Genomic DNA, 72089 nt, shown 5'->3' with positions numbered 1-72089 from the left:
GCAGCAGTCTGCCATCCGGTGGCCTTGATGAAGAAGGATCTCAAACTTGAAAGCTGAAGAACGTATTGTCAATTTGTCTAAGAAAGTGCTTATAAATGCAAAGAAAGATTTATTGAAAATATGTAAATGTCTTTATTGAACAATTCATTGTGGCTGTAGATGTGAATCCTTGTACAGGGGAACTTGAAACAAACGTCCGCAGTACAAACACAAGACGTGACATGGTGCAAAGGCTAGAAGGAGAGTCCAGGACAGAGGAGAATGACAGAGGAGGGTTTTAGAAGCACTTCCTGTGGACAATAGAGGGTCCGGCCTCCTCGTACTCATCTTTGCTGATCCACATCTGCTGGAAAGTGGACAGGGAGGCCAAGATGGAGCCACCGATCCAGACAGAGTATTTACGCTCAGGAGGGGCAATCATCTGTAATGGAAAAAGGAAAATTGAATGATTTTTAGGATTTTTATGATATATATATACAGTACAGACCAAAAGTTTGGAAACATTACTATTTTTAATGTTTTTGAAAGAAGTTTGTTCTGCTCACCAAGCCTGCATTTATTTGATAAAAAATACAGAAAAAAACAGTAATATTGTGAAATATTATTACAACTTAAAATAATATTTTTCTATTTGAATATACTATTTTATTTTTCTATTTATTTTTTTATTTTTCTATTTGAATATATAAAAATAATTTATTCCTGTGATGCAAAGCTGAATTTTCAGCATCATTACTCCAGCCTTTAGTGTCACATGTAACATCCAGTCTATCACATGATCATTTAGAAATCATTCTAATATTCTGATTTATTATGAGTGTTTGAAACAGTTCTGCTGTCTAATATATTTGATGAATAAAAGGTTAAAAAGAACTGCATGCAATCTAGAGATAGATAGATAGATAGATAGATAGATAGATAGATAGATAGATAGATAGATAGATAGATAGATAGATAGATAGATAGATAGATAGATAGATAGATAGATACTGTAGGCTTGATGAGCAGAAGAAACTTCTTTCAAAAACAATAAAAATAGTAATGTTTCCAAACTTTTGGTCTGTACTGTATATATATATATATATATATATATATATATATATATATATATATATATATATATATATATACACATACACACACACACATATAAGAATACATTGGCTTTGCCTATTCATTTTGTAGATTTAAACATGAAGTTAATCATACATAAAATAAAATGTTAATCTAAAAGAAAAAAAAACTGTACCTTGATCTTCATGGTGCTGGGAGCCAGAGCTGTGATCTCTTTCTGCATCCTGTCACCGATACCAGGGTACATGGTGGTACCGCCAGACAGTACATTGTTGGCATACAGATCCTTACGAATGTCAATGTCGCACTTCATAATGCCGTTGTAAGTGGTCTCATGAATACCAGCAGACTCCATACCTACAGACAATGCAATTTAGATGATGAATGAAACACACTACCATTTAAAAGCATTACATATGCAGTATCATGCTAATTCAAGATTACATAATCACTCTGATTTCATTAAGGCAAGAATTCCGGTTAGCCACTGTCCTATCAACTCCACTGGATAAGGAAACAGTGATTGATGTACAATGCCAAGATTAAGAACCATGTACACCATAAATAGCCCCTCAGCCTTTGGCCATATACTGAAACACTCCTAATTAGTTCCTGACAAAAGGTGATCTGTCACCATGTCACCTCTCCTAAAAGTGCACTGTAATGTATGAAAAAGCTCTAAAAATGCAGTTGGGTGAATTTTTCTCAGTGGGAAGCTTGACCGCTTCGCTGTGCCCATTGGAAGGTGGGTTTAATTCTGCTGCTATGCATAGACTGATGTGCAAATGATTGAAAATTATTAATAACATGAATTTTTCATCAATGGCAATGTAGGCTTGGCAATGGCTCAAACGGGAGAATATATTTTGAGTGTGGGCTTAGTGGTTCAGTGTAGGCCTCGTTTCAAAATTGCTAGAAACTTGCATGAATAATTGATAAAAAACAAGGCATAATGTAGGGATATTCAAAGCTTGTCTATCATTAAGAAGAAGCCTACAGGAATGTGAACATGTTTTCTTGCTATCTCCACATGACAAATGTTGACTTCTCAAGAGCTACATGATTATGCCAATTAATTAATTTGTGGTTGACCAGCAAAATAATGAGTGATTTTTGTTTCTTGTGAGAAACCAAAACAGACATAAATAATTATTGGGTTATTTTAAACATATCTCATATTTTAGATTTAATCCTACTCTAATAATAATAATAATAATAATAATAATAATAATAATCTAATATATATATATATATATATATATATATATATATATATATATATACATTTAAAATTTAATTAATACATTTAAAATGTAATTAAATTAAAATTAATGCATTTCCAATTTATCCAAAGTGCATTCAGGCTATCAATTTTTACCTATCATGTTTTCCCGGGCAATCGAACCCCCAGCACTCTACCACTTGAGCTACAGGAACACACACACACACACATAATATAATAATAATAATAATAATATATATATATATATATATATATATATATATATATATATATATATATATATATATATATATATATATATATATATATATATATATATATATATATATTACCAGCTGGAATAACAGAGGAAGTAAAATTGTTACTCTTAAATTATTTGTATTTAAAATCATTATTTTATATCAAAATAACATAGATCTAATTATAAAAGGATAATGGAAAATAAAATAATTATATAAAATAATAAAAATAAATGGGTATTCTTTATTAAGTTATTTAATATTTATAATATTGATATATAATTTAATAATTTATTATTTTATACATATTAATTGGATTTTTATAGGGAGGTATATTTATCCTAATCAAATACAATGAGAATCATCTTTAAAAAAAAATACGAATCAAATCAAATAAGAATCATGTAAAAAATAAAAAAGTAAAATTAAATAACTATTTTATCCTGAAGAATTATTTTTGAATTATGATTTATTTTTACCCTTTTTAGTTGGATATCACATAATCTTTATCAGATGCCTCATAGGCAGCTGAAACTACAGGAGTTTTAAATATCTCTACATTCTGATCGATGTACAGTACTGCAGGGATATTTGAACCTTTAGGAAATATCCCCAGAGAATTATATTCTAAAATATTTTAGTCTAAATTAAGCTACACAGGCCATTTTAATCCTATACAGAAGTTCCCATGAGAAATCATTCTAACTGTGATATAAATTCCAATAATATGTTGTACTAGGGAAATAAAGCAGAACCAAGGAGTACAAGGAGGGGGCGATGAATAATGTACATATATTGAAATGAACAAATGTGAAACTGACCAATGAACGAGGGCTGGAAGAGGGTCTCGGGGCAGCGGAACCTCTCGTTACCGATGGTGATGACCTGACCGTCGGGCAACTCGTAGGACTTTTCCAGGGATGAGGAGGAGGCTGCGGTGGCCATTTCATTCTCGAAATCAAGAGCCACGTAGCACAACTTCTCCTTAATGTCACGAACAATCTCCCTTTCGGCTGTAATAGCGAGTTAGAAAGCTATTAAATGCTTTTTAATTATTAAAAAGCAGCTGGTTCAATTCACTATTAACCGCAGATACTAGCATTGACCATAGGGTGGTGCTGTTTAGCTAATGGACATTTCATTACAGACGGTGAAACTTGAACACTTACGAGACTATCCACCTTTTTCTTTAACGCGGAAATAAGCCTATGGGCAAGACTTCCGGTTTATTAGCAGCTATAGGAAAATAACGAGAAGAATAACAACGTGTAGTAAACGGTAAAACTGTTTGCATTATAAACCAGTGTGTCATAATTAAAAATGCATTTGAATATGGTAAGACACCAATTTTCAATATCGAGCAACAAAACAAACTGTTTTGTACAGCTAAAAAAGCTGGTGGTGGATGAGACCGGAAGGCAGACTCATAGAAATTACGAATGGCCCATTTTTTACAGGAAGAAAAAGGTGGATAAAATAGTCCAAATGAATCAATATTTTACATTTAACACAAAGTTTACTATCTATTAAGAGAGTGCATTAAAATATAACCAGTATAATTTAAGTGAAAACTGCGGAGAGTGAGGTAAATTACCAGTTGTGACGAACGAGTAGCCTCTCTCAGTCAGGATTTTCATCAGGTAGTCAGTCAGGTCTCTGCCAGCCAAATCCAGTCTCATGATGGCATGTGGAAGGGCGTAGCCCTCATATACGGGAACATTGTGGGTCACACCATCACCAGCGTCCAACACAATACCTGGAGCATATCATAAAAGCATGAAAAAAAACCGAACAGACACAGTTTAGAGCAACTACTGTATGGTCAATGAAATAGACGCTAACCTGTTGTACGGCCAGAGGCGTACAGTGAGAGGACAGCCTGGATGGCAACGTACATAGCCGGAACATTGAAGGTCTCAAACATGATCTGAAATACAAATAGAAACCAACATATTTTAATATTATGGACATAACACTATTAATGGCATGATTCTGAAGTCTTCAGAAGTACTTGCCTGGGTCATCTTTTCCCTGTTGGCCTTGGGATTCAGAGGAGCCTCAGTCAGGAGGACGGGATGTTCCTCAGGAGCCACACGGAGCTCATTGTAGAAGGTGTGGTGCCAGATCTGAGAAAACAGTATTGGATTTTTCATTATATATGGAGAAACACTGGTCCCACTTACCATTGTTTGGCAAACTCCACGAGAAAAATTTATGGGATTGCATTTGTGTCAAAAGGTCTCCCTTCCATGTCTACATTCATTGCGTACTTGGTAAGTTAAATTTAAATATGTTGATGTATATATACAGTACAGACCAAAAGTTTGGACACAACTTCTCATTCAAAGAGTTTTCTTTATTTTCATGACTATGAAAATTGTAGAGTCACACTGAAGGCATCAAGGGCTATTTGACCAAGAAGGAGAGTGATGGGGTGCTGCGCCAGATGACCTGGCCTCCACAGTCACCAGACCTGAACCCAATCTAGGGGTGAGCTGGACCACACAGTGAAGGCAAAAGGGCCAACAAGTGCTAAGCATCTCTCGGGGAACTCCTTCAAAACTGTTGGAAGACCATTTCAGGTGACTACCTCTTGAAGTTCATCAAGAGAATGCCAAGAGTGTGCAAAGCAGTAATCAAAGCAAAAGGTGGCTACTTTGAAGAACCTAGAATATGACATATTTTCAGTTGTTTCACACTTTTTTGTTATGTATATAATTCCACATGTGTTAATTCATAGTTTTGATGCCTTCATTGTGAATCTACAATTTTCATAGTCATGAAAATAAAGAAAACTCTTTGAATGAGAAGGTGTGTTAAAAATGAAAACGATCCTCATCAACACTGTCGTTTTCACTGCATTTCAGAAACAATCTCCACCCACACTACACATTCGAAAACACATGTCACGACCATTCATGCAGGTACAACAATAGATACATATGGGTAAATTCCCTATTATTTAGATGGCCTCTACGTGCTTGGAGCGGTCGAATGGTGAATCTGCCTATACATATCTATGGAGAGCAAACGTAGGCAGCCAAGCCATCATTTTCAAAAGTTTCAGTTTTGGTCCATTTTCACTGAAATGCAACCCCAGATTTTTCAAACTAAAACAGGTTTTGCAGCATATTCAAAAGTTATTTTTCGAGTGTCAAAATGCCAGAGTAGTGGAACTGATAGTTATGCTTTTTTAAATGAAAATGCACTAGTGTAAACAAACTCAAACTCTGAATATTTTGACAAAAAACAAAGATGAAACCTGAGGATTATAGATATATTCAAGTTTATCGATCAGAAATATAAATTAATCTTAAGGTTTAAGAAAACTCATTATTGAAAAAAATCTATTCATTCATTTTACCTGAATATCAGTGTTTTTTTTTTTGGAGTTTTCTCACCATCTTTTTAAAATGCTGAATATTGTACAATATGGATTCATTCAGTTCATAAAAAAAAAAAAAAACATAAATGCATATAAAGATTTTAGAAAACTCATTATTGAAAAAAATCCTAACATTCTATTTGTTTATCTGGATGTTGCAGAACGTTTATCGAGTGATGACTTGCAAAGCATAAAACTGAGCTTTTGGCACAATTGTAACTCCATAGAAATCCATTCATTTTAACTGGAATCAAAGTGATTGGGAATTTTGTGTGAAGGTGAAAGACTTTAACAGATTTTGCAATGGGTTCAAGTTGTTCATGTGAATTTGCCTCATTGACCAACGGAAAGTTATTTTGTTTGACTTCAGTGTGAGATGTGCTCCAAAGATCCCTACACTACTGACAATAGACAATGCAATTTTGTGACCACACATTGTAAATCAATTAAAGTAAATAATTGTATGGTCTACCTTCTCCATATCATCCCAGTTGGTGATGATGCCATGCTCAATGGGGTATTTGAGGGTGAGGATGCCTCTCTTGCTCTGGGCCTCGTCTCCTACATAGCTGTCTTTCTGACCCATACCGACCATGACACCCTAAAGAACCATAATGCAAGCTTTCAGTCACAATCTACACATTTAGGGTGACTTTCGATTCTGCATTTGATTTACATACTGTAACACTCCTTTTCTAGAATTAATGTTTGCTTATTAACATTTGAAACAAGGATTGATGCTAGCAGAGTATTACCTTTACAGGTCAAAGTTCAAAGCTAAAGTACTGTGACGTAAGAGGTGCTTTACTGACTGGATCAAAATAAGATTAAGCACCAGTTGACGTGAATAAACGTTGTCATCTCACCTGATGGCGGGGTCGGCCCACAATGGAGGGAAACACAGCCCTGGGAGCATCATCCCCGGCAAAGCCGGCCTTCACCAGGCCTGAGCCATTGTCGCACACCAGAGCGGTGGTCTCTTCCTCATCGCACATGTTTGCTTAGACAGCTGGTGTTTGAACACAAATGGCATGAGTGCAAACACATGACATGTCCATTTAAAAGCAGAAGGATTTTCTCATGCCTATTAAATACTTGTCTTTGCTTGTTGAATTCACGTAGCACTTGAAGCTAAATGTAAATGATTCATCTTCTGTGCTTAAAAAGAGCTTTTCTGAAATCTTCAGTTAAGACCTACCCTCCCTACTGCAGACTTGCTGTGTGCTATAAATAATACATATTTTATTATTTATATGATATCTTGAGTTGAGCATAAATAGCTTTAATTTGTAATATTTTTATAGCGCTACTTCTGTATTTGAAGTTGTTTTCAAAATGCTAAATATAAGCATTTCATTTGTTCCACTGTGTACTGTATGTAACAAATAATTAATAAAGTAATACAATTATTAATAGGATAGTGGAAATTCTGGCAACACCCTCGTATAGTTTCCAAACTTGTATGACTTTATTTCTTCTAGGGAATATGATAAAAAAAAAATTGTTCCACCAAGTCATACAGGTTTGGATCAGAATTTTCAAATTCGAATGAACTAACATTCCAAATATCCAAAAGCCAAGCTTCTCTATACACTATCTGCTGTAGTCTAACAACCGGTTTAAAATAAACCATCCACTGAAGTAGACTCACCCAGGAGAGCTTGCACAAGAGGCCTGGAAAACTTGCTCCCTCGAGCGGTAGAAAATAAGAGAGTGAGCGGCCAGTTCACCTGTCCTGTATTTATATAGGAGCCTTGTCACCAGGGCTTCAGAACATCAAGCCTTTTTAGGACACATTATAACCCTGCATCACTCAAAGGTGGGCGTCCCATGTGAAGATGGAGTATTGGAAAGGGTATCACAATGCAGACGGTCCACTGACAGATGCATTTAATATTAGAAGATAATTTATGGCTCTCGAGGACAGTGTGGACTATTGTTGGAAAGAGAGGTGGCCAGTTTACTGGGAGAGAATGGCATCCCTGGGGCCGTTATAAATAAGACGCCGAACATTGGTCATAATGGACGAATGACCATTTGTCTGTTATCTGTCAGTTGTGAGGAACTTCTAGCTGGCCTTCAAAGGAAATGCACATTGCCGCCCCATATGGGTGGGGACTTTACAACCAAAGCCTACCAAAAGAGGAATGATTTTAGGCATCTCTTCCTAAAAGAAAATCACGACCTCTAGGAAATTGACAATGTGCCACACATTGTGATGTTTGTAGGGCAGTTGTATGTGTGAGTGGTCTAATAATTACATGGTCATAAATGCTGCTTGACTGCATTGTGTCAAGAGAACGGCATTGTGCTGCTAACAACGACAAGTGGCACGTTCTACAAGTACGTTCAATGACTTTTTATCTCCACAAATGCCATCTTTTACATTGTGAGAACTCTCAGACAAGTTTGATACTATATCTAACATACAATTACTGTAGCATAAAAAAGAATTAGTTTTAATAGTGATGTCTTTACCGTCTCAGCTGTTTCTAACAATTCCTAGCATGCGAAAACATAATTTAAGTTTTAATTAATGGTAAAAATGTCCTTTAGTTACTTATTTCAATGACCAATAATATATTAGATGAAATAAGCTGAATATATTACATTTAACAGATTTTATGCAATGTTACGTGTTACCCAGTGTTGTTATTTTTTTAAATAATAGTTTTGATAACTATTATAACTATTATAAGTTTTAATGATTAAAATACAGCCAAAATAAAATAAAATATTAGATTAAAAGCTTAAACTTGAATTATAAACTAGAAATGAAATAAGTACTAAAATTACTAAAACAATTACTTAATTTAAAATGTATTAAGAAACAAACTAAAGAAAATTTCAAAAGCACATAACATAATTACTAAAATTAATTGAAAACAAAAATATATGCTAATTCAAAATATGAAAAAAATATTATAATAGTATTTATAATAGTTATAAAACAACACTGCTGTGTTAAAATTGTGACTCCCAAGAACTAACATTATTTAGTGGGAAGACCATTTTCTCAATATTTATTTTGACTAGCCTTCAAACCCTGTTACCTTCAATATATGTCTATTGTAAATTACAAACCAACATTTGGTCTCCTATTGATTAACAGCAAATTAGGTTAAATTTTATATAAAGCTAAATATATTGTAACATAGCTTTCCCTTTTTCAAGCATATATTTGGTATGTGTGTATGTATGTCTAGTTACAATACATACATAGGCTACTCTACACAACAACAAAAAAAAAAAAACTACATTTTGAAAAGTTTCAGGCCCTGTTTTGTAACCTAGTCTGCGATTGTGCTACATAGTAAATATCTTTCATATATGCCAAAATAGCTTTTACTCGAGGTTATAACAATAACACAGTAACTAAATTACTTGGATTGAGTCTTAAGGTCAAATGCTAGTGGGAGTTAAAATTTTTCAAGGGCAGCCGGCCATTTGCATTCACACAGAGCTCAGCTCACACAGAGATAATCCAAAATCTCCCTCGTTTGACTCTCCGGAGGCCTACATTTTGGCAACGTGTCTATTGGAGCCTACCCAGTAACGTACAATAGCGACGGCCTGCCACCTGGCCTTACATTCTGTTAATGACACATTGACAGACCCACCAGCATTGACTGTAGATGGTAAAAGAGCTACTGTCTCTCTCTCTCTCTCTCACACACACACACACACACATTTGCTCATGTTGTTTTTATCACTGATACCATTTTCTCTTATTTCAGGCTAAACAGTTATGCTGTGTCAATGGCATCAATGGCATGTCATTGAAATCACAGAAGCTAGCTCCCAATGCTTGCCTCATAGACTTCCACTGTAAGTACACTACAGCAAATGCATTTTCTGTTTGTTTTACACACTGCACATATACCACACACTACATACTACATATATAGTAAGAAAAAAAAAGTATGCTACTCAACACATAGTAACTGTGTATGTAAACTCTGGCTGTTATGTAGTTCTTGTTTCCCATAGTCCAAATGGCCCTGAAGGGACAACAGTGGACTGCAAGAATGTTTGTACACGCTTGTAGCCAAACAAATGCACAAGCATAAACAACAAGATAAATATAAAGACACTCGCTGCAGGGTTTCATGCCATATGTAACAGTAAAAAAAAAAAAAAAAAATGTGACTGCTGCTGATAAAACTGCTGTGTGTTCCCAAATGATTGACACTTTACATTAGAGCTGTCATACTGTCCTGTCATCACATTAGAGCTTCAGCCTCCCCAGCAACAGTGACACATACTGTACACACTCACACACACTCCTATATGGTTACAAATAAAAGGTTTTGTCAATCCTAGCTAACTCTTGAGAGCAAATTTGACCCCAAAGCAAAGCCACACACTTGTGTTCATGCATGCAGGATCAGTTCTTGCCAGGGTTTCTCTAGTGAACAAAAACAAACATCGTTTTATAGTGGTTCCACATTGAAGCGCTTCTGTCACTGGTGGATCATGTGACCTCGGTCCCCTGCTCTTCTGCTGCCACTGCTTTTGTTTCATAGCTGAAATTCCTCCTCACTAAACATAGATGCATCCATTCTCAATGCCACAAAGGTGCCTTTTGGGATACAGAACAGAGCGAGTTCCACAATGTTGTCTTCAGAAAATACTGAATTGCTCATAAGTCGCTGTTCATAGCTTGTCAGACAATCGCTGACCTACTGTAAGACATTAGAGCAATCTGGAAGAAAAAATCCCTGACGTTCGATTGTGCGAATCAAAATATCAAAACATATAAATGTGACTTATATAAAGTACAGATGCTGTTGAATGTGAATTAATGTATGCATAAATTATATACAGAATTTTTTTTATGTATTAACATATAAACCTGATGACCTGGTATGTAAATATAAAAAATACAAGTAAAAATTATTTTGATAAAAATAATGGATAAAAGCGTTTGCTAAATGCATAAATTACATTTTAATTAAATTTTTAATTTATATCAAATAAATACAAATTAAACATTGTATTTTGTGAAACGTATATTTTTTATGCACTTGCTGGTTATTTTGTTGAATATTAAGAGTGTCTGTACTCCATGTCTCTGCACAGCGTTTATTTTTATTGTATTTAATTTATTTATTTTTTTCAGTGTGTTTCTATTGGTGCACAGTGTTTCCTGGTGACTGGGAGAACTATGTCATGGAGAATTTTAATGCACTTATTATGGAGGACCGAGAAGCCACATTAATTTTGAATAAACTGCCAGGAACAGCTTCAGAAGGCTGTTAAAAAGATGTGTTACAACAGATCTGTTTCAAACTCGTTGATGCAACAGAAATGATTTTGAAATTAGATTAAAATTCATTTCATCCTTCAGGGCTACCAAACCCCTGTGAGTTTACAGAAAATGAGATACAACAAGTTACAGTTGTTTTGAAGTGATGAGGCTAAATTTAGTCACACGCAAGATTACGGAAGTGAAAACTGGAAAAAATAGGACAAAACACAGCCAGACCACTGAGGTATTGAGGCATGTTTGAGGCACGCAGAACCACAAAATCATTCACAGGTCAAAAGTTCACCACCATTAAAATGATATGATTTCTTTTAGATACAGCAACAAACCACCTCTGAAAAAAAAAAAATTCCTGTCATATATATTAATTAAGAGTAACTCTGTAATACTGTATATATATAGTCCTATAATAGATATATAGATGGATGGATCTATCTATTTTTTCATATCTATCTATCTATCTATCTATCTATCTATCTATCTATCTATCTATCTATCTATCTATTTATCTATATATATATATATATGAAAAAAATAGATAGTCCTCTGATAGATAAATGGATGGATGGATGGGCCAAAGGCTGAGTTCTATTTAGGCTTAAGGGTAAAAAAGCATTGAACTGTTTGAATTATGTCACTATTAAGAATAGTTCATTGCTAAGCACCATCTGTGAACACATCACATACTGGGAGGCACCATGCTGGAGTAAATCTATCTTCCAATTCAGGTCAATAAATCATAGAAAAATATGTTTATTACTGTACATAAATGATGCATGCACATGCATGAGTGGCCTGTGTGTCACATGTCCTGTAAACTTGGCATATGTGAACTCATACAGACATGAATTATAAATGTGCTTCTGGCTCCAGGCTGGGTTTCCTGTGGAATCGTTTGATTGCAAACTAAATCAAACGACATTTTTATCAAACGACATTTATGACAGTTTATGACATTTACCTGATGAAAGAACAGTTTAAGGCGTCTACATGAGCTTACATGCTGTCGGGAATAATCGGTGTAAGATCCTGCATTTAAAAGTGCTTATTGTTTAAAATATCACAGAACCGGACAACACTTTTTTGCATATTGTTTATATGCTGCACATTGAGATGTACAACTGGAACAAGAGAAAACATTTGACATTGAAAAACACAGCACCTTTACAGTATAATAAATATTTAAAAAACAAATCACAAAAAAAGGAAGAATCTTCCATAGGCATTAAAAGTTATTACAAACAAATTACACACATTGTATATGAAAATTTTGCCACTGTAATAATTGTATATAATCATTCGTTTGAATAATATTAATATTTATACTGTATTATGTTATAAACTTTTAATTAATTCTACATTATTATGATAATAAAAGTATCATAATAAATATGAATATATGAACATAATCTAATTATAGCATAATTGTGAGGGAAAAACATGTTCATGTTTTTACATCAAAATGCATTATTTAAAATACTAAAATTACAGATGTATGAACATAAATAAATAATATAGACACACTGTTTATTTTATGGTATTAAATAATCACCACTTGTAATAATACTGTAAAAACAAATAAATATCAATTTTGATAATTATATGAATTTACGTAATATAATATCACAGGGCCTGCACAGACCTAAATAGTCTGATAATGACATAATTGTGAAATATATAATAATAATAGAAAAATTCTTCTTACATAGAAAAGGATATAAACAGGTTCAATAGTAAAGCTGACTGCAGATCATAATTGAAGTCCCCTCTATAAACATATGATCCATGCTTTTGATGTCATTCTTGGGTAACGACATATCAGCATCAGCACCACACCAAGAAGAAAATGTCAGCCGCTTTTACATGTGCAGACTGGTGTTTACGATGAGGCACGTACAGAAGGCAAATATTTTCTGACCTCCATACAAGGTCTCTCCCATTCGCAGCCCCCAACATTTGAAGGACTGTAAAAGGTCACGCAGGTTTTGCCCCATGGGCCTTGACCTTATTGGAAACTCATGTTTTTTTCCCCCAGTTTTCCCTGAACCAGACCCGTGCATTAGTGTCCAGTTTTAAGAGGTCCATAATCCAGGCATCTTTCTGTGCCCCTTCCATGAACTCTGACAGGGATATTTGACCTGTAAATGAAGAGGAAGAGTCTTTAATGAATTCCTACATCAACCTGACCCAACCCCTCTCTCGCTCTCTCTCTCTCTCTCTCTCTCTCTCCCTCTAACCACCAACGGGCTTAATTTAGCAACAGTCTAAGCCTACACATATTTAGACTGCCACACATGGGATTATTATATAAGGCTGTTTACTTATTGGCGTGGTCCTGTGGAATTTTAGAAAGTAAATATCCCTTTGACACACCCATATGTTTATTTACTTTGTCTATCAGTGTCCAAAAGAGTGTCTAATATTATCCCCATTAAAATACGTATACCCATAGTTGAAGATAACATGGTTTAAGGTAATTTGATTGATATGCAACAATCGAAATGGTCAATCCATTTTCCGCGCTTTGCTGTTGGATACATTATATGACCAAAAGCCCTTTAGTTGAAGTAACGACCAATCTTCATGTATACAATGCCACTAAGAAAGGTAAGAAATATACTGAGTTTGCTGTAGAAGACCTTGAATAGCTTTCACAAAGCCCGGACCAGAATCCCACTAAACAGCTTTGGGATGAACTGAAGGGCTGTCTGTAAGCCAGACCCCATCAACCAACATTAGCCCTTGACCTCACTGTTGCCCTCCAACAGAAGCAAATCCCTATATAGACAGGCGACATCTAGTGGAATGCCTTCCTAGAAAAGTGAAAGCCCTTGGGTCCAAATGAAATTTTAATCGAGCTGTTATGAATGTGTTGTTTAATGTCTACCTTCATTTGGCATGAAGATAGCTGTTTACCCCAAGATATCACCTGTTTTAGTCTTTTAGTCTTAGGTTTATTTGAGAAAGGGAAAAGAGCACTTACCATCATTGTTTTCATCCAAAAGTTCGAATATCCTGTCGCAGATGTCGCTGGGCGTCATGTGGATGTGGTTTTTCTTAAGTTGGCAAATTACCTAGAAGCAAAACGCGAGAAACCCATTAGAAGAGGAAATAAAAAAGATGAGAACGGGACTCCAGAGCATTCTTACCTTTATAACACGTTTGACTTCTTGTCTGTCCAACTTTCCGCTGTCATCTCTGTCGTAGACTTTAAAAGACCATTTCAGTCTGTCCTCCAGTTTTCCTCTCAGAACCAGGTGGACTGCTGCTACAAATTCCATAAAGTCTATAACATTATCCTGCAAATAGACACAAATGATTTCCATCTGATCTCATGTGCAAATGATCACAGATTATGCATAGAAAGTGCTACTTTGCAATCAGCACTCAATTTTGAAGGAAATGAGAAACTTCCATTTACATTTTTTTTTAAATTAGGCATGTAAAAATAGTTAACCTTTTCAACTCTCACACTCACCCTGTTTGTGTCAAACGATTTGAAGAGGGTTTCCATGTACAAAGCCTCATCTTCTGATGTGCTCTGAACTCCGAAGATCTTGCGGAATTCATGAAGATGCAGGGCTCCGCTTGGGCACACCGTCATGAATTTGGTATAAAGAGGCTGGATGTCTGCTAGTTCCACTTCCTCATCTTCATCGCTTTGAATTTGACCCATCTTTGTCTAAAACTCACAATGTCGATCGTATGAAAATGGCCACGATAACTGAGGCGAAAGTGCTGTGCTGCATTCTCCTCGCAAGTAAACGGATGTAATCTACTTACAACTAGAGACGGCTTGTCTTACTATGAACGCACTGGTATTTTTAGAAGGTCTAAATCTCATTTGCTCTTTGATCTGACAGGCAGAAACTTCACGGTGAAACTTCATGATCTAATAATGATAACTCTAATATGAACTTACCTGTTCTGAGAACCATGAGTGTCATGTCTCAAACTATTTTTATTTATTAGACCCCATTATAATGAGATTAGGTCTTGTTAAAATAATATAAATGAATAAATAATATATACACAATGTATGTACATGTATATGTTCTAATAAATTAGCATAAGTAATAAATTAGCATAAGTTAAAATACAACAAATACTATCATGGTTTAAAATTACTTTTTTTTATATTGTATATAATATGTAATTTATTGTGTAAAGGTGAAATATAAGCCCGACAATAAATAAATAAATAAATAAGAAAAAAGTAAAACAGATACTCAAAATCATACTATATTATATTATATCAATACTATCACTTGAATAATTACTTACGTCACATATTATTTTTACTGCATTACACAATTTGATTTTGGCATGAGATATGATATGACCCATACTTGTTTTACCATACTTTGTGAGATTCGCCCATTTATATCTAGATGACATCACAAAATAAATAAATAAATAAAAATTCAAGCTAATACCTCTCAGGTTAATAGTCTGAGTCTCTCTGAATGATTCTTTAATTATTTTTAATTTTTAGTTATTCATGAGTCATAGTTAGATCAGCGGGCAAACATTCTCAATTACACTAGTGTCAGAAAATGTCTTGCGTGACTACTTACAGTAAGTTAAGCCCTGACCTCCTATCACTGCACTCTTCTAGATTGTATTTCTGTAAAACATATGGTTTCACTCGGGCCAAACCATTCTCACCAGTCTTACCTTTCCTATACAGCATCTCAGGCAGTTGTCCTAACAAGACCTTTTAACTAGCGTGGCCTATAATTACCCTTTCACAGGTTAAGCTGAGTATCTCCGTTCATAGCTGCAGTCAGACAAGACAAAAGACATTATGAAGTCACGTTGACTTCCCTATTGACATCATGAATAAATGATTAGGATAAGGATATTTTAAATACTTGACCTGCAAGGAATATAGATACTTGTAAGTAAATAAATAAATACTTGAAATAATGAAATAAATAATCAGCATATTTACATGGGGGGGGGGGGGGTCTTCTAATCAGTAGAGAAAGAGAGAGAAATTTGTGCTTTACATTGACTTTACTGCTGTCAAATAAATTATTAGGATTCTTAAAAAGATATTTGACTCACATAGAATATGCATACTTAATAATAAAATAAATAAATAATCTGCATAACCACAAGAATGGGGGACAGGATCTAAGAGCTATTATTAGGAATAGGATGAAATATAATAAATACATAAATACCTTGTGCCATATAGTAATAGTAGCATTATAGTTTTGTAGTTAATAGTTTAATAATAAAGAGGTCAACAAATACTTAATTTGTAGTAGCATTAAGAAAAAGACTTCAAATATAGTAGCAATAAGAGGGAAAAAACAGAAAAATACAGTTTTTAATGACTGGAAAATATATATATTTATAGCATTATAATTTAATGTTGACTGAACGGGTCAAGTCCATTTATGCCCTCTTTCCACAACATTTCTGAAAACGGTTTTAACAGCAAATCTGAATGCCTGAACTCTGGCCTAAATGCAGAATCACATCAATTTCACTTCCGGCCAATAAAGCTTAAATCCATCCGTTTCACCTCTAGTCTTCTTTTGATGAGGTGATATATTATTTAGCAGGATGTAGGGGAGAACCGGGGCGAAAGTAACACGGGACGAAAGTAACAAAGCGATTTTCTCCGAGCCTCTTTCTGCATTTGCATTCCCAGCTATGACAGCATGTTCAGCATGCAATCCTTGACGGAGCTGAGTAATATAATGTGATTTCCTCATCGTTTCCCGAAGTTAGGTCCGTAAAACTGTTTTCGACAACAAAAAGTAAATTGTTGAAGCGGTAATTTTTTTTTTTATTAGTCGTGTTGTTTTTCTTGTTTCATGTGTCACAGTAATGATCAATCTACAGGTTATTTAGTGCTTTAACACATCCTAAATTTTGGATTTTCTAATTTTTTTTATATATAAAATTAAATCTAGTTTAAATGTCAGGAGTTCCTGTCGGGACGAAAGTAACAATTGTTCACAAAAAGTATTTATTTTGTTCCAGTGCAAGCTATATTGTGAATTTATGTGTCTTGCATCATTTCTTACAAATGTTTATGTCATATTATACCAAAAGAATATGTCTGAGTGAGGGTCAGAAAGACAGACAGAGGTCTGGTTTTATCCAGATGTTTTTGAGAGGGTGTTTCTGGACATATAGGAACATCTCTCTCTGGGCAGCTACGTCACATTTATATTTAGGTTTTAGCCTTATCTTAGCCTTTACACCTCCACCTGTGAATTTGCAGTGTTTCCAGATGTTTTAATGCACATTTTTAATTCATGCATAAAAACAACTGGATGGAAACATGAATAGGCCTATTGTTACATTATGTTACATTATGAGTTTTTTTATTATGCTAATGTGATTACATTTTTATATTGTGCATTCTGTAGAATTTATTTATTATTATATAAAAATACATTGAAATTTACAATAAAAAAAATACAGTCAGGTTTTAAGACATCTGATGAAACTTAAACTTAAATTTAAAATGAAAATATGAAAATGTAATTTAATATATTTTTTTGCAAAGATAAAGGACAAAATATGTTTGCAGTTATTTATTAACAAGGTCACAATCAGGTATACTTAAGAAAAATAAGACTAACAGAAAAAAATCTAGCTTATATTGTTGTGTTACTTTTGACCCACCTGTGTGTTACTTTCGTCCCAACTGATGGGGTCGAAAGTAACAATGTGCAACTTATGTTCAAAGTGAAATTATACTGAAGTCTTTCTACATTTCTACAAAATACCACCTGGTATTGTTAGACCACACTTCTGAGTTACTGGCCACAGCAGAAATATATCTCTGTATACAACATTATCTTTTAAAAAGAAGTTTTTCTGAAAAATGGTACTTTCGCCCCTGCTCTCCCCTAAGAGACAGTTTGCCAGGACGGACAGTGGAGACATAAAAGGTTTCTGACCTTTTCTCAGCTGTCATTAATAGCAGTGTAATCATCCACTCTGATTCACCACAATCCTACATGCTCATAAAACACAGGACTGTAGGTAAACATATAAAACTTAAAAAAAAAAAATAATAATAATTGTAACTAGTTTGCGGCAATTCTTTATTGTTATTATTATTTTTATTTTAATAAAACATCAAAGTAAATTAAAAAACAAAAACGTGTATTGTGACACTGATCTTTTTACAAACTAATTTAGGTCTGAAACTGTTTTATACAGTCTACGGTCTGAACATACACCATGTGTCCCCCTAAAATATTTGTTTTCTCCAAAATAAACCTTAAAAAACTGCAAGCCTTAAACCATAAAAACTTTTACCATTTTTTGAATGTAAAGGTATGCAAACACCATATTACTTGATCCATTTTCTTATTTCCGTTCTTCAGCAGCAGTCAGCGTCGGTGAGTAGAATTAACGCGCTGCTGCCCTCTATCGACCAACAGCTCAACAGCCTCCCCAAATTCCGTAAACATCCCGACGTCACTTCCGCTTACATACGCATGAAAAACAAAGCAAACGCTGAATTTTATTTCGTATAAAGCGCTCTTTCCATTCTATAGTCTTGCGTTTTCATCAGTATTGAAGTTCAGAGAGGCGCTTTCTAAAGCAGGGCTGTATTAATATCCTCATTAATGAAGGTGAGTAGATTTGGTTTGTTTTGCGTGACAGTATGAAGCCAAACCTGTTCTTACCTGATGCTGCACGGGCACAAACTGTTGAATATTTATACTGATATTTACATACGGACCTTTTTGATACTGTGCCATTACATGCGGTTACATCGGATGGATGTTGTGTTCTCTAGCTCTGATGCACAGATGGGCTGTAATAAAACCCTTAACGGGGCAGCTGACATTAAGTCGTATAATATAATATTACATCAGCATGATGCAGGATACACTGTACAGTAGAAGCTATGCGTTAATAATTGTGTTTATTTTTGCAGCCAGCCGTAGAGTTTATGATTATAGATGTATCAGAGGCTGTAAAAGAGAAGAGGTGATGATGATGATTGTAATTTCATTGCTGCTATGCAGTCTCTTTTGCTCTCTATAACTTTGCAGAAAGAAGTAAGTTTTGTCTGCAGGATGCATTCATGTGAATTTGCATAGCAGACTTTCATAAATGTGTCATGGTGAAGTCCAAACATCTTATCTTAATAAATTACAGCTTGATTTGACAAGAATGCCTGACAAGATGGAAATAAAACCAGTTGTTTAGTAGGGATTGACGAATTAAATTACAGGAGGGTGTCAACTTTAAATTAATTTTGATATTTGAGACATGATGAATTTTTTTTGAGTGGAAACATCCAACGAATACTACAAAACATTACTGAAATATCTAACCCATTGCTACTTACTCATGCTTATGCTGCTGGTTTCCCACCAAAATGATGTCACTTCCTGCGAGATCATTATGTTATCCTCCTTTATCAACATTAGTTCAGATGGAGGTATGATTGGGTGTAATTTATGTTGTAGAACTAGTTTGTTTACTAAAAATAACTAATATGATCATGTTAAAATAACACTAAAAGGGCTAATTATTATTCTAACAAATATAAGTTTTAAAAATTTAGAGTTTAACATTTTATCCGATTAATGTGAAGATTCGATGGGAACATGAAAATGTACTGCATAGCAGTAATGACTGTTATTGTTTGCATTGTGTGTGTATTTATGTATTGACCGTGTGAAAGATATAATTATGTTAATTGAAGGACCCGAGTGCAGAGACTGAGGTGATGGAGGAAGCACTTGCTGACCCTAACAATGAAGAACTTCCACCTTACCTCCGTGAAGAGCCCCCTGAGGGTATGTTCAGCCTTATTGATGCTTCCAGAGTATTTTGTTCTTAAATATTAATTTAGATATGTTATTGAATGGATTCTGTTGTTGTAATGTGTGCATGAATGTGTAATGTGTCACTGACGATTAACAAACAAGGCTTTGGTAAATTAATGAATAAAGGAAAATGTATAAGTTTTTCATCTTTTAAGTAACTTTTTTTTTTGCCCTCATTGGTTTATTTTTGAAGGTTCCATGGTGTAATAAATTGCTTTTCAAATGTATACATTTCTAGATAATTTGTAAAATTTCTAAAGGAATATGTATTTGCAACAAAGATACTTTTGGTTCTTGAATATGAAAAAGTTTTTTATTTATTTTTGTTTACTTTTTTTTTATTATTTTAACCAAGGCTGCATTTAAAAAACAAAAACAAAATAAGTGTTCAGTAAAAACAATAATATTGTAAAAAAATAACTTATTACAAATTAAAATAATAGTTTTCTCTTTTAGTTTATTTTCAGTGTTACATGATCGTTCAGTAATTACTTAAATCACATTGCTTAATATTTTAACGTTTAATTTTTTTTTTTTTTTTGTATTTAATATCATTATTGGAAGTTGTGCTGCTTAATATTTTATTTTCAGGATTTTTGATGAATAGAAAGCATTTATATGAAATAGAATAGTTTGTTTCTCACTATAAATATTTTTACTGTCACTTTTAATGCATCCTTGGTTGAAAAAAAATATGAATGTCCTAAAAAATATTTTACTGACCACAAACTTTTGAACGACAGCCTATTTGTGCTTTTGGAAAGCTTGGCAAAAAGTTATTCTAGTCACAGATTTTTGTCCAACCTATTAACATAGATTTTAAAATGCACAGAAAACCTCAAGAAAATCTGTTTGAGAATACCCCATTTTCTATTACTTTTTAATGTTGTAGTAAAGTATAGTGATCTGCAGAGGGCCACACTGACCAACATAAGACAAATAAAGATTACTATAGTGAAAAATCGCTCTAATATTTGGAGTGCCAAGATGTACAAAGGTTTAAGTAAGTTTAATTCCCAAATCCATTCATCTTTCCAAACTGCTTCCCAGAAAGGCCTGCAGGTGCCTTCTGATACACAGTCCTGCATCTGTAGTTAATAATGGGCAAGTAGGCTCTAATAAAGCCTTTCATTAAGAGCTAAAGATCTTTCAGTAACAGAACATGTTTAAGTTAAAGTGGGCTTTTGTGCTCAAACCGTGATCAATGTCCTCTTTTTCTTCTCTGTGCTATTTGATCTTTACGTCCAGGGACAGCACAAAGAAACAAAGCTCTCTTGTCTAGTCTCTTTATGAAAAGTCTATTCGAGGAGAAGGCTCTGATGCTGCTGCGTTGCCAGAAACAATCTCTTTAGTTTAAATGGCTGCATTATGTTGCTATAAATTGCTTTGGGATCCTTGGTGCCTGCTGCCCACCAGTGCATCACCGGTGATTGCATAACAGCAAACGCCTGCCCTCTGGCTTTTTGGCTGCTGTCTCGGTGTGGATCCTGAAATAGTTTATTATATCGCTGAGATTCTGTCCATCTTTGTTGCTGGGAACAAGAATCTCTCGGATCTGGGCCGTGTATATTGAGTTGTTTGTTCTGATTCAGGGTGTGTTGATCCGTCAATGCATACAAAGCTGTTTCGGATGAATCAAACTGTCTATTTTGGTGAAACTGTCATCGTGATGACTGGCGTTTTATGAGAAATGAGTTTTGAGCTTGAGCACACCAAGTGCAGTGGGCTTGTTCACAAGAAGGGGAATTGTTTGGATCAGGCTTAATATCACTGAACAAATAGCAAAAGGGATTGAAGTACAAGCAGAATGATCCTAGTTCAGTATCTCACCACCTCACCTACATCTGCTTTGGGTTTCAAAGCCCAGAATGCCGTTTTCGGACTGGCATCAGTAGTGTATCACTAAACAACTTCAACTAACGATGGCATATGAACCATAATAATATTTGACATGGTTTGTGATGTCACAAATGTGTGTGTTTATGTATTTAAATTATTCCATCACTAATGATTGTTTTGATAATTGATTGGTCTATTGATTGTCTTAAAAAAAACCACACATTTATGCAATAATAGTAGTTGAAATAGTAACAAATAGTTTGTGAAGTTACATGTCTACATTTACTGTGAAGTGTTTAATCAGTTATATGATAATCAGTAATTCAATTGATTGTTGTTTTTATTGACAGTTTTAATGATCATATATTGCATCTCTTAGTGAAAGCTAGGATCACTTTGTTGCCTGATCTGACCGATTCAAACAGCACTTCTGAAGTCGTTTTGAATGAATCATTAAAAGAACATATTCTTAAAGGGATTGCTCACCCAAAAATGAAAATTACCACATGGTTTACTCACCCTCAAGCCATTTGACTTTCTTGTTTAAAACGAATACAATCTGAGTTATATAAAAAAAATATCCTGGCTCTTTTAAAGGGGGGGGGGGGGGGTGAAATGCTCGTTTTCACTCAATATCCTGTTAATCTTGAGTACCTATAGAGTAGTACTGCATCCTTCATAACTCCAAAAAGTCTTTAGTTTTATTATATTTATAAGAAAAAGATAGTCTGTACCGATTTTTCCCAGAAAACACGAGCGCCTGGAGGCGTGGCGTGTGGGCGGAGCTAAAGAATCACGAGCGCGAGTAGGCTTTTGCGTTGAGACCGTTTGGAAGCTGTGACTATACCGTGAGGGAAAAATCATCATCCAAAACAAACCATGGCTAACAGTCAGTTTCAGCCGTTTATTTATGATCCAGAATCAGATCCAGAGGCTGAAATTTAACAAGAGCAGCATCAGCAACGACGTCTCTATGTGGTATGTATTGAAACTGTATATATTTGCTTAGCGGTTAGCGGTTTTGGAAAATGACTAAGTTCCACTTTATGTCGTCTTTTTTTTTTTTTTTTTTTTTTTTTAAGGTGTACATGTGGAAAGTGCAGTTTGATGACAACATTGCATGTTGTTTACTTGATGTGCTTACGCGCCGATAGCTAAGTTAACAATACAGAGATATTTGAAGCAGTTTTACTCACCGCCTGCGGTTCCAACACACGATCGTGACCCTTTTTCGTTGGGACTGCATTATCCTTAAGAAATAAACGATGTGCAAATCCGGCGTCAAACTGGGCCTTGTTTGTAAAACAAGCATCTTCGAAATGCAGGGAACAAACAAAAACACTTGCACAACTCCGTTGATGCTCTGTAAAATTAAACTCCATCCACTGGTCCCTTAATGCTGTTTTTTTTTTTGGTAATCTGTGCAGGGTTGTCTTGCCCTGGCAACCAAAAACACACTTCTTTTGTGACAATTCGGTCTCTCGCCTCTGATCAGTGAAGTCTGTTGTGCTCTCAGTGCTGTGCTATACGGGAGCGTGCGCTCTTCCGGCAGACGCGCCCTCAGGACCCATATAAGGAAATTCCGCTCCATCTAACATCACATACTCCATACTCAAAAAAAACTTTCCGAAACTTGTGACAAACCGGAAGGAGTATTTTTGGAACAAAAATACTCCTTCAAACGTACAACTTAATTTTTGAAACCTTGTCCATGTTTAGCATGGGAATCCAACTCTTTAATAGTGTAAAAAACTCAGTATGCATGAGATAGCATTTCACCCCCCCTTTAAGCTTTATAATGGCAGTGAATGCTTATGATTTTGAATCCCCAAAAAAGCGCATCCATTCATCAAAAACAGTGCTCTACATGGCTCCGGAGGTTTTGTGTGAGAAAATCATCAATATTTAAAACTTTATAAACCATAATCTGTAGTCTTCATTAACCCCCGGGGCCATATGGAGCACTTTTTATGATGGATGGATGCACTTTTTGGGCTTCAAAATTGTCATTATAAAACTTAAAAGAGCCAGGCCTTTTTGTTAATATAGCTATGAATGTATTCATCTGACAGAAGCAAGTCATATACACCTAGGATGGCTTGAGGGTGAGTGAATTGAACTGTAAGAGTAATATTTTTAAGAATAAAATTATAATGCTTCCATTGGATGTTTTTCATTCACTAAAAGAACTTTGTGATTCATTGGATGTGGATTGTAATTTAAGCTAGTTAACTGCTCTGTGTATTAGCTAAGCATAGGTGGATTGAATTATGACATCAGTAAGGTTTGTAGTTGGAATAAACACAATCCATACTAAATTGCAAAGTGTACCGATACTAATTACATAAAATTTGCATCTTTCCACGCTTATTATAGTGTGACTGTCTTCCATATCTCTGAATTAAATTGGCTTGGGAGAGCATTTCACATTGTCTGCAACACTTGCAGGTGCTGTTGTGTCTGTTTGTAAAGTTTTGGTGGCTAGACCAGTGTGAATAAAACATGAATAAAACAGTGAAGCTAGAATATTCCCGTCTTGAGATGTTACCTAGTTCTAGTGGTAAACAACCGCAGATATACGTGTGACACTCTTCGACCCAAGTTTTATTTCCTGAAGTGTCGCTGATGTTGTAGACGTACAGAATGAGTCCCTTTAGGGCGTCTGTGGTCTGAGGTCAGACACAGTCACAGAGGATTTGGAGCAGAACCAGACAGCTAGTCCACATGCTAATACTCATGTGGAAAATACAGCCAAAATGGAGCGGTCCTCCCCGAGGCGTTCGCGCTGCTGCAGACAGTGTACGGTTTACAGACCGTTTCTTCTGTTGATGCAACATTTGCACATGATTTTTCTTCTCAAGCTTGTACTGTTGCCTTATCTGTAAATGTCAAATGTGAGGACAGAACGAAAGCAGGGCGGTAATCTTATGCAAATTACAGGTGGCGAACATAGTTGTTTCACAATTATGCCCTTTGTGTGTTTTAGTGCGAGCGAGCGGCAGCGAAATTCAATCAAGGTTAGATTGTCAAGCCCTGTCGGTGTGATTGCACATTTTCTGAGCGAACAGCCTAAAACTGATGTAAACCTGAGAAATACAACGCCATAGATTGAGTCTGTCAGCTCATTTGAGCTTCTGGTATTACTGTTTATCTGAAGCACTACTCGTTGAGCCGTTCATTTAGACATCAGTACCCTGTCTAAGTGTTTTTATGTATGTCATTGGTTCTGTTGATCCAAATGTGTGAAATATCAGCTTACTGACACTTTTGACACATTAATTACAGTACTGCCCCGACTTTTATAGTCTGTTTTTAGCATATGATTGGTTACATTCACCCAGTCTGTGTTGGGGATTGACAGCTGTATTTATTAGTAGGTGTGAGTCTTTGATTGGCTTGTAATACCTGTAACTATAGCAACCACTGAATGTAGGAAATGTCTCAAAGCGCTTTGAATTGCATTTTCAAGGATTTAATTTGTATTTCATCCTCGCATGTAATAGGCCAAAAACTTGGGTTTGGTTCAGTTCTGTCTATTGTTTTATTTTGTCTCACACTGCGACTGCACAATACACCCTTTTACTGACCGTTGTCATTACCTCGTTGAGGTTGACCATGTCAATTTTGTGGTCAAATAGTTTAAAACTCTAACAAACAAGTAGTGGATTATTCAAAGTAAAGTATTTTAATATAAAATATAAGTAAAAATAATGGTTTGATGTAGGAGCCGATAACCTCAAGGGAAGCGAAGCGCACCACATATAATGCTGTTGTGCTTTTAGGCGACCCAAGTTCAAGTCCTGTCTCACGGTCCTTTCCCAATCAGACCCTTCCCCTCTCTCCCACTTCATTTCCTGTCAATGTATACTGTCATATCCTAATAAAAGGTCAAAATGCCAAAAATTGACCCTTTTCACAAGACTGTGATGACGTGATTCATTGGAAATTGGCATCATAAATCCTCATAAAAAGTTTTTTAATGCTAAAACTAGTTAACGCTAATGTGAGGGTGTTTCTAATATGGGAGCGACGGTAAAATTGACATCGTTCTCTCTTCTGACCGCCGTTTTCAATCTCTCTCTGTTTTTTTCCTTTTCTGAAATTCGTGAAAACACTATTTTGTAGTTTTTCTTCTGATAATTTAGCAAATAGAAATGCAAAAAAATGTTTTTGTGGTACTTTTCCATTTGATGCTCTCGAACTTAAACCAACTATGACTATTTCTGCTGCTGAGAAACCCGGAAATGTGAAAAAGGTCCATAAATCTTTATTATTATTATTATTATTATTATTATTACTATGATACTATTATATATTAGTCATTTTAATAGTGCTGAGATACTAGTATATGTTTTACAAAGATGTGTTTATATTCTTTCTATTTTCATTAATAACATCCTTTTTGAATTTGTTTTATTTTTTTATTTGTCTATTTAGTTTTCATTTTGGTTTTAATTTGAGGTAATTTAGTACATCAAGTGAAGTTGCATTGTGATACAAGTATAGTTTTTGGTAAAATGTTTGAATTATTATTTTTTTTTCTTTTTTGTTAATTATATATTTTAGTTTTTGTCATTTTCATTAGTCTCAGTATTTCATTAGTAGTGTCTATATAGTTTTCATACATTTTTATTTCAGTTTTAATTTTAGTTATTTGAGCTAAAGGTTTTATTTTAATTCAGTTAAAGTTTATTTTATTTCAAATAGTACAAATGTTTTTGTAGCTTAAGTCTTTAAGTAATTTTAAGTTAAAGTTACATAATAATCGCATTTAGTTGTCTAAAAAGAATGGTTTTATTTGTTTTTGAATCAGACTGCGCTGCTCACACTGTAGGTAAGCCCCAAAAGACAACTCAATAAAGCAACTTTTATCACCATTATTTTACATTATATGGTCTTTTTATCTTATCACAATTCATTCAGATATCAAACTAGATTCATCAGCAGAAATGAGATTCAGTAGGAAAGTACATTTATTCAAGTACATTTTGTTGTTGCCTATGGCAAACAAAAGCACAAAGGAAAAACTATTTGAGTTTGAATAGCATTTCTATTTTCTACTAATCAACGGGTTGGTGTACATCTTATATTTATGATTGACACGAAATAATAATGCATGTTCTGTGCTTATATGTTAAAGATGTGACTGACAGAAGCTAGTTGACTGAAGTTCAGCACAAATCAACCCAGCTTGCTGACAAAATTACAGTTTTAATTCCTCAAAATGGAAGCTTCACTTTGGGCACACAATATAGTTGTCACTCTCTTTCATAACCAAACTGTCTATGAACATACCTGTATTTAACACTTCAAACAGGACCGCCAGCCTGTATTTTGCTGCTGTGTGTAGCCCGATGCTGTGCTTCTCATCTAACCTCACCCAAGCACAAACCCAGCAATCTTTCAAACCGCCCTGTGCAATTACAATTCAAGATGTGTATTTGCCTACGAGAGCAGCTGAAATTAAATCAGTCTTGCTTTTATGTTGAAAAGAAAGAAATCAAGTTATTAATAGCTAAAAATGATGTTTTATTGAGTTTATGCGCTTCTGTTCTGTTTGCTTGGAGCTGTGCGCCTGTTCCATCATCCTGACAGATCCAGTGCGCATGAGGGGCTCAATCTGATGTTGTGTAAAAGGATGATGGATGGACCGTCAGCCGCACGAGGCTCCCGGTGCATCGTCCACCTGCGGTTCTGCCTCGCCGTTTTCATTAGGTCCCCATAGCCGAAAACACAGATCAACATATGCGCTGATCAAAGAGCCCTGAACAGGGTGATGGATCGGTTCGAGTGTGGAAAGAAGCCGCTGGTTTCAGGTTCAGTCCTGTGACTTGTTTTTCATCTTAAGTAATGCGTTTAATTAAAAATAGGCTAGCGGAGATGGATTACTTAAGCATTATCAGATGTTGTGGCGCAAAAGAATTGATGGGCACCCTGTGAAGGTAAATTCAATTCTAGGTAATTTTGTGTAGAATTTATAATGTCTAGTTAATGTTGAAACCGATTCTATTAATGGTTATTTTTATTCTGCTCTCTGGCAGCTGCTATCCATCACAGACTTAAAGCTGGAGTGGGTAGTTTTGCACCACAAGCGTCACCAAATTGTGAAAATGACATTTTTTTAAACAGGTTTCCTTTCTGGTTGGCCAACATATGGCTCCGCCCCGAAACTGATGCTATTGGTTGAGCTAGTGTTACATTTTTGGGCATCTAGTATTTTATCATATATCAACCGATGAACAGGGAAGGGTTATAGTTAACTAAAACTAAAACCATTAAAGATTTTACAAAATAAACCTAGAACATATTTTATTTGAAGCTTTCTGTGGTAACACTTTGTAATAAGGTTCCATTAGTTAATGTTAGTTAACTACTTTCGTTAACATGAACTAAGCAAGAACAATCCTTCTACAGCATTTATAAGTCTTAGTTCATGTTAATTTCAACATTTACTAATGCATTATTTAAATCAAAAGTTGTGCTTGTTAACATTAGTTAATGCACTGTGAATTACCATGAACTAACAATGAATAACAGTATTTTCATTAACTAACATTAACGAAGATGAATAAATACAGTAATAAATGTATTATTCATTGTTTGTTCATGTTAATTAATACATTAACTAACATTAACTAATGGAACCTTATTCTAAAGTGTTACCCTTTCTGTTCAGGCAACGTTTCTTATTTTCATTTAGATTAACTTGATGTATTAAAATAACTACCAACTAAGACTAAAAATGAATAAAAATATATAGACATACAAAAAAAAGTAATAAAAACAACACAAATTACAAAAAAAAAAATTAGCTAAAATAACTAAAACTATAATAGCATCTCAGTATTACTATAATAACATTGGTACATGGTTATGATAGTTTGGATTTTTGTAAAAAAAAATTTTATTTCCATATTATTCTCATTTAGCTAATTTAATTCTAGTTAGTTTTCACTAAGTTTAAACTGTATCATTTAAAGGGGGGGGGGGGTGAAATGCTCGTTTTCACTCAATATCCTGTTAATCTTGAGTACCTATAGAGTAGTACTGCATCCTTCATAACTCCAAAAAGTCTTTATTTTTATTATATTTATAAGAGAAAGATAGTCTGTACCGATTTTTCCCGGAAAAACACGAGCGCCTAGAGGCGTGACGTGTGGGCGGAGCTAAAGAATCACGAGCGCCAGTAGGCTTTTGAGTTGAGAGCATGTGGAAGCTGTGACACAGATCCAGAGGCTGTAATTTAACAAGAGCAGCATCAGCAAAGGCGGTATGCTATGTGGTATGTACTGAAACTGTATATATTTGCTTAGCGGTTTTGGAAAATGACTAAGTTCCACTTTATGTCGTCTTTTTTTTTTTTTTTTTAAGCTGTACATGTGGAAAGTGCAGTTTGATGACAACATCGCATGTTGTTTACTTGATGTGCTTACGCGCTGATAGCTAAGTTAACAACACAGAGATATTTGAAGCAGTTTTACTCACCGCATGTGGTTCCAAGACACGATCGTGACCCTTTTCCGTTGGGACTGCATCATCCTCAAGAAATAAACGATGTGCAATCCGAAATGCAGGGAACAAACAAAAACACTTGCACAACTCCGTTGATGCTCTGTAAAAATAAACTCCATCCACTGGTCCCTTAATGCTGTTTCCCTTTTGGTAATCTGTGCAGGGTTGTCTTGCCCTGGCAACCAAAAACACACTTCTTTTGTGACTTTTCGCGACGCTCTCGCTCTGATCAGTGAATGTCTGTGCTCAGTGCTCTGCTATACGGGAGCGCACGCTCTTCTGGCAGACGCGCCCTCAGGACCCATATAAGGAAATTCCGCTCCATCTAACGTCACACAGAGCCATACTCGAAAAAAACTTTCCGAAACTTGTGACAAAACGGAAGAGGTTTTTTTGGAACAAAAATACTCCTTCAAACGTACAACTTAATTTTTGAAACTTTGTCCATGTTTAGCATGGGAATCCAACTCTTTAACAGTGTAAAAAACTCAGTATGCATGAAATAGCATTTCACCCCCCCTTTAAACATGTTTTATGGTAAATGCCTTAGTGTGGGCAAAAATTCAGTTTTAAAATAATAATAATAATAATATGTTTTATATTATATACATCTTAAAATAAAATATGTTCTAAGTTTATTTTGTAAAATCTTTAATGGTTTTAGTTTTAGTTAACTAAAACCCTTCCCTGTTCATCGGTTGATATATGATAAAATACTAGATGCCCAAAAATGTAAACACTAGCTCAACCAATAGCATAAGTTTCGGGGCGGCCATATGTTCACCAACCAGAAAGGAAACCTGTTTGAAAAGTCATTTTCACAATTTGGTGTGTGTGTGTGTGTGTGTGTGTGTTGTTGTCATTTTAACATTATGACACCATATTTCAGCATTTTAATGAGTTTTAACCATTATAACACTGCATATTAATTCCTTGCTTAGTTGTTTTTGCGTATGAAAGGGATTGTACCCTAAAATAAAAATGGTCATCATTCTATAAACAGAACAAAGAAAATCATACAGGTTTGGAGTGCATGAGGTTGAAAAAATGATGACAAACCCTTAAATCATTTTGGGGTGAATGATCTCTTTAAGCTTGAATAAAACAACATATTTTATTATTGGAAAAAACCCAAATTTTTAAGTATATGTGGCCTTTTTTGTTGTTTTATTTTGCTGTTTTTTTAAGCTTGAGTTGCTCTCTAAACTTTTGGCCCTCGAGCCTCTGTGCTTTAATGGCCAGAGATGAATGGAACCTGTCCAGTGTAACAAACCGGAAATGCATACCAACTAGGCACCTAGGTACACACACACACAAATAGATATTGTCAATTTACTCTGGACAGTGGCTGTGGGCACCATCTGCGAACGACGGCTCTCCATGCTTGTCTGATCACAGGAAGACATTTGTCACTTGAATGCTTTGTCACAAACCGAAGGAAATGTGACTTTTTCTAACCATTATATGCACACTCATGCTGGGCCGTCTCGTACACTCAAAACGGAAACTCAGAAGCCATCAGGACTGATGCGCATCAGCTGGCTTCACAGGCCATCTCATTATCTGTCACAACACAGCCCAACCTGGAGCTCTCCTCACAACTTTTTGCTCTGTAGATTTGAAGGACTTATGACTGCTCCAGGGAGACATTTTTCTGTCTCTTTCTGCAAAGGCTGGACATAACAAAGAACAGAGGATTTTATTTCCACTTTTAAAATCAGAGTCTAGTATGTTAACATACTTCCACTGCCCAACCAGCACATAGCAGCTAAGCCATAAAAACAAATCAATGATAAATTGTAGAACGGTCAAGTCTGGAAAATTAATTTCCTGTTATATACACGATACTACCATTCAAAAGTTTGAGGTTAGATAAAGGGATTATATTATGCTCATCAAGGATGCATCTGCATAATAAAACATTAATATTGTGAAATATTATTAAAATGTTTTATTAAAATGTATTTTGTTACCAATAATTTATTCATGTCATGCAAAGCTGAATTTTCAGCATGTCACATGATCCTTCAGAAATCATGTTGATTTGCTGCTCAAGAAAAACTTCTCATTGTCATTGTTAAAATCACCTCTTCTGCTTAATATTTTTGTGCAAAACATGATGCACTACTATTCAAATGTTAAATTATATTAATGTTTAAACACTCACATTTCATGAAACCAATAGTGACAGTATAAACATTTATAATGTTACACATATGTCTATTCCAAATAAATGCTTCTCTTTTGAACTTATAAATAAATAAATTCTGAGAAACAGTACAATGCACAAAAATATTAGGCAGGAAAAAAAAACATGATTAATAATTAAACACCATTAATAATTGAGCAGCGAATCTACATATTAAAATGATTTTTGAAGGAACATGAGACACTGAAAATTAGAGTAATGATGCTGAAAATTCAGCTTTGCGTCACAGGAATAAATTGCACATTAAATTAGAAAATAGTCATTTTGAATCGTAATAATATATAGCAATATTACTGTTTTTACTGTGTTTTTGGTTAAATGCATTCTTGATGAGTTTAGGAGCTGCATTTTATCTTATCAAGATGATATATTTACATTTAGTCATTAAGCAGATGCTTTTATGCAAAGTGACTTACAAATGAAGACAATAGAAGCAATCAAAATCAGTTAGCCTAACACAGTACGCAAGTTTTTTTAATATAATAAATAAAAAGAAAACAGGTAGAACAGAAAAAAAGAATAGGGAATGCTATTAGAGGGACATATGTTCTAATAAATGAAAATAAACCAAGTAGTTAGGATAGAAATAGAATAGAGAGTGCAAGTGTTAGAGGGTCAAATAAAGATGGAAGAGATGTGTTTAGCTGCTCGGATTGAGCTGTGCAGATCATTCCACCAGGAGGGAACAGTTAATGTTAAAGTCTGTGAAAGTGATTTTGTGCCTCTTTGAGATGCACAATGAAGTGACGTTCACTTGCAGAATTCAAGATTGTAGAGGCACATAAGTCTGAAGCAGTGACATTAGGTAAAGGGATGCCTCAATGCCTTGAATTTTATTTGAGTAGCTATTGGTTACCAGTGCAAAATGATAAACAGAGGTGTGACATGTAATATTTTCAGCTCATTAAAGATTAATCTTGCAGCCACAATCTAGATTAGTTCTAGAGGTTTGATAGGACGTGCTGGAAGACCTGCCAAGAGAGCATCGCAATAGTCCAGCCTGGACAGAACAAGAGCTTGAACAAGGAGTTGGAAGAAAGGACATAATCTTCCAAATGTTGTATTAATATTAGATTCTAATCACATATAGCCAAATTACATAGCCAAATGTATAGGTTATGTTGACTGCAGATATTTTTAAGACAATAGTTCCCATTAGAACAGTTATATATATTAAAAAAAAAAAAAAAAAAAAATATATATATATATATATATATATATATATATAGATATATAGATATATATATATATATATATATATATATATATATATATATATATAGATATAGTTATATATAGATATAGATATAGTTATATATATATATATATATATAGTTATATATATATATATATATATATATATATATATATATATATATAGTTGTTTTTCGTGACTTTAGGGTTGAGGACTCGTGTTGTAAAATTGTCCTTTGCTGCAAATTGTGGGTGAAAGGAATGGACCGTTTATGAAAATGATAATATAAACAATATTCAGAAAGAAATAATGTGAATATCTAGCAATAGAGAAGGGATTGAAAAGGGAAAGGCAGAAATGTATCGCATTCAAACAGAATGGATTTAATTTAAGAAAGGCAAAGGCTGTCTCTGACCCGAATGTGACCATGCTTTTCACATCCAATTATTTCCTCTGCCATGACGAGCAGAAATCATTTTTTTTAGAAGGGGAACATAATGGTGGGTGAAATGACAGGTTGAGTGAATGCATCTCTCTCTCTGCGGCTGTTTTCAGTTGCTCTCCACCAGCTCTTTGGAATAGAACAATGAAAGCGTAAGGAACAGACTTGCCATCTGTAGTATGTCTGGTAAATTATGACACTTCATTACAGCTTCCTCTTCCTCTATCTCTCTTTCCTTCTCTATTTCTCTTTCTGGCTTTCTCTGTTCTTTTCCTCACTAACTACATCTCTGTCTCTCTGGTTTTACTCATTCTGTGTCTCGCTGTCTCTGTCTCTCCCTGAAATCTGTCCTCAGCACTGTGTTGCTTGCTGTGGAAGAGTAAATCGGGACACCTCAAGACTCAGGAGTCAGCTCAACACCTATTTCCAAATGGTCGTTAATATGTTTCGTACAGTTCAATGTCAGTTATTAGTTCGTTAGTTGGTTACTAGCCCAACACATAAGAGTCCACCCACTAGTCTCTATGATACCCTGGTTTTGGGCCCAATGTAATCATCCACCGGGTCCAACAATTCTGTTCTTGCCATAGAAATTAAATTTGTTTTTGTTTTGTTTTAATAATAATTTAGTTTTAGCATATTAGATTTACATTATTTTATACGTGTTTTACATGTATTGCATAATTGTTTAGAATTCGGCTCAACAGTTCTATTCTAGCCATGAAAAATAATGAACTTTTGTTTTAATATTAATTTAGTTTTACCATATTAAATATACATTATTTTGTACACTTTTTTATATACAATGTATAATTGTTTATTATTCGGTCCAAGCATGATATTCTTGCCATAATTTTTTTATTTATTTTAGTTTTAATATGAATTAGTTTTTTAAGAATAAATTTACATACATACATTTTTTTTTCATGTATTGTTTAATTGTTTAGAATTTGTTCCAACAGTTCTATTCTTGCCATGAAAAAAATAATTTATTTTAGCCTTAATATATATTTTTTACATTAAATTTACATTAAACATGTTGTAATGTATAAAACATTTATCCAAATGTTAAATCCATGTTTTAAGTGTACAATTGTTTATAAATGTATTTTTCTCACTATTTTTAATATAGTGTTTCATTTCTTGCTTAGAAAATATTTGTTTTTATATATTTAATATAATATATTTAAATTTTTACACTTAATATACATTATTTTAAATAATAATTAAATTGAAAATAAATTATACATAATTATTTATTATAAATATATATTCATGTCATTATTTTAAAATATAATTAATGCATATTATTTACATTTATAAATGTATAATATAAATTACACTTATTATTTCATTATATATAGACTGAAATATTAATTCAGCAAAGGACGACTTGGATCAGTGTCAAAGCAATTCCTGCATTTACATGCAATCATGTTAGTGCTTCAGTCTAAGCTGCTTTTGATATTGAGACTCCTAGCATAAGCCAGAGAGAGAGAAAAATGCGGAGGAACATCTGTCCCCTCAAATATGAAAGAATAATAAAGTTATTTTGTGCACGTCTCGCCCCCGGTCAGCAGAATCTCTCATTGGCGTGTTGTTGCACACTGCTATCATTGCAAATCCCTGCTCAGCAAAACTAACAGTAAACAAAAAAAATGCGGTGGGGGTGAACTGGGGGTTTGCCTGCACTGAATTATTTAAGGTCTTACCTTGACGATTCTGCACGCCATCTGCTTGATGTATAATTCAAGAGACATGCTTAGGGTGGGACGTCTTAAATGAGGCACACTGCATTGAATGGTCACAGTGTTGTGGGTCCAAACATTAGGTAGCCTGAACCCTTTGATATGAGAGATATCTGCTTTTAAAAGCTTCACTCTTTGATATATATTTCAGTATCTGTACCGCAAATTCCAGTTACACTTGCTGTTTCATCTACGGATGGGAAGGTCCAATGTACATGGCTTCTTTCGGCACACTCAGAGACTTGACGTGTCTTTCTAAATCCCCAAAGCACGGAGTCTGACATGAAAAGCAGGCCAGGGCAGGAACAGCAAGCCAGGTTCTCCTCCAATAGGCTCAGCAGGAACGGGCAAGATTTTTTTCCCCTCCATCTGTAGCTACTGAAGTGCAAGTGTGTGTCATCTGCCTTTCAATCACACACTGTATAGCAGCAAAATCCATCTGGGGAAAATAGAGACTGTTGGAATTATTAGTGGCAGATTGCTGAATCTAGATCAGTGCTGTTTTGCTATCTTCTGACTATCATTTCTTATGATAAGCAGATGTCTGATCTGAGATCAGTGTTTAGACTAAAAATGCAGGCCTTGGTTCGAGAGTCAGCTTGACTCATGGTGGCTAAAAGTAGAGCTTTTAGCCAGTTTTTGTCACATAACCAAGATCGAATGGTTATCTCTTTGAAGGAGTAAGATTGCGTTTCATTTCGATCTGCTGTTGCGGTGGACTGTGAACTGAAACTACTCGATGGGAAGCTGAAGGGAAGGTTGTTGTACTGTAAAACGATTAATTCCAAAGCTGTTTAAACGAATCGATTGATATTAAAAGCAGTACAACTTTTTTCAGTAGAACACTAGAGGAGATATTTGGTAGAATGTCAGAGATGCTGTATAAAAGTGGATTGGAAATTACACTAACATGCTTTAACGCCAGAAACTACTATATTTCAAGTGAAAAGTGAGGTTTGGCCAGCTATCCAGTGCTTTGTGAATGTCCGAATACCTCAATCGTGTGACGGAAATGTTATGCCCCTCACCATACTGTGATGCATGCCCCAGTCAGAACACTGGAGCGACCAGACAAAGCCAATAAAAACCATTACAAGCAAGCCATTTGTTGCATCCAGTGGCAACATAATTACTGATTATAATGACTTATACTGTTTTTTTTACGTGTTGTGTTGCATTGCGTATCGCGCCATTTAAACATAAAACCATGTCTGCATTTTGATCGGAGTAAAGATGAACAACAAACGCTATTCCACACTGCTCTAAACTCACATTTAATCATCAGTGGCAAATCCTTTACATATGTAAACATACTTACAGACTGTCAGTCAGAACAGCCAGCATTGTAGTCTACTCTTCCAGGATCAGGAAACAGTCCTGCACACATCTGAATATTTTAACAGCTTGTAACGCTCCAAAGAGAAAGGAAACCTTGAAGTTGCATCATATGGCCCGTTTAATAAATTATTATAGTCTATTATATAATGTAATGTTCCTTTCTTTTGTTACTCACATCATAATAATAGCCCAGCACTCTAGCGTAAAGGATTTGTTCTCTGACGTGACTGATAGTGGTGCATTTAAATGTTTTGAGTTGAGAGTAATTGAGAGCTGAATGTCTTACCCAGTCTGTTTGGCAAAGAATAGCATTTGCTTTCTTTAGCTTCACTGAATTTGTGAATTAGCAGTAGCAGTAGTAGCTCATCCTTGAAGACAGTCCTTGCATTCCACTTGTCCCTTTTGGTGTGTGTGCTTGCGAATACATTTTCGCTTGTCTCATTTGTGTGTTTCTACTAAAGCTATTTAGTCTCAGTTACATCTTTTTAGGTTCAATTTTCATGGTGGCTGTAAAAGAGCATTGCTCCATACTCCCTATAGAAACACTTGGAGAACTCGCACCATTTGGGATTCCCAAAAGTCATAGTCGTAATTGACTTTGATGGAACGTGTTTACAAAACAGTCCCTCCTAGCTGAGTTGATGACTTGCATTCACAGAGATAAAGTGCTTTTACTGAATCCACAGCGAGTTGAGTAAGACATCTCGCAGAAATGCTCATATTTTACAAAACTGTATAATATCTAGTAAAAATAGTTTGTTCTATGCTAATAAATGATTGAATAATGTGAGTTATAGTCTAATACTATAGGTTTATAGAGATGTTGTGAGCAGTGCAGGCTGGGTAGTAACTGATTACATGTAATCCGAATTATATAATCAAATTCCAAAAAGTTAATTACTTGTAATTAGATTATATTACATTTCAAAATACTTGTAATCAGACTATATCATTACATATCATTCACACAAGAAGCCTTGACGCACTTCATTAATAACAGCAAATTAAATGTGTTTTCTTTCTCTTGTATTTTCAGTCAGTGTCAGTGAAGTGGTTGACTACATGCTAACAGACTAACGTCGATATCGTGAGAGACTAATATGAACAGAGAATATAGCATGAGCTAGGCTAATGTGCGGATGAATCTGGTGCATGCTATAAGCTAATAGGAGCTAATAAGATAAATGTTAAGAAAAATATAAAAAGCCAGGCTAATGAGTTACTGCACATTTTGTAAGCTATAGGCTAATGAAATAATGAATACAGGTTAGTGACAATAGCATGAGTTAGGCTAATAATGAAGATAGTACACTTACGCAAAGCAATGAACTATGTGTCTTAGTCATGTTTTCATTAAAAACAGCTATTGTTTTTCCAAAAAAGAATGAATTTTTGTGATTGTATCTTGGGCAGCACAGAAATCACACAATAGAAATGTGAGGTATCAGCTAATAGCAAGCCAGTGAATATTGTAGGACGTGTCTAAACCATGTTTTCATAATAACACAGCTTTTGTTTCTCAGAAAAGGGCATGCTTCTGCATCTTTTAACGACTTTGTCAAGATTTTCAAGGTGGTTTCCATGGGCTTCCATTACAGGCTTGTGAAGCAGCTATGCTGACATTTGAAATCACACAATAGACCCTGTCATCAATATAAATATCGAAGGCGAATGGCACGAGTGACTCATTTGCACGCATTATCAGATACTGGCACCATGGGATTGGCGGGAAAAGGTCTATCTCTGCTTATTGAAGTCAACAAACCTACATTGGGAGGACTGGGATGAGTAAGCACAAAGGTTCAAGTGTCATACGTGTCTCTCCCAATAGGTCAGATGCGAGCAAGCTTGCGCACCCGGCGGAAACATTGACCTTTTCGATAAGTGGTTCACCGGTAGTTATTTATTTATTTAATGCAGCTGTATCAAGCCAGCAGGGGAAAAGGCCACATTCAGACTCCATTTCAGCCGAGTTCTTGTCAGTCCCATAATTGCCACAGCTCGTCATCGAATGGAGCTTCTAAACATAGCAGTAGTAGGCTCTGGAAACTGGCTACCGTTGAGTTTTGCGAAACACTCCTCCAGGCTTTTTAAGTAATTTTAAATGCGTATTTGTGTCAAAACATCTAATGTTTGTACAATCTATTTTTGAGTTTTTTTTTTTTTTTTCTTCATGTATGCCCCCTTTTTACCCCAGCGCCTCTTGTACTAACACCATGTCCAGCAAGGTCCATCGGTAATTCAGTACATTCCCTTCCAGGCCGTTCTCTCGAAACCTCATTTTAACTTGACCCTTCATTGTGTTTTGCCCCAGGCAACTCAGGCACAGGGATTAAAAATAGAGACCTCAGCAGGGACGGAGTTGACACGGTTCTTGTTGGTGAGAGGAGTGGAGCGGCGGAGAACTGAATCCCGCTGGGGGTTTTTATCACTGGGGAAGGTCCGATTACCCCCTCCCTTCTCTCAATACTCTTTTTCTTATTTCTCTCTCTCTCTCGCTCGTTGTAAATCTCGGTGCCAAGTGAGGAGAACAATATTTTCCCCATTATTTCTCAGCACTACAGAGAGATGATGTGGGTATTGATATAGACTCATAAATTTACAGAGGCGAGAGATTTACGCCGGAGGCTGGCAGCCCACCTCTCGTTCAGGAACATGTTCGGCTTTGATTGGTTGGGAATGGATTCTTGGCTATCCAATTCAGCTTAGGTCAGGCAGGTCTAAATCACAGGACTATATCACTGGTTTTTATAGAGATGGCAGTTTGGTACATACAGTAAGCTCAATACTATAGACATCCTGCTGCATAATCCCTGCTTCAGTTTATTTATGCGTTTATTTATTCATTTAAATTTTTTTCTGTATTGCTTACTACCTTTTCTACTTTTTCTACTAAATTGTCTTTTTTTATGTATTTATTTAAATTTCCTTTTGTATTCATGTTGTTTTCGTATGATTGTGAAAGACTTTTATACTAGTTTCAATAAAAATTTCAGTTTAATGACTCGGAAATATCATGTGAGTGTCTTAATTATTATCTTAAAGGCATTTGACGTGTATTTAAGAGGATGTTTTAACGAATAAGACAAATTATTAATTGATAAATATAGTAAGTAATAGGAGTCCGGGTGTTTTTTAATTGTTATAAAATAAAAAATAATAATAATAGAAACTATTTTATTTTCAATCATTTTTCTTTTGTTTATGATATTAATACAATTGTCTTTCTCTGATATTTTACTTTATTCTCTACCGATATGTATAATTTTTAAATCACAAATTAACATGCTAATGATAGAACATTATCCAAGAAATTGTATGAATGAATTGCGTTTGTTTAATTAATAGATGTGCATCACATTCAAGCACTGTGGCAGTGAGCATGCAACACATGCAACACTCAGAGTAATAATACAGAAATGCACTCTTTTGTTGCCATTTGTTTTTGTACACCAAGCTTTTAGAAGAGATCTGTTCCAGGAGATGTGGCCTTAGTGTTTCCTCCACGATTGGTTTACTTCTTATTTATGCCCCCAATGACCTCAGCATCCTTACTATAGGCCTATTTGTTCCTTTTCCTTTTACAAAATGTTCCCGTCTGAGTGGGTTCCTGGAGGAAAACGCATTGCATCTGTCTCTTCTGTTCTCTCTCAAACTTTATCTCCATTCTCTGTTTGTGAATGCAGCATTGTTGGTGTTATCTAAAGGTCTTACTTGTGGCTTTCCATGACAGGAACATATTATAGAGTTGAGGGCAGGGTTCAGGCACCAGCGGATCTTATGAGAATGTTCAAGTGTGCCCAGATAATTTTCTCTGCTCGCTCTGCGCACCAAGGAGACCACTTTTCTCGCTTTAGGTGGGGCTTTTTGGATCCTGTCACCTCGTAAAACTTTATTTATCTAAGTTTGCTGCAGGCTTCTTGCTCAAATTGATGTTTAGAGTGACTTGGGGAAAGGGATCCGAGCAATATGAGTCAATGAGTCCTTCAGTTCTACAACCGTCTCTACAAGATTTGATCGTCTTTATTCGGTTTTTGGTCAGAGAGTGGAACTCTACGGCTCTTTTAAAAGTTTTAGTGTTTTGGACATGTGAAATGTTCAATTTCTGTTTCTTTTTGAATGTTTATTTAACTGTCGAGGTCAACACGGTAACCTTTGTTCCGGGCTTGTTGAGTGGGTTTTTAGCTACTGATGCTCACCCTCCACAGAAATCGGGCCGTTTCTCAAAAGAGTAACATGTCTCAGAATATCTTAACCTTTCCATCTAAGCCTTCAAATGTCACTGTTCTCTTTCCTCCATCTGAAGACAAATTGACATTTTCTATTTGCTATAGAATTGGATTGATCCCAAAGGTTCCTGTCAAAAAGAATAAATTGGTCATTCTTCCAAAGAAAGCTGTTTGGCGTTTTGTAGTTAAGCATTATGCTTTGATGAATTTTTTGTATAGATCAAACCTCGTTGTAGCCTATATATTATGCTCTTATATTTTTATTTTTTTTATTTTAGTTTTGAAACTGTGTTCTTGTATTCAAATTAAGCACAGTCCACTGCTGCACATGTGCCACAATATCAATACAGGGTAAGCTGTATCAATAACTGTACCTTTAAATCTCTGTGACAATGGTCGTATCGATGTATCGAACACAGCACTGGATTCTGTTGTAAGGGAACCAGGTCAATTTAGCTAATCATTTAAGATTTTAAAGGGAAATTGAACAGAATCTCTGTTTTACGGCTGATCACTAAGATGGCCAGCGATTCATTGAACGAGCCGTTTAACATCAACTCTGCAATTGATATTAATATCTAAAGTATAGTGAAAACACTATTAATTAGCACAGTAACAAGATCGGCAGTTAAAGACATTAACTTGTAAGCACAAAACACAAGATACTTCTCTTTTCAATATGAATAAGGCTTTCTTCGATAAATCTAAGACATATAAACTGATCTAGCACATAAACGCATGCACTCACACATTCACACAAGTTGCAGTTAGATAGAAAGTTAGGAAAGAATGAGTTTAAGAGAATAAAAATGTGAAATCCCAAGTTTACAGCAATACGTGAAATTGCATAGACATGAACAGCCATCAATTACTTAATTAACCTTCGCATTGAGTTCCTCAGTGAGGTTTAAATTATATTAGATCCAATTCAGCTTAGTCTGGAGGTACATTACTTGCGTTGCCTTTGTAAAGGGGGTTCCCTTTGTTTTAGTTGAAAGGGTTTTCCCAAAATTGCTGATTGGCTGGAAGTTCAGTAGTCGTTGAAGTGACGTCTTGGGAAGCCCGTGGTTGGACGTCGTCTGAAGACGCGGAGTTGTGGGCTGGTTGAAGTTTTAGGTGCGCACTCGAGGTCAGACTCTGAGACACAGCATTACAAAACTTAACCCAGAACACGAAACTGTTTAGCTTTGTTAACTAGATGTTAGGGCTGTACAAAAAAACAAATGCGATTTTCATGTGCATCTCGTCAGTAAAAACGCTCCTGTGATTATAAGTACATCTCCAGCACTTGCTCCTGCCCACATGCTTCTCAAAACTAGTCCAATCGCGTTTCCCGGAGGTCAGCCTGCGCTCAGCTGCTGTCGAATCACAACACAGGAACCGCTGGCCCAATCAGAACTCGTTACGTATTTCTGAAGGAGGGACTCTAACAAGGGCGTCATCAGCCTGTTTTTATGACAGTGAAAACAATGGTATACAGATAGGGGAATAGTGTGAAAAATACTGTTTTTTTTTACACACGAAACATGAACACGTTATATTGCACACTGTAAACACAAAAAAGATTCAAAAAAGCACGAAAAATGGGACCTTTAATTCCCTACCACAGTGATATGTGTAAATGGTAAACAAATATTCCTCCCAGCACCTTGTGCCACAAGGATTCTGTCAATAAATATCAATTTAAGATGAATTATCCCGGATCCTTATTATTTAATGATCTACAACAGTGATACGTTTAAACTGTAAAATTGATTCCTCCCAGCACAGCTCTGTGTGCTCTCTCTCTCTCTCTCTCTCTCTCTCTCTCTCCCTCTTTAGTCACGTCCCACCAGCTGTATTATCCCATTCTTTTAGGTCAGTAATCATTTAAGCCAGATTAGGACAAGGTCTTTCCTCTTTGTGCTCAACAGAAATCATTCATGATGTGCACAGCGTTGTTGTTGTCTGTGAGATTAATATGCAGCATATATAATGTTCAACTAATGGAAGTTTGTGCCATGTATTGTTTGCATGTTGTTGGTGCCTTATTATTGCACTATTATTTGGCTGCCATATTCTATTTTATCGTGTTGGAAATGTGTAGGATTGACATTACAGAATTTGTGCATACATCGCATTGTTGTCACACTATGCCAATGATGACTGTAATTTGCATGCAGTGTCCAAATTCTAGACTATTTATTTTACATTTGTTACCCAAATACCCATTGGCACATAGGCAAGACTGTATTTATATCCTGTTATTTTAATGGGACTTCCAATTCTTGACATGGTAGCAGAGTGTTTTTGACTGGTTATCAGCAGTGTTATTGTAATACCTTGCCCTGAATTTAACTGAATTAGAACTGTTGTCTTTTACGAAGATGTTCTTGAACCCTGTGTGAAGCTCACAATCAGTTACCTCATTCATGAAACCTGTACTGTTCTTAGGTAAATTGTTGCAGATTGTTACACGAGTTGTGCAGCAAGAACTTATTCATGAACAATTTACACCACAACTGACTGTCATATGAAAACAACAAGTCATGTTAAAATCTACTTATGAATTTACAGGGAATTGATTGTCGCATTTTAAGCTAAAGATTTACGAAAATTTACGAGCCACATTTTATGTTGACGTAAGAATGGATTTACAAACATTTGAAAATGTATCTTCATATTATGAGTTTACATTAGAATGCATTAATGAACATGCAAAAAAATTTGCTGTATGAGTGTCACATTTTATGTTAGAATGGTTTTACGAACAATTTACATGAAAATCGCTCGTTATTTGAATGTCGGTTTACATACGAATGGATTTACAAACAATATACATGAAGATTTCTCAGCATATGAATATGAGTTTATAATACAAGGCATTTATGAACGTATGCAAAAATTGTTTGCCATATGAATGTCACATTATATGGTAGAATTGCTTTATGAACAATTTACATGAAAATTGCTTGTTATATGTATCGGTTTACGTAAGAATGGAATTAAGAATCATATACATGAAAATTTCTCATATGACTTTACGTTACAGTGTACTTAATTTATATACATAGTTTGACATGAGTGTCACATTTTATACGAAAATGGCTTTACAAACAAAATTGCTTTTGATATGAATTCTACGGTTTAGGTGACAATGGATTTGCAAGAAAGATACATGAAAATTGCTTATTATATAATTGTGTTTACATTATAATGTCATTTATATGAGAATTTATGTAAGAATTAATAATTAAAACAAATTTAATTTCATGAACGAGGTGCACAATGTGGATTCCGTATAGGTCTACTTATTATGGTTAGAGAAGCATCTTCATTGGTTTACCCATCCTTCATTGGAAATAATGTATGAAATTGGAATTTCAGAAATAATCTCATTCCTTTTTTGAAACATGCCTCACTGATTTTGCTCACTCAGGCTTAATGTAAAACTGGAAGATCGCTTTCAGGTTTGGTAGCGTGGAAAGCGTAATTACATCTCCCCAGGCCCAGATGGCAAGAGTTAGGTCTTGATTGCATGTGTAGAAACAGGACGTGCAAGTTTTCTTACCCACAAACATCATCTATGACCAGTCATTTTCCCACATTATCATTGACCTCCTCAACTGCTTCTTTATAATTTGGATGTTTTGTCAAAAAAAAACAAACAACTGAAATTAAACTGTTTTAAAAATTGGTTCTACATACCAGTTATCAGACATGTTTAAGATTCGTCTTAACAACATAAGACAATCGCTAGTCTATGCTGAAAGTGAGCAGCTTGCAGTAGAAGCAAGAGCTTTAGAGGCATGTTTCATACATAGGCTATTAATAAATTTTGACATTTTAGAGGCAGTTAAAAAGTGACGTGACATGTTGCCATGTATGGTGACCCATTCTCAGAATTAGTGCTCTGCATTTATCCCATCCAAAGTGCACACACACACACACTGTGAACACACACCCGTAGCAGTGGGCAGCCTTTTTTTGCTGCAGCACCCAAGGAGCATGTTGGGGATTCGTTGCCTTGCTCAAGGGCACCTCAGTCGTGGTATTAAAGGTGGAGAGAGCGCTTTACATTCACTCCCCCCACCTACAGACTCAAACCTGCAACCTTTGGGTTATGAATCCGACTCTCTAACCATTATGACTTCCCTTTTAAAATAGGAGAGGAAAGCAAGCTTTAGTTAAATCCGTTCATCTCCTGTCTGGTTGCATCTCACAAATGTTTCAAATCAAGGCTGGTTCTGTTGATTTCAGTGCATGTCAGTTGTTGTTTATGCATGCATACGAACTACGTGTGGGGCGACCTTGACTGTAGCACAAAGTTTTCCCGCCGTCGTCCTGCGGGACTCATCTGAACACGCGCTGCTTGTCATTCACACGGCTTCTCGGTGGCACATCGATTCAATGGGGAGCTCAACGTGCAACCCAGCCACGCGGTCCCTGACAGTATTGATTGAATATAAAAGATATAATTTCTGTTCACAGTCCGCAGAGTATTGTAGGGTTTGTAAATGCTAGTTATCTGTTGGTAGGAAAAGAGTATTTTTTTTTTGTATTCTGCCAAAGGAACAACAGAGGGGAAAGATGATGCCATTTGGACAGAGAGTGTGTGTGCTTCAGAACACATCTGCTCAGTGTATTACTCAGTGTCAGGCCTGTAGATGTGAGCTGATTTCAGAATGCTGCCCTCAAGCTTTAAGTCTCACATAACCAACACAGAGAGGAAAATAAACAATACTTACATAAAGACTATTATTTTTCGGTGAGTGTCCTGAAACACATGTTTCAAAATCATGGATTTAGGAACCAAGCGCTCTTAACTGAAAAAGTGTATCCGAGTGCTCTTAACTGAAGAATTGCCATTTTCATTGAGATAATAATTGTTTTCTCTGGATTGATTCATGAAATGTGTTTTGTGGGCCAACAGAAGATTGTAAGCATGAGGACATATTTGAATGTTAGTTTTTTTTTTTTTTTTTTTTTTTGCCACATATTGTTCGCTTAGTGGTTCAAGGTTTTTGCTTATTGGTCCAAAAATAGGGAAAATAAGACATTTATTGTTGTTGTTAATTATAATAATAAATTATATAAATAACTATACAGGTGACCAGCATCATATAATTAGAATGTCATCAAAAGGTTTATTTATTTTTACTAATTCCATTCAAAAAGTTAAACTTGTATGTTATATATATTCCTTACACACACAGACTTATACATTTAAAATGTTTATTTCTATTAATTTTGATGATTATAACTGACAACTAAGGAAAATCCCAAATTCAGTATCTCAGAAAATTTTAATATTGTGAAAAGGTTCAATATTGAAGACACCTGGTGCCACACTCAGCCAATCAGCTAATTAACTCAAAACACTGCAAAGGCCTTTAAATGGTCTCTCATTCTAGTTCTGTAGGATACACAATCATGGGGAAGACTACTGACTTGACAGTTGTCAAAAGGACGACCATTGACACCTTGCACAAGGAGGGCAAGACACAAAATGTCATTGCAAAAGAAGCTGGCTGTTTACAGAGCTCTGTGTCCAAGCACATTAATAGAGAGGCGAAGGGAAGGAAAAGATGTGTTAGAAAAAAAGTGTACAAGCAATAGCGATAACCGCACCCTGGAGAGGATAGTGAAACCAAACCCATTCAAAAATGTGGGGGAGATTCACAAAGAGTGGACTGCAGCTGGAGTCAGTGCTTCAAGAACCACTACGCACAGACGTATGCATGACATGGGTTTCAGCTGTCGCATTCATTGTCAAATTTTCCTTAGTTGTCAGTTACTGTATAATAATCAAAATTAAAAGAAATAAACATTTCAAATATATCTGTCTGTGTGTAATGAATGAATATTACATACAAGTTTCACTTTTTGAATGGAATTAGTGAAATAAATCAACTTTTTGATGATGTTCTGATTATATGACCAGCACCGCTATATTTACTGTGGATATTATGTTTTATTGTTGTCTAATACTAATAATAATTAACTAATTGTGTCCAAAAAAAAAAAAAAAACTTTTTTTGCATATACATTTTTAGATGTTTAAACCACAAAATAGTATTCACTGGTCATAAAAAGAAAAAAAATAGGTCTAACTTAGAGGAATAGTTTCTTGTAATATTTACCATAACTGAAACGATGAAAAAACATTTTTAACACTCTGAATAATTGTTTGCACGACTCTTTTTCAGACTTGGAGAAAGACCACCCTAAGAATGAAGCAGGCGTGGTGTGGAGAGTGACAGGCGGGCTGTTCAACCTCACCAGAGGAGCGGTGGGTGCCACCCTTGGGGGAGTGGCCTGGGTAGGCAGCAAGAGCTTTGAGCTGACCAAGACGGCAGTGACGAGCGTTCCCGCAGCTGGAGTGGGATTGGTCAAAGGCGGCGTCTCCGTGGTAACAGGAGGGGTTGGGGCAGTGGGGTCTGCAGTAGCTGGTAAAGTTACACCAAAGAAAAAAGACAAGTCGGATTAGACTGCCTCACTCGCTTCCACCCTTTGTTCGATTCGGTGTGTCTTTCTGGATTGCTCTCACTTTCAAGAGGGTTGAAGCAGGTGGAAACTTCATTCAGCCCATGGGAAAATTACTGTCTTGCGTTTACCAAATACAACCCTACTTTAAGTTAATGTAAAGAACTGCAACACGTTATATAAACACACTTTGACCGCTACTGCAGAGGTACATGAGATAATTGGGATCCTACGCCTTTTGTGTGCTTATATGTTTGTGTGTATTTTGGACTGTCGACTGAATCTGTATTATTAGTGCGGCAAAAACTAGCTTTGCGACAAAGACTGATCAAATGCTGATATCAGACACCTCTTTCATGAAATTGTCTACTTTTTTACACAAGAAGTGTTGCATCAGCAGCTATTCTTAAAAGGAAAACTTGGTTAAATTGAATATTTCTTTAATATCAGTTCTCGTGCACACAAAATTTGCTCTAATTTCTGTATTAAACATCCATAAAGATTCAAGTACGTATGATTGTTCCTCGAATATGTTGATCTTGTTTCAAGCCCATCTTTGAACACAATACTGTGAGGACTTGGAAATTAAGTTGAAGTATTATTATTTAATGAATTAATTTAATACACATGACACTAGATTACCTTTGGTTTAAACTACATATTCTCACATGTTCTTCGTTTTAGTGTTACCGACCACAATACGTTTTCTCAGTTCGTTCTATTATTATCATCATCACGTTCTCACACGTCATTGGCGTAGATTACATTAATGCAGTCTCCAGTGTAAACACTCCATTTTGTAAGACAATGTTTGAGCTGTTGAAATGGATTCTTTAGCCAGGAAACCAGTGCCCAGAGTTAAGAAAAGAATTGACTTGCATCTTAAAACGGCACAGGGAAACCGAAACTACACATTTATTCCAGTCTAAAAACTTTTGAGCATTCACGCTTCATTTTCACCTTGCGAAGCATCGCTTGTAGTTCAGTTGAGATGATGTTTTATTGGTGGTACATGTGCCTGAACATCTTGGGAGTTTTAAAAGCTCACTGTGAAGTGTTTAGTGTTTCAGAGCAGTGCAAAGTAACCACCGATGTATTTCCTGCTACCCTTTTACTGCTGTTTACATCATAGAACTAGCAAAATCGAGAATGTGCACATTTTGAGTATTTGTTCGTACATTTTTGCCGTTTTTCCTCGCTGCTTAAATGCATGCTTGAAGCTCTAGTTCTCTGTACAACATGCTGTTTAACTTACAACATGCTGTTAATTGTGATTATGTATTTCCTTTTTTTCTTTCTGATTTTGCTATTTAAATACTTTCTGATAGGTATCCATGTCTTGAAGATGCTGTTACTATAAACTGGAGTTTTGAGACCAAGTAGATTTTTGTCTATAATAGAACTATTTTTGCTAAATTGATGCTGTATTCTACAAATAAATCATACTGTATTTTAGAAATGCATGACGACTTTGAATTTTTTATATATTTTGAGTAAAGAAGAATGCCATGCAATGATCCTGTTCTGAAATAGGTGGGATTTTATGCCATTGAGGTATTATTAATTTTTAACTTTAATCATTTAGGTAACATTGAATGCACTAACAGACCAGATCTGGATTGCATAAGCCGTTTATAAAAGTAAGTGACCACATAATAGTAAAATCCACATTTCATTATTAATGCTGCATCACTCTTTGACAAAAGATACACTTTTAAACTGCATCCACTTCTATTTATAAGGTGGAAAATAAATGGGTTACATTTTTTTTTTTTATATAGCTATTTCTTTCATATGTAAGCTGTCCGGTTCGGGCAAATCCAGGTGCACATAGACCTACTTGGTCTTTTCATGGCATACTGAATCGGCAGAAAAATGTATTGAGCCAGTCATGGGGTTTTATCCCCGAAAACAATTGCATGCCTCAACAACATCATTGTTCCACGATATTAACCAAGGACATTAGTGATTTTAGTATCAAGTAGTAAATGCACCATAAAAGGGCAAGTTGTTTTGTGGCTTTTTAACCTCACACCGTGTCTTAACCAGGTGAAACACAATAAAGCTATAAAAACGATCTCTTCTGTGAAGGGCGAAAATCATGAGTTTTTGTCTTTACCCACAGCCAGTGCCATTTGGTTTTAGGGCCCCTTACTGTACTGTACTGTGAAGATGCGTGAGAAATAGAAGATTGATACTTCATGGTGTGACCTAAAGTGCAAACTTTAAATGTGAGGATTGCAGGGTTGCAGTTAAGTGGACTAGATTAGATATTTCTTATATTTTGGAAAATATAAGCCATTGAATTCTTAAGAACGCCATATTACCACCACAGTGTCCTAAATCATCTGAATCAGGTGTATTAAATAAAGGTGACATGTATAAAATATGCAATGATGTGGCTTGAAAACCACTGTCCTAACTGTAAAAGAACTGCTGGATCATTGAAATAAAATTCAATCTGTTCGATCGAAAGAATCAATTTATAGAAACAAGTCGGACTTCTCACTGAAAGCACAAAACGGCTAGACACACCTAAAATGTAAATGAAAAATAGGCCTTTTCCTATGGGAGTAACATCCGTTTTACTGTAATTGTGCTCTATGAACACCATAAACATTTTCCAAAAAAAAAAAAAAAAGTGGGGGTGCAATGAGGTGACATCATTAAACTACCTTCAACTATTGAACATTTAAATAAAAAACATTTTTATTAAGCATTAACAAATTACCACAACAGACCATGAATAACCCAGAAAGCTTGGTTATTTCCAGAGGAATATTGACATGTTAAATATCACTGTAATAAATGTCTGTTATGTAACATATTTGCCTTAATGAAAAATGTTCATTAACATTAACATTGAGTGATACTATTTCAAAGTGCTTTCCATCATTTTGACACATAACTGCTATTGCATTCACATGCTATTATTCATGATAGCCTATAGAACTTGGCCTAAATTGGGAAAGCAGACCATAAATGTGCAGTATATGTTGTCTTTATTCATATAGATACAGCACAATACAAAGCAAAAATGAAAATAATGCAGCTGACTGATTTTTTATATACCAAGCATTACCTTGGGCTACTCTCCAGGCATCTGAAAATAAATAAATAAATCATGAAGGAAGGAATATGTGTAGCTCATTCATTTAAGTTGATGGATTAGGGTTACCATTTGTTCCTCTGCCTTACGGTTTGAAATTATTTGTTTCGGCCTTTTTGTATAAAATGTATACAAAAGTATAAAATGCAGGACAAAATATTAAGTATTAAATATTTAAAATATTAAATATTAAAACACAATTGCAGCCCCGCCCACAGTGAAATATCATTGGCTGATTGTCACATCATGCAGCAATGTGGCGTTCAGTTTAGACATTTTTTTTTGTTGTTGTTGAAAAGCTAGATATCAACACTGTTGATATCCATTTTTCCATTTTTCATGGTAAATAATTTTCTTTCAAACATAAAAGGAATCTGTATGATCTTAAAAAGTCAGATTGTTTTGTAAATTACGCAGGCTTTTAATTTGTCATTACTGTAAAGCCAAAGGAAATTAATAAAAACAAACAAAAAGGTATTTCCAAACTGTATAATGTACTAAATACTGAAATCACGTAAAGGGTCCAAGTTACCCTCAGGAGATGCAACATCTAGCGAAAGCAGTGAGAGTGATTCAGTGCACAATGTTCCAAAATACAGTTTGCATCCTAGAGTCTCTTAATCACAATAAGAGGCTTAAATGGTTTTCTTAATCACAATAAGTGGTTTAAATGAACAACATCTCTACTGAGAAGATCTCAAGCACTTTGAGATGGGCAGTGAGGAGCATGATAAATTGTTATCCTCTGAAGAGTGCTTCAAGTTCAACAAAGCAAAACTCTGCATCTCCTACAGTTCATGTATATATAGTATAATCTCTAGAGTCAGCTCTTTGGCATTTGGGGATGAGAAACCTCTGTTTTTTTGTTTTTGTTTTTTGTTAAGGAAATAAGCTTCCTCAGTATAATACAGTCCCTGTATGATGTGCAAACAATTTTAAGTGGGTAATTTACACAAAGAGTATCTGCTTTTAAGTAGCACTAACACCCTTGTTTTAAAATTTTGGCTTTAGCTAGCTGCTTTTTTTTTTTTTTTTTTTTTTTTGCTGATCTCCACTGTTGTAGCCATATTATTGGTGTTTTTTGGCAAAGGACGATGTGAGGTGACTCAAAGAGACAATCACTTGTGCACTTTAATGGGGTTAATGGAAACAAGTTCAAGTTAGCCAAAGAAATGGCTGAAATGTGAATAGAAATGTTTAATACTTACAAACCTCAGGTCATTGAATAAGCCACCTTGCCAAGAGATTATGTGTATGTGTGAGTGCCTTGAAAAATTAAGAACTTCTTCCAGTCCTCAGACTTTACTGAATTACAAATTATGTTTTTGGGCTTTTTGTCACTTTTATTGACATGGCGAGTCAATAAGTGATTGGAAATTATTGGGAAACAGGACTGGCAAACGACACAAACCAGACTGGAACTCCTATTGCCTGGATTAGCACCACAGAATCAATGTGTCAGAGACCGTGCTCTAACCACAAGGTCATTGATTCAAGTTAATGTAATTACTATGGCTATATTTCTGGCATTAGTAGATATTATAAGCTAGGTAGTAATAATTATCCAAACTAAACTGTGCAGCATATCTAAGTTCATGCACAGAGTTTCTGTGACATTATTTAAAGCTTGCATAATTGATAATCTCTCTACTTTTCATTGGGTTCATTCTTTCACCTGCTTTGTAAACATAAATGCTGAACAACTAGCACTTCCACCATTTCAAGGTACGATTTTAGTGCACTGAAGTTCCTGAAGTACCTCCATTTAAAGAAACAAGATTAGTACTTTGAACACAGAAGTGGAGTTATGATGTTTAAATGCACCTCAATGTCTACTATCATGGTTATTATCTTAATTTTATATTATGTATTGTCCTGCAATGTGCTGTGTTTCTTGTAATCACTGTCTTAATCAGTCTTATTCAGAAAAATGCCATTACAAATGAAAAGAGTACTATGGCAATTCAACTCAATTACCAAAGAAGAGATGATTAGATATTTTCTTCACACCACAAGGGTGTGCCATTTCTCTTGGAAGTCCAGAAAAATCAAAGAAAAAAGGAAAGTATATGCAATGGAACCTTAAATGACATTAACACAGCAATGTCTATGGCACATGACTGTGACAAATGTATATCTGATGACAATCTCGTGGAATGAAAGAGAATTCATTTTCGCACCATCTTCATAGTTTCTAATGCTTCTGACGCTAATCTAAAATTGAAGATTCAACCATTAATATTCTCCATTAAAACAGAATTTGGGTTAGCAATTGAGAGCTGAAAGACCTAAATGTGAATGCAGATTATCGAGATTATGTAAAATCCATGAAGGATTAAAACAATTTAAGGCCATTGTGACAAACCAAGCAAGAGTCATGTACACAGTTGTCTGTTACATCTATACATGAAAAAAGCGGTTTCGCCAGTGATTAGATCTTATGTATGCTTCTCTACATTTATTCAGATTTCAAAATTAGCATATGTGTCTTTCACACACATCAAGCCAAACAATGTTCCATGGACACTAAATACAAATCTATATGCACTGAATCAATGAAAATTTGTGATATGATGATGAGGACAGCCACTAAAGAATGAATAATTTCATGCATTTCATATGAAAATCTGTAAATGTACATTAAATGACTAAATTTTCCACTCAAAAAAATTGATACAATGGACAAAAACTTATATCATTGTTATGTAACGGCAATTTTACAACTTATTTGTAAATTATAACCACCCAAAGCAAGCAGAATGAAGTGCATGAGTTTACTTTAGCTTTTTTTTTTACCCAGATACAGCACCAATGTATTATGCATTCTAAAAGCAAACCAAACACGAGCTTAAACCCCAAAACCTCTATGGCAGACAAGACTTTACACTGAGGCTATGTTTACACGACAACAATGTAGTCAAAAACGGAAAAGTTTTTCGTTTTCCCTTGCGTTTTAAAAAGTTTCATGTATATACGACAATGTTTTTAAAATGATTCATGGTTACGCATAAACCAAAAATGACCAGAAATGCTGTACTACGTATGCCAGGCCAGTAATTGGTGCTGTCACCTTGTAAGTAAACATTACCTGTAGGGAACTGACGATTATATGTTTTATATGATGCGTCTCCACTGTTGGTTGTAATATTGAAGTAAATCCACACTGAAGAAGCATTAGCAAACTCTTGAGCAGCAACAACAGTACCATGTACTCCACCATTGTTGTGAATGTTTGTTCGCGCTTTCATATAAAATCGACACATACTGCCATACGTCTACATAGCTAACATGTATTATGCATGCGCATGACGTCACTGTTTTCATAGATTCCCATATTGGGTGTTTATACAGAAACGGCAACGATGGCGTTTTCAAAAAGATGCTTCGTCAATCCCCAAAATGCAGATGTAATGTAAACGAACAGGTTTTTGGCTGAAAATGTTGTCGTGTAAATGGCCCCTGAGAAACAACCTGAGAAGTAGTCTGTGACATTCACAATTTTATTGCACGGCTGTTATTATACATGACAGCATTTCAGTCCCACATTAAAGATTTCTTGAGAATAGTCTGGGATCTTTGACTGACAAAATATTCACATTCACTGTTGTCAAAGCAATGACCAGCATACAGAATTTCTTTGTCAATAGTGTGGTGCTCTGCTCTAATATATAAATAATGAACATTACTATCTCAATGCAATGGCTGCAATCAAGGTGAAGTCGAGATCTCTTTACAGCTAAGTGTTTTGGTTCTTGTGCTGTTCAGAAAATCATAGGGTTGACTGCGAGGGAGTCTCCGAAGTAAAAAATGTTCATAGTGCAAATGTCAGTCACATTAAGGCAAGAATATAAATGTAGAAAAATAGTTGTGCGTGCGCATGGATTACCTTTGTTACAAAAAAGGTATGAAGGTTTTGTCCTCAATGAGAGAGAGCGACATGTTTTTCAGCTCCTCGGGGGAGTTGACAGCTTTGTAGCCGAGCTCGTCTAAAATGTGCTGACAAACAGTTTGTGTGTAATCAACTATGTCATGAGACAATTTCAACCTCCAGCTCTCTGCATTGGCCGCTGAGTCTCTCAACGTGCCATACTTATGCTTTGCTGACACGTCGTTATTGCCTCTTGTGTTGTTGTGTATCCAGTCCACCACACTTTTTTCCAAAGAAAGACCAAGGAATTCATAAACCTCCTTGGTTTTTTGGAGTGGATTCCTGGCCAGGTCCTCGTATCTCACCAGCATGTACCGTCCACGAAGCCACGGCGGTCGGCTCAAGCCGGTGGAAACCGAGTTCAGAAAGTCGTCGCACACTGTCGTGAGCTGAGTCAAATCCAAGTTGTAAGGTTTACGGCCTGTGGCTCTCCAGATCCGCCATAGGCGGTATGTGTCCCGAAAGGTTTCAATCCTAGAAGATAATATCCCACGGGGGTCTCTCACCAACTGGATAACTTTCAGATTAAGCCGAGGGTCCTCAATTAGTGCCTTGAGATCATTGACCTCTGGAATACGCACTGTTTTAATGGCTACGTGCCGTCTTTCCCGACATGATTCGGTAGCGAGGGTCAAGTTAAGGGAGGCACACTTACGAACACAATCCCCCTCTTCTATATTGCCATCGCTGGAGCTGAAAGCATCACAGACCGGCATAGAGCAGAGGGCTTTGCTGGCTCCTCGTCGAAACAGTTTATCCGTGGTATGGTTTGCCGGTTGCGGCTTGATGTAACTCTCTAAGAAATACAAGTCGCAGTTGTACAAGCTTCTAAGAAGGTCACGACTGGCTCCCAGCATCACTCTGCGCTCAACAGCATATCTGCTGGGAGAAAGGTGAGGGATTAAGGTCGTTTGGACATGATAGAGCGGTTCGAAGAGATAGAACACATCTGAATGCTGGTTGAACAACTGTCCAACAAAAGAGGAGCCGCTACGGGTAGTCGCCAAGATGAGGATGTGAGTCTTCCTGGAGGAATTGTAATTAAAATATGGGTACTCATCACACATCCGATCGAAGGACTCCACATCCTGTCCCAAGCCACAGTTCAAAGGGTTAGGAACAGGGCACATATGAAAAGGCTTAGCTGTGAAAGTTCTGATAGCTGTGTATTGGATCGCTATGGACACCAATGCAAGCAGAATCACAGCCTTCCAGGAACATTGCATGGCTGGGTAACTTCATTTAGAAGATGCAGTCCGATTTGATCCTATACACAAAGACACAGCTGGAAAAAAAGAGCTCACAGTGAGTTGAGAAACAAAATAAGACGAGAAGGGATTTTAAAAATGTATAACATCTGATTACATTTTAAAAAGGTATGAAATAAAGAAATTGATCTATGAACTTTAAACAGTTAAAAAACAAAGCGCTTCATAATGCATTAATATCAAAAGCAAATAAAAACTTTAACTCCAGGTGTGAAAAACTAATTTAAACTTGAGTTTCTTGCTAACTTTAATTTCTAGCAAAGGCAAATGTGCCTTCAATATATATACTGCATATTATTGCATTCTGCACTGTGCTTCACAATGCAAGTCTTAATCAGTCGTTTATTGCATGATATTGTATCATATTGTATGACGCTTTGATAAAGTACTTCACGTTTTAATGCAACCAAACTCCTACAACTAAACTGCTTCCTATACAGGCTTTTACACAAGCCTGAGGTATTTTGTTTTTCCCATGAGGAAATCAGCAAAGGTTCAAGAAAACCAGCATCTAAAATGCAGACAAGGTTACAAAATCAGTTCTTTTCAGAAACTGGCACCGGTTCAGGCACCTGTAGAGAGATGCATTAATAACAGTCTTTCACAATAGGCTACCATATGCATGCTTATTATGATAGGTTTGAAAGGCAGCCGTCGACGACCGCGCGCATCGAGTTCTGATTTACCGCAGTGCAACACAACTCGGTATTCAATTGGAAATAAAAAAATAGCAGATCCGATCTGACTGTCGACTGTATGAAACGGTGACCAACTTATCCCCTATTCCAGCACGAACATGTCAGACATCCAATAGGCTCGAAAATGTCGTGAAATAAATACTTCGATATACTTGCCTCATATAAAGCTGTAAGAGAACAAGACGAACATTTAAACAAAAGAAAAAAATCAGCATATGCCGCGATGGCTTTGCGAAGTCGTCCCTTAACGCCCCTCATATAGGTTTTATCGCTTTAATTCGTGTGTTCAGATGTCGAGGGCTTCATAGTTCCCTAAAAACCGATGAAAAGGTCGTATATCCTCAAGCAGCTCCATTCATGTTTCGGGTAAAACATTCAAAGACGGGCTCCGTGGAGAGACAACGGATGAATAAGGTATTGATGCGCATCCTCAGACATCTCTCTGTGACTAAACACCGGACGGATATTTCGTTCGTACGTTCGTCGTGAAGAGAAGACTGAAGAGAGGTGTGCCAGTCGGTCCCAGATTAAGTAAAACGTAGACAGCACTACGAAACCTTTTCCGAAAATGCATCCCTTTCCCTCAAAACCACAGTTCACAAAGGCTTAGGGGGAAAAAAACAGCACGGGGGAGGCAGATTTGGTTCACTATAGCCTACGCGTCTTCGCTCAGAAAATGTCTGTGCTCGATGCTAAAGCCTTTAGACATGGAGTTAGTTTGGATGAAGTGAACTGGCATCTAGAAATCTCAGCGTATTTTTCTCGGTCTCCCGTCGCTATATTTTTGACGAGAGCTGGATATCTTTTAAGGAATATTCGATGACAGACATGGCCAGCTGGTGGATTCCTTACTGACTGACTGAAATGCTTTAAAATAATTATGTAATGGCACAGTATGTGTAGAAATATTGTGGTTTTTCACATTATGGGAGGTGTGTAGCTACTTCATATCACAGTTTATACATGTATATCATCATATAGCCTACTGGTTTTAACTATTATTGCTATTGTTACTGAACAGGCCTATACATAGCTATTAATTGAACTACAGCCTTATATATATATATATATATATATATATATATATATATATATATATATATATATATATATATATATATATATATATATATATATATCACATCACACTTATATTATTACATTTCTGATGTTATACATTGGAAAACATAACAGAATTTTCGGATTGTTCTCGTCCTTATACTGAAAGTCAAGTTTAGCAAAAATTACAAAAAGTATCACAATCGTGCTGTATTTGTGGTCGTGACTCATTAGATACATTGTAAGTAGTATTCTAAAGTAACTAATAGCTTTGTGTGAGAAACAGACAAGAATTTAGGATATTACTTAGGATATGAAACTCTCGCTCCTGTTGTAGCTTTAAAATGTAATTTTGTGTTAATGGTAAATCTGGTGCAATGCATCTTGTCACCTTGACACGCCATATTTGAGTCTACGTGAACAAAAATGAGATTTGAGAGCTACAAAGGAGAGAACAAATAATGACTCTAATCTCAGTCTGGTATTCACACAAAGCTGTTATATGATGTCCAGAGGTGGGGTGTCATTTGTCTCATGATTCGTTTCAATATCGGCTTCACAAATTAATATAATCTTGGTTCAATATAGCATCACTTAAAGTTGTGATATAACAGACAGATACTTCCCAATTTATTGTGTAACAAGTGAGTTTGAGGCTGTTTTGTGACTCGTTTAAAAGAAATGCTGCATAACAGTCATTTGTTTGCGCACAGGAAACACTGGGGTATAATGACTTTATATCTGACTAATACCTTTGAGAAGTGGCAATATCTCTTGCATGAAAATATAATGGGACCGCACATGTGCTGCTTTGATACTTCCAATAAAACCAAAAGTACTTCCTCCCAAAATCAGTGTAGTTGCAGAATTCTCCATTTCTGTCTTTTTTTGTCAGACATTTTAGTAGAAACGTGTTTGGTGAAGTCGGGCTACTGTTATACACAAGATGGATATTGCAGCCTCTGTTATATGGTCGAAAATAACGTTGATTAAAGCAACGATGGAATTTAATGATTAACAAATAATTTCATTTATGATCACGTGGACAGAAATTTGTATTATTTAGAACTGTGCTGTGATATTGTCATCCTTTTCAATGAAATTGGGTATATTGTCCTCTCCCTGACTTCAATGGACATATTTGGAAGTGGTGGAGGCTCTATCATTGTATTGAGAATATTCATTTATTTTCATTTAAGGTGAACAATTCCTTTAAGCATTAAAGGCTTTGTAAAACATGATAGTGTCACCATAATTGTCACTTTTCTGCATTTTTGTTTTGATTTAAGTTTTAGGACAATGTACAGCTAACAAAGTGTGATGGATGAAATTAATCTAAAAACATTGGACACGGAGGAACCTATTTGAAACTAGACATACATTTCGCGTTCATTTGGACCACCAAGCTGCACTCTTCCATTCTTCACCTCATCTGCTGTGTCATCTGCTCTCCATCCTTTCACCTGAAGCCAGACTCTGGCATTTGAAACGGGGCTTTTCCCCCAGTTCAGCGTCTTGCAATCTCAGAAGCTGCCAAATGTGAGATTATGGCTGGCTTTTTGCGAAATCAGTTTTGTCTTTGTGTGCTCAACGCAAGCCCAATTTCAATCAGTGTGTTTGCTCAAGCATTTGAAAACGTCAGCCTGCATATCGCCAAGGCATAAAGTGTGCAGGACTGGGGTGAAGATGGGTGTGTGTCCCCTTCATCCGCCCTGCTGAGAGCTGGTAATAAGCTTTCAAACGCAAATGATCCACCTCGCTCTGTCCAGCGAACACTGCAATGCATCACCGATTCGCCAGTTATTTTCTAGTGCTCAGAATTTACGGATCCTCTGTGACAACCGTGTCCACAGAAATGAGGAAACCCAAAGCATGAAACATGATTTCAATATGCGATTGTACTGTGCAAGAGGCAGTTGAAGCTAAGCCATAACAGACTTATGACAAACTCTGAAAGAACTTGTACAGTCTGCACTGGTTTAATGAACTAGCAGGAAGACCTACAATTAAATGTTTTATTTGTTCATAATTTCCCATCACATTTAATGTATTCCAAAATACTTTGCTTTCTATGCAGCTAACGTAACATTTCATTGACCAGTAAAAGCTTGTTAGGCTTACAGCCAAATTTCTCTGGCTTAATAACCCAAACTTCACCTACACGGATTTAATGAATATGAGAACTGTCTGAGCGTTGTCTCTGATGGTTCATGCATGAGTCCGGAACATTTGGGTCTCGGGTGGTCAAGGTTGTTCCTCTGCCGGATTTGGATCAGTGCCTCCAGACGAGACAGCTGACTTTATTTTCTGTAATTGAAAAGAGTTTGTGTGGGAGAGAAAGGGCTGGAAAAACACAGGGCCGTCAAGTCCAACTCTAATTAAGACAGGAGCTGCCATGGTGCTTTCCATTACACCAAACAGCTCCCTGGATCTGAGAACAGAAGCCGCATATAGCAGATTAGCTGACTTTAGAACAACCCCCAATGAGAAGAGACCACGCTGACGGTCTGTCAGTATTCCAAATAATAAGTGTCTTTAATTTATGTTTACATTTTCATTTTGTTTGCTCTAACAGACGGGTTTGATTTTATTGGACAGGTGCTGAAGTGAATATGACAGTTGTTGAAAATGTGTTGAAAGCACTGTGGGTAGTGTTGCATATAATTATGCTGTTCTCCAGCAGGAATTGCCACAGAGAGCTCTGTGCTCAAGCATATCAAAATGTCGACCTGTACATTATTAGCAAAACAAAAAAGTCGTGATTAGCTACTGTATTTTTCCAGACCACAAGGGGGTGTTATTTCTCCTGAATGTCCGGAAAGGTAAAAAAATTGACATTAAAATCTTTTGCCAATCCAATGGTAGTTGGATAAACAAACATCTGCATGCAAATAATGTGAACTTTATCATTGCTTACTCTGTAATATTTATTCATAAACACATCTTGCTTGTCTTGTTCAAATGTTTCGTTATGGTGCTATATTTACTCTTGTTTGCATCGCATTTGTGCAGTTAATAAAAAGATGGCGAATGTGTGAAACTATTTAGAAATTATAACAAAAAATGTGTTCTTTCATAAAAGACATTCACTGTTGTTGAAGAAATGACCAGCATATTGAATATCTTTATCACTAGTGTAGTGCTATGCTATGTTGAAGCTCTTGTCTTCACAATGTTTTTCAGCTCCTCGGGAGAGTTGACAGCTTTGTAGTCGAGCTCGTCTAAAAATGGCTGACAAACAGTTTGTGTGTAATCAACTATGGCATGAGACAATTTCAACGTCCAGCTCTCTGCGTAGGCTGCTGAGTCAGTTGATGTGCTGTACTTATGCATATTTGGCAGAATCCCTCTCTTCCATATTTCCTTCGCAAAAACTGAAATTCTGTCCGCTATCTCCGCCTCCAACCTCTGATGGAGCAGGTCCGGAGGGGATTGGCAGAAATGGACGGCCGAGGGTCTGTGTGGCCGTCAATCCAGATGGCATCTGTTTGCAAGGAGCATGTCAAGTACATGCTCAGGTCTCGGGACAGGAATATCAACCCATTCCTCCTTGAAGAATTTGGACCCTGTTGGTGAGTTGGACATATTTAATGGCCTCTTGTAATACATTCTGCCTTCCTTCCAGCACTGTGTGAAATGGTTTTGGGGAGCACAAAGAGCATTTTAAACAGCCCAGGGCCTTGACGAGGGAGTAATTGCCTGAACGTGTTTTGATATGTATGTGTAGAGATTTTTGGCAGCAATAAATGACTGCACAATTTTGTAATAGGTCAGTGAAAAGTACAGGGTCAAGAGCGCGGTTATGAATAATTCAGAATCTCCTCTTCAAGATGAGGCCTGTTATTGTGATGCCTCCATGTAACATTGCAAATCCCATTGAAAATCCCAGGCTGAATATGTCTGGATATGACATACAAGCTTTTTGCAACTTCACATGCCTCCCAAAAGCATCTAAGTTAAGAGTATTTATTAAAGACGGTTTTAATTATGAATCACAGATTATGAGATTGAATATTGAAAGGGACTGAATAGTCGTTTGCACTTAATCACACATCCTAGACGACTGGTTGAAGGCTCATCCCTGTTGCTAATTAACCCCACACAGCCATCATGACTCTGAGACCTCATAAATTATTGCCATCGGAAATATTATTTTTGTTCAGATGTTCGCATGATTTCAATCTCTTTTCAATGGACCATTAATAATGATGTGTGCCAAACAAATCACTTTTTCAGCCCCCTGCTCTCGTGCATTGTTTAATTTAAAGAGAGACATTACAAAAGCCAAATAAACCCTAATTTTACAAAAAAACGGTATTTTAAGCGAATCGATAACAGGAAAGGCTCAAAAGCCATGTATTTGATTTACCAAAAAATACTGATTCATAAGAGTCATATGTTCAGTATTTAATGCATGCCACCTGCAAAGACAACTCAGCAAAAAATACTTGTTTTCTTGCTAATATTTTGGTTCATAACATTTATTTTCATCACTTTCAATTCAACCAGCAAACTTAGGTAAAGTATGACTTTTTTTGTCGTGGGATCATAGATTCATTAGCTGTGCCTCATATAGTCAAATAAAATTGAATCATCTGCATTACGTAAGACACTTTCAAAATGTGTAATTTCCTGGCTCATAAGTTTAGTAACTTTCAATAACTTTTCAAAAAATACATGAGAAATTATGATTTTATCATAAGTAGACTTAAATTTTCATGTCTGTTTTGAGAATGCATATATGTTTAATTGTAGTTAAAATGCAGTTTAATTAATTCAAGAAATCAATGTAAGTAACTCCCCATTTATATCACTGAATTAAAGACTAATAATGTTACCAAATAACAAATAAATTCCACACCTCTTCCCTGAAATGTACCTCATCTCCTCCACCTACTGATGGAACAGGTCTGAAGGCGACCCTCGTGATTGGCAGAAATGAAGGGCCAAGGATTTGTGTGGGTGTTGATCCAGATGGCATTCTGTTGCTTAGTACGCAGAGCATGTCAAGTCCAGGTTACCTGGAGGACATGCTTAGGTCTTGGGACAGGAATATAATTCTGTTCCTACTCAAAGATTTTGGATATGTCCTCCTTAGTGTGCAAGAGAAAGGATGACCCGGACATATTTAATGGCCTCTTGTAATACATTCTGCACTTCTTCTAGCTCAATGTCGTTTTGGGGGGCGCACAAAGAGCATTTTAAACAGCCCGAAGCCCTTGACGAGGGAATAATTGCACAAATGTGTTTTGATATGTATGTGTGGAGATTTTTACCTGCAATAAACGACTGCATGATGTTGTAATAGGTCAGTGAAAAGAACAGGGTCGAGAGCGTGGGTGTGAATATTTCAGAATGTCCTTTTTCAAGATTCCTTGCTATTGTGATCCCTCCATGTAACATTGCAAATCCAATCAAAAAAAATTCAGGATGAATAAAATTTCCTGTTAACATGTCTGTATATGTTAATGCGTCTAGGTTAAAAGTATTTATTTAAGATTACTTAATTTTGGTGATGCAGAATTACTGAATATGAGGATTGTAAGGAGACTGAATAGTCGTCTGCACTCAAACGAGGGATTTAATTAAACATCCTGTGGTTTAAGGCTCATCCCTGTTGCTAATTAACCCTACACAACCATCATGACTCTGAGATCTCATAAATTATAGCCATCGGAAATATTATTTTTGTTCAGACGTGAACGTGATTTCAATCTGTATGACTTTTATAGGCCACTCATAATGATGTATGCCAAGCAAATCGCTTTTAAGTGAGAGCAATCGCTTTTTCAGCCCGCTGCTCTTGTGCTTTGTTTAATTGAAAGAGAGTCATTACAAAAGCCATATCAGCCCTAATGCTACAAGAACAAGAACCGTAATGACTTCATGGCAGATAAGTGTACTGAATATAAGATGCGAGGGCGTTTAGTGACGTTTGATCCATGGGCGGGCAAGCTATTAATGGAGATTTTGTTTGTGTTTTAAAATGACTGGAATCGTTATGGTTGTAGGTCATACAAGGTCAGTCCAAACAATGGCATCATGATTTTTCTCACAGTTATTAGAAAGTGACATTAACATAAGGGAAAGGTGTTAATGAAATTCTATTATTTTTTTATTCACAGTAGGCCTACCAATTTATACAAACATAACAATACCTGAAAAGATTCTTTAATTAAAAAAATTCATATTTGTACTATAGCAATGACAAAGACACAGAAAACACAGTAATTGCTGTCTTTTTGTGAATGTCTCAGTGTTTTTGAAATGATTGAGTAAATGATTCAATGACTCCTTGAAAAAGACAATTACTTTTAGTTATATTTTTGGGCTTTTTTATTCAAAATAAAATGTGGCGATTTCCTAAGCGGATAAAAAATGACTATAATGACTATAATACATGGTGAAAGAGCACTTCGCAGCACTTCGACCTCGGTGCAGAAATATCATCACTCCTAAAACTCCCCCTCCCCTCTAACTTCCGTCAATACAACCAACGTGAGGAGTTTTCAGGAGTGATGATATTACTGCACCGCGGTCAAAGTGCTGCGGATTGCTCTTCCGCCATATATTATAGTTAAAAAAATGTATCCGCTTAAAAAATTTGCCACGTTTTATTTTGAGTCTCTTCTACTCACAAAGCCTGCAATTATTTGATCCAAAAACAGTAAAAAAAACTTTAAAAATGTACTAGTCATATGAACTATTTTCTTTTTGAATATCTTTTATATGTTATTTATTCCTTTGATTTTCAAAGCTTATTTCTTTGCTTTATTAGTCCAGGCTTCAGTGTCACACGATTTTTCAGAAATCATCCTAATGTTCAGATTTTCTGTTCAAGAAACATTTATTAGTGATATGTTGTATGAGGAATATCATTAATATTTTTAAGATTTGTAACATTATAAATGTATTCAACTTTTGATCATTTTAGAACATTCTTGCTAAATAAAAGTATTAATTTCTACTTACACTTACATTTTAAAATATATTGAAATAGAAAGCATTTAAACAGTAAAAATAGTTTATAATATATCTGCTTTTACTGTATTTTGGATCAAATAAATGTAGGCTTGGTGAGCAGAAGAGAATTATATATATATAAAAAAAAGTCTTACTGTTCAAAAATATTTGACTGGTAGTGTATATATAGTTTAATTGATCAGTGTAAATCTGAGATTTATATTGCCAGTATTTTCTAAGCAATTGCATGCTCAATCCTAACATTGTTGGTTTAGTGGTGGTTGTTATTGAATCTGAAATCTTAGCTAATGTTAATTAACTTTCCATGAGACATTTGCAGTGTTCTTTTAGTGATGATATTATATTTTTCTGAAACATCAAAGCCCATAACACCATACGATAAATACTGTCCAAGGTTGTTTCATCATTCACTACAATTAGGCTTTTAGTGACTAATGAGTGAGTAGTTCATTAAACTAATGGTTTAGCTATTGGCACATTACTTTAATTCATGGCCATCATCATCTGTTAAGTCATATTCATGGCTTTTTTCATTCTCAGTGCAAAGCTAGACGTTTCCTTTCAATGGACTTTCTTAATGATGAAACCAAAACCCAATTCAAGCACTATATATACATACTAAGGGACCAAGAAGGCAATGCCATGATGGCGTTTTGCACTCCCACAGTAGTGATCTTCTCTCATTTGCAGTGCCCTTGCTGCTGTATCTTTGTCTCTTGAGAGGGACTCTTGCATTACTCTTTTCCTCTAAAAAGCTTAGCCTGCTTTACCTGCTGCTCCAAGCAGTTCAGCCCCATGACAAAAATAATGTTTAGAGCCACCTTAAACATTGAGGACATTTGGGTCTGAGCATGTTTCTTTACATAATGCATTCTGAAAAACCAACGGCTTTGTTTCTTTCCTGAGCTAACTTAATTCCAGCTTTGCATGCAGGATTTTGGGGTCTGAAAAGAAACTACATTTTCTTCAGATGAGTCTCAGTGTGAACTGCTCTATGAGACATTGTTCAAAGGCATAAGTATATATAGTCTCATATAAAACACAGGTTTCAAATTGTATTATATCAGTGCAGTTAGGTCCACACAGTCATCATTCAATACTTTAAGCATTATGAAAAAAACACAATTTTCACCCAAAAACCTCACCACTCCCATTGCTTCACATTAAAATGATCGTTTAGTGAAAATACATCACCTCCCTCGAATTATTTTGCCCTCTATTGGAATGAACTCTTTCCATCCATTTATTACAGTTTACTGGCATCCTTTTCTCTTCTCCTACTCTTCCTTTTTTCTTCCTCCCTCTTGTTCTCTAAATAGATGCATTTCTAGCTGTCAGCAGAGATTGTGGGACAGACTGAATTATGGAATCATATGAGCTTTAGGTGCTTTAATGGTTTTTCTATGGAGAAGATTACAGAAACAACACAAAGAGCCTTGGATTAGGGCAGATATATTACATTGTGATGGATCGCAGAGCCAGGATTTGGCAGTCAAACGGAGCATAAAAGACGTCCATTTTTAGAAACATCCTATCAAACCCATCCCACCTGAGAACCATCAAACGTTCTTTTAATTGGAAATGTTTCATCCAGCCTGTAATGTGGGGTTTCTGACGTGGCTAGTGACGATGAATCAGTTTAAAAGGTTTTTTTTTTTTTTTACTCTGAAGACAATTTTTTTTGTCTATACAATGAAAGTCAATGTGTCTTTCAGTTTATGGACAAAAGCAGTTCACATTCAGAGTTTTTTAGAAGGAAAGTGTAGACAGATTTGGAACAATGCAAGATTAATATATGATGACTCATTTTTGTGTGAACTATGCCTTAAAATCGACTATAATCATTCAAGTATGTGCAGTGTTTCATTCTTTTCTGCACAAACACACCTCCTTAATATGCAAATGAGGCTTAGAATGTGCCACAAAAATAAAAATAAAAAATGGCTCTACTTCCCCGGCACAATTAACCTTGAGCTACAGTAAAGTAAATAAAATTGAATTTTAAAAAATGCTCTTGACTATGTCACCCCAATTGTGATCTTTTATCCAATACAGACCGTAGACTACATAAATGCATCCTGTACAATGAATTAAATGTTCAAAGGTGGCAATAACCTTTACTCCTCCCCGCAGGAAAGGAAGTGGTGAGCTAAAGCACTGCTCAGGAGGCTGAGAAGGGCCTAAACAGGATGATCCTGGCTCTTGAATGAGATGCTAATGATGATAAATGGTGTATGTGTGGATTAATGAGAACAGAGGACCAGACGGGGGGAACCGGGAGTTCCGGAAGAAAATCTTTGTGCCGTCTTGCTCTAGACGTGAAAAGCTCAGTCGTCGGTGACGGTACTTCACTGTTTGCCCTTGAAAAGCAGGTCCAGTAATTATATCTCCCTTGTGCAGAAAAGGGGGAAGGAACAGACCTGCCTGGAAGCTTCCTCATAATTACATGCTGCCTCTCCAGTAGGATCAGACGAGATGATTTTACCTGTGAACCATCTGTGTTATACTCCACTGTTATTGGTAAGTGAGGATATCAAGCAGACTCTGGGTTTTTTAGCAACAGGAACAGTCTCGTGGGTGAGCAGCATTATCTCAAGGACAGGAAAGAAAAGAATGACTTATGAACAGACGTCCCATAGGTGTTTGTTCTATTCCATGATTTTTTCATGACTTGTCAAATTGTGCATGCCCAGGCCAGAGGGAATCTGCAAAGCTTTTGTGCATGGATTTTAGGACATAATCTGCAAAATTCACATGTTAAACAGCACTACACACTTAGCTAAATGCATAAATACTAGGGGTGTAACGGTTCACAAAATTCACGGTTCGGTTCGATACGATACACTGATGTCACGGTTCGGTTCGGTTCGATACGTTTTAGATACAGCAAAATGCAAAAACATCTCAACTTTTCAGAATGCCGCAAGCGCACCGCGGGTCATGTGACAAGAACCAACCAATCAGCTTCATCCTTTCCCGTAACAACGTTGAGAGCTCAGCCAAGATGAAGGAACAGCTGATCATAGTTGTATATGGATTGCAATTTTGAAATAAATTTAGTAGCAGAGCTACTGCAAGCGATTTTTAGAGCTGCAAATCCATTTATCCTTCGCTGAAATTTCCGTGTCTCATGGAGAGAGCACGTCATTGTTGCTTAGCAAAGACAGACGCCTCATGAGCGCTTCTGCCCGAGCGCTTTGGAAAGGAGGAGAAAGACGCGCTTAGCGTTTTCCATGCGTTTTTAGGCACGATATGTGAACGGCCCCTAAGGCGCTCGCTCACTCAGCACGCGCTGAAGGCTCGTTGCAAAATGTCGAATGCATTTAACAGACCAGAAATATAAGATCCTAAAATAACCAACAGGTCTGGTGTTTGGGTTGGATTCCCTGTAAGCTATAGTGTCTAAATGCTGCAGGGATAGTTTGCTGCGTGCATGTTTCTCCTTTTTTTCGTCTTTTCCCAGATAGTACTGACGCATATATCCCAGATATTCCCGCTGGTGTTTTTTTTTTTTTTTTGTATTCCCGCTGGTGTACCCTGTCATGTTGCAGATGCGACATACCGTTGTTTTTTTTATCCACCACTCTCTTGCCATCACCATTATAGCTTAAAGGGAATCCAAAGTGCACCCAAACACCAGACCTGTTGGTTATTGGAGGATCTTCTCATTTCTAGTCTGTTCAACGCATTGGCTATTTTGCAACGAGCCTTCAGCGCGTACTGAGTGAGCGAGCGCCTGCTGAGTAGCCTAACATAAACATATAAGATGGTGTTTTTTTCTTCTTCGGGAGTGTCAGGGGCGTTGCCTGTTACGTTGTTTGGGTTATTGGGCTACCTTGTTGAACGCATATCATTATATTTCTCTCTCTCTCTCTTTTTTTTTTTTTTTCAAATATAATTAATTACTCCAACGAACCGTTCGGTATACGTAATGCGTACCGCGTACCGAACCGAAAGCGTCGTACCGAACGGTTCAATACGAATACGCGTATCGTTACACCCCTAATAAATACTATACATATATATATATATATATATATATATATATATATATATATATATATATATATATATATATATACTGTATAGGAATGGGCTAAAATTCAAATGTTACAAGAAATGTTTAGCTGCAGTTATTAATGAAAAAAGGGGTCACATCAGATACTGAAAGCAAAGATTCACATGCTTTTGCCCAAAACAGATTTTATTATTTTATCATTTTAAAAACATACATTTATAGATATTTCTGTGGCAGTTTTTCATTTGTTTGTCAGGTCGCAATGCTTTTTAAATTGAATTAGTGGCATTAATTGATTTAAACTGTTAAATGAATTCATCCAGTGTAAAACAACACACTGGTATAGTCAGTGAATCTCTTATTATTAAAATAATATGAAATAGTTCTGAACTGAACTTAATTTTAACAATGTAACTTTTCCATGACTTTTTCTTTCATTTTAATCATTTTGTTCATTTCTTTTTCCACTTTTGCAGGTTTTGTAATCATTTCCCTGGGTGAACACTGATACCAGTTTTAAAACAACAAGAGGTTTGTTAGCTTCTGTGCTCTAAATATATTTTTCTTGTGTCTGTGATTTTATTTTATTTTTGTGGGGTTTAATGGTGGAAGTGTTTCTTCTCAGTGTTCAAATGAAACCAACTGCACAGATTACAGTATAAAGATCTGACTCAACAAATCACACATTTGTATCTTTCTCATTTAAGACTGACAGGTTGGTTTAAATAAAGCACAAAATTAAAATTAATTGCAATCATACAGATGGACTTCACAAAACTTCAGACTCAAATTAAAAGAAGATTAAATAAAAAAAAATAAAAAAAACCTATGCAAACAGAAAATCCAAGCATGAGCAGCACAGTCCAATTTCACTTCAATTAACACTTTGATAGGCCACATTAATCACGAACTGCAACAATTCAGGCTGTATCTCTTCAGCGTGTCCCTAAACAAAACACTGCAAAATAGGGGAACAAATGAGCAGATAAAGCAAATTGGATTGGAAATTTAGTCCCCCAAATGACCACGTAAATGATTGCCCATGCAAAGCGTCCCACTGTTAAGCATCAAAAAAGAAAAAGGATATGCTCGCCAGCCACCAAGGATAATTAAGTTCCACAGTAGCCGGAGTCTATCAGAAAGGCAATGCGGCAAATGGACAATGCAGAGCTAGCGCACACATTACTTTAAAGACACAACAACGACACACGGCCATGTATTGTTGTTGACGCATGCCTTCAGCCCGAATACTGCTTTTTGGTGTATGAACATGAAGTGAAATTCAGTAAAATCCCTCAGAGACCAGCCAAAAGCCAGCGCAGCACTCTCTTTGTTAAACATGGCCGCAGGAGAAATGAATGGAAATGTGTTCCGAAGGCGTTTTTGAATTTGCAGTCCTGAATAACATATAAGCAAAGTGAAGTTGTAAGTATCTCAGGGGAGTCATCTTCTCGAGGCATTGAAATTGCATTCAACGTTTCTATAACCACCAGGAATCTCTCCTTTTCTCGACCATATAGCGGCCCCCAAATGTATTTAGGCTTTGGTTAGAGGCAGATGGGTTTTCTTTTCACTGGTCTAAATTATTATTGATTTAGAAGCCGAATCCTTTTCACTTGAAAGGTAAAAACATACAAGTGGGAATAATTTGAGCAATTTGCTGTGCACAGTTGCACCACGTACAAAAAAAGAGAGATAACAGATAATTTCGTTTTCCCGGTAAATGGCGTTGTTGAAAGCCTTTTCAAAAGATATGCACTTGATCATGCATTTTATGAAAATGACATGCAGTCATCAAATGCACTTTTCTTCATTAAAATGAATCTACAGAATCTAGATGCGCTATTATAATATGGCTTGACATATTTCACATTTCATTTTCTGTTTTTCTTTGCGCACTATTTCCTCTAGCGATGCTAATTGCCACCGCTGAATCATTTCGAGAGAACTTTATGAAGTGGTTCTGATAAAAGGTGACATTTTTCCAATATGTTTAGTTTCTCAACTCTTTCTTTTATTCAGATCGATGGCTGCAAACCTCCCATTCCCTCGTTTTCACTGCCCCTGATGTTCAGAGTTGCTCCAGGCTCATTTGAATTTCAACAAGAAGCCAGTTGACGCTTATGTCAGTCTACACAGATTAATGGAGTGGAACTTTCCTCACAGTGTGTGGGCAAACACAAGGCCCTGAATGTGTAAACAAGCAGCACAGACAGTACATCAGCCCAGATAAAGGTCTTCCACATAGAGCGCCAGTGTACTAAGGGATACAATCCGCGCGGCTGCCTCAGAAAATAATCATGAGGGTTGCATTTCAAGAAGCTAACTGGCTTGTCCTTGATTTCTCCTCTAGCCACATCAGAGCCCTTCTAGTTCACATTCAAGTTTTGCCTTACTCTTTCCAGGAAAGTAGAGACACAACTGCAATATTAACTAGTGCATCTAAAGGCCAGGCTTGCCGTGATCATAATTTTGCTTTGTGAAGACCTTGTTGATTTAAAATCTCTTGCTCTTTGACATTGCAAAAATCTAAGAGGCTCTGATTTTTTAAATGTTCCAGATCAATGAACCGTTTAAGTTTTTGCTTCCTCTTATTCAATGGCTGTAGTTCAGATGGGAGGAGCCCTTTTGCACCCTGTGGTTTTTCAAAGATCCAGTGTCATAGAATACTGTAATTTTAAAGGGAAGTCAATGTGAGCGGAGAATGCTAAGTGCCTCTGTAGCGATTCGCCATCTGTGGAATTAATTGTCTGTAAAAAGTTGAATGCTGGGGAAAGGAGGGGTTGAATTGATTCTCATTGATTTGCTCCAAGGCTTTGATCCATGAGAAAATGCCTTGTAATCATGCTTCAGGAGCCATAAACGAGACTAAGTGCTAAGTCATTAAAAGCAATGTTTTATTTTTAGAAATAGCATTCTATAAAAAAAACCCTTAGGCGGATAAAGCACTAGCAAAGATGTAAGTTTAAGCACCGTAGCCCTTTATAGGGCACTGTTTTCATAAGCCCTCAAACATATCAGCTGAATTCAGGAAACGGGGCAGAAAATGAGAGACTGAAATGGTGCCTTATGGGAATTTGTAGTAATACCTGTCATAGTTCATTATTTACCTGTCATTTCAAATGCATTCAGTAATTTTTTTCCCATAAAACATAAAGCATTTTTTATTATTTTAAATGGTTGCTTTTACACTACAGTTCAGTAAACAGTTATAATCAATCAAAACATTGTAGACACAATATCGTCTATTACGTTAAACAAATTTAGTTCCAAACTTGGCGTTCTTGAATGAATCATTCAATCACTTGTCAAGACTGTCAGAATTTTTGTTCCGGAACGAATTTAGTGTTTTTGAGCAAATCAACTGAGTGAATGATTCAATAACTCGTAAACACAGTCACTTGTTTCTTTCCTGAATAAATCACTGTTTTTGAATGAATCATGTGATCTGCATAAAGACTCACTGATCAATCCCCACCACCGCAAGCTTGATACACATGTAGATGAGTAAACAACAATTTACATTTTTGCATGATCTGTTCCTTAAGAAGCATCTTGACATAAAAGTTAATATTCAGACTTGATGAAATATGAAATGATCTCCAATGAGGTGTGTGCACATGTAGATGAGCAGAAGACGACAGATCCGACAGCTGGATTTGAGACACGCTGTTTATGTCTTGCTGCCTGACCTCATTCTCTAAATACTTTGCACTTGAGATTGATGCCAGCCCTAACACAGACTTCCAGATGTGAGGTCAGAGCTGGCGATGGGGTTGAAGAGGACGTTGTTTATCCCAGTCGATTACGTGGAGTCGCCATTGTCACCTGCCTGTCAGGCGCAGCTGTTTGTGTTTGCATTGGGCCATGTGTATGCATGGCTAAGACACCTAAACAGTCCTAGCGCTGCAGAGCTGTCACTGTTAGTCACGTTCACGTGGAGCAGGACTGTTTTTGAAAGGACGCCAGGCCAGAGGACATGAGCTGGGGCAGAGGTTAAAACTGAAACTGATGCA

At 36.0% G+C, this 72089-nt stretch overlaps 4 protein-coding genes across 4 annotated transcripts; 1 reads left to right on the top strand and 3 right to left on the bottom strand.

The window, feature by feature from the left end:
• Positions 1-108: 108 nt before the first annotated feature.
• acte1 (actin, epsilon 1) lies at positions 109-7758 on the bottom strand. The gene is made up of 9 exons (XM_052598443.1): positions 7593-7758; positions 6808-6950; positions 6414-6542; positions 4572-4682; positions 4399-4483; positions 4151-4312; positions 3378-3569; positions 1250-1431; positions 109-421 (listed from the first exon to the last, which is right to left on the bottom strand). The coding sequence occupies exons 2-9, from the start codon at positions 6934-6936 to the stop codon at positions 278-280; spliced, it is 1134 nt and encodes a 377-aa protein (XP_052454403.1). The 5' UTR covers positions 6937-6950; positions 7593-7758; the 3' UTR covers positions 109-277.
• A 4955-nt stretch (positions 7759-12713) lies between these two features.
• On the bottom strand, positions 12714-14958 carry LOC128014730 (guanylyl cyclase-activating protein 2-like). Its single transcript, XM_052598450.1, has 4 exons — positions 14689-14958; positions 14360-14509; positions 14194-14284; positions 12714-13348 (listed from the first exon to the last, which is right to left on the bottom strand). Exons 1-4 carry the CDS (start codon positions 14884-14886, stop codon positions 13227-13229), a joined length of 561 nt encoding a protein of 186 aa, XP_052454410.1. The 5' UTR covers positions 14887-14958; the 3' UTR covers positions 12714-13226.
• A 3649-nt stretch (positions 14959-18607) lies between these two features.
• LOC128014731 (transmembrane protein 263-B-like) lies at positions 18608-48468 on the top strand. The gene is made up of 3 exons (XM_052598452.1): positions 18608-18823; positions 19909-20002; positions 46733-48468. The coding sequence occupies exons 1-3, from the start codon at positions 18818-18820 to the stop codon at positions 47011-47013; spliced, it is 381 nt and encodes a 126-aa protein (XP_052454412.1). The 5' UTR covers positions 18608-18817; the 3' UTR covers positions 47014-48468.
• A 5132-nt stretch (positions 48469-53600) lies between these two features.
• On the bottom strand, positions 53601-56867 carry LOC128014724 (carbohydrate sulfotransferase 1). Its single transcript, XM_052598442.1, has 2 exons — positions 56169-56867; positions 53601-55331 (listed from the first exon to the last, which is right to left on the bottom strand). The coding sequence occupies exon 2, from the start codon at positions 55270-55272 to the stop codon at positions 54010-54012; it is 1263 nt and encodes a 420-aa protein (XP_052454402.1). The 5' UTR covers positions 55273-55331; positions 56169-56867; the 3' UTR covers positions 53601-54009.
• Positions 56868-72089: the final 15222 nt, after the last annotated feature.

The sequence above is a fragment of the Carassius gibelio genome, chromosome B25 (assembly GCF_023724105.1).
Source record: "Carassius gibelio isolate Cgi1373 ecotype wild population from Czech Republic chromosome B25, carGib1.2-hapl.c, whole genome shotgun sequence".
Classification (NCBI taxonomy): domain Eukaryota; kingdom Metazoa; phylum Chordata; class Actinopteri; order Cypriniformes; family Cyprinidae; genus Carassius; species Carassius gibelio.
The sequence above is the reverse complement of the archived record's forward strand: the minus strand, read 5'-3'. Positions and strand labels throughout refer to the sequence as shown.

Coding starts and splice junctions, on each gene's coding strand:
- acte1 (XM_052598443.1), bottom strand. CDS start 6,936: ATGTGCGATGAGGAAGAGACCACCGCTCTGGTGTGCGACAATGGCTCA. Junction 4,484..4,571: donor ACAGGGAAAAGATGACCCAG/GCAAGTACTTCT, acceptor TTTGTATTTCAG/ATCATGTTTGAGACCTTCAA. Junction 3,570..4,150: donor CTACTCGTTCGTCACAACTG/GTAATTTACCTC, acceptor TCGCTATTACAG/CCGAAAGGGAGATTGTTCGT.
- LOC128014730 (XM_052598450.1), bottom strand. CDS start 14,886: ATGGGTCAAATTCAAAGCGATGAAGATGAGGAAGTGGAACTAGCAGAC. Junction 14,510..14,688: donor AATCGTTTGACACAAACAGG/GTGAGTGTGAGA, acceptor GTCTATTTGCAG/GATAATGTTATAGACTTTAT. Junction 13,349..14,193: donor TTTGGATGAAAACAATGATG/GTAAGTGCTCTT, acceptor CTTCATTTACAG/GTCAAATATCCCTGTCAGAG.
- LOC128014731 (XM_052598452.1), top strand. Junction 20,003..46,732: donor CCGTGAAGAGCCCCCTGAGG/GTATGTTCAGCC, acceptor ACTCTTTTTCAG/ACTTGGAGAAAGACCACCCT.
- LOC128014724 (XM_052598442.1), bottom strand. CDS start 55,272: ATGCAATGTTCCTGGAAGGCTGTGATTCTGCTTGCATTGGTGTCCATA.